Source organism: Microchirus variegatus (assembly GCF_963457635.1).
Source record: "Microchirus variegatus genome assembly, chromosome: 9".
In the NCBI taxonomy this organism is placed as follows: domain Eukaryota; kingdom Metazoa; phylum Chordata; class Actinopteri; order Pleuronectiformes; family Soleidae; genus Microchirus; species Microchirus variegatus.
The window spans coordinates 14186006-14257164 of NC_139810.1; the positions used below are offsets into that span (position 1 = coordinate 14186006).

The 71159-nt window shown below is 39.6% G+C and overlaps 7 protein-coding genes across 8 annotated transcripts in view; 1 reads left to right on the plus strand and 6 right to left on the minus strand.

The window, feature by feature from the left end:
- Positions 1-929: 929 nt before the first annotated feature.
- ano11 (anoctamin 11) lies at positions 930-20502 on the minus strand (the record flags this gene model as incomplete). Its single annotated transcript, XM_083895420.1, has 25 exons — positions 930-983; positions 6170-6239; positions 6631-6649; positions 8197-8380; positions 8744-8834; positions 10371-10507; positions 10605-10810; positions 10885-11021; positions 12602-12699; positions 12835-12889; positions 12976-13087; positions 13304-13406; positions 13566-13664; positions 14649-14786; positions 15068-15211; positions 15311-15407; positions 17074-17164; positions 18299-18464; positions 18564-18674; positions 18778-18835; positions 18923-19059; positions 19166-19273; positions 19366-19559; positions 19663-19789; positions 20371-20502. 25 exons carry the CDS (start codon positions 20500-20502, stop codon positions 930-932), a joined length of 2868 nt encoding a protein of 955 aa, XP_083751546.1.
- Positions 20503-24287: 3785 nt separating this feature from the next.
- plekhm2 (pleckstrin homology domain containing, family M (with RUN domain) member 2) lies at positions 24288-39343 on the minus strand. Its single transcript, XM_083895203.1, has 20 exons — positions 39036-39343; positions 36874-36980; positions 36513-36622; positions 36292-36391; positions 35977-36064; positions 35703-35877; positions 34933-34992; positions 33182-33470; positions 32123-32899; positions 31973-32042; positions 31378-31468; positions 31042-31106; positions 30780-30868; positions 30375-30507; positions 29831-30021; positions 29517-29582; positions 29226-29385; positions 27954-28133; positions 27389-27505; positions 24288-27212 (listed from the first exon to the last, which is right to left on the minus strand). The coding sequence occupies exons 1-20, from the start codon at positions 39093-39095 to the stop codon at positions 27075-27077; spliced, it is 3066 nt and encodes a 1021-aa protein (XP_083751329.1). The 5' UTR covers positions 39096-39343; the 3' UTR covers positions 24288-27074.
- A 937-nt stretch (positions 39344-40280) lies between these two features.
- Positions 40281-44853, minus strand: ddost (dolichyl-diphosphooligosaccharide--protein glycosyltransferase subunit (non-catalytic); the record flags this gene model as incomplete). The annotated part of the gene is made up of 11 exons (XM_083895383.1): positions 40281-41071; positions 41174-41280; positions 41417-41537; positions 41655-41802; positions 42158-42306; positions 42761-42854; positions 43175-43269; positions 43374-43477; positions 43560-43646; positions 43737-43847; positions 44619-44853. The coding sequence occupies 11 exons, from the start codon at positions 44851-44853 to the stop codon at positions 40922-40924; spliced, it is 1401 nt and encodes a 466-aa protein (XP_083751509.1). The 3' UTR covers positions 40281-40921.
- Positions 44854-45186: 333 nt separating this feature from the next.
- Positions 45187-53102, minus strand: zbtb17 (zinc finger and BTB domain containing 17). Its single transcript, XM_083895159.1, has 15 exons — positions 52962-53102; positions 51558-51766; positions 51216-51395; positions 50701-50979; positions 50486-50575; positions 49977-50260; positions 49630-49772; positions 49228-49528; positions 48919-49006; positions 48118-48234; positions 47894-48014; positions 47459-47589; positions 47111-47359; positions 46944-47033; positions 45187-46160 (listed from the first exon to the last, which is right to left on the minus strand). Exons 2-15 carry the CDS (start codon positions 51760-51762, stop codon positions 45937-45939), a joined length of 2502 nt encoding a protein of 833 aa, XP_083751285.1. The 5' UTR covers positions 51763-51766; positions 52962-53102; the 3' UTR covers positions 45187-45936.
- Positions 53103-54042: 940 nt separating this feature from the next.
- Positions 54043-58718, minus strand: LOC310932377 (zinc finger and BTB domain-containing protein 17-like). Of its 2 annotated transcripts, XR_014592935.1 has the most exons (6): positions 58592-58718; positions 57456-57710; positions 56975-57279; positions 56764-56862; positions 55317-55716; positions 54043-55239 (listed from the first exon to the last, which is right to left on the minus strand). XR_014592935.1 is itself a non-coding variant. In XM_083895688.1 (5 exons), the coding sequence occupies exons 2-3, from the start codon at positions 57658-57660 to the stop codon at positions 57095-57097; spliced, it is 390 nt and encodes a 129-aa protein (XP_083751814.1). In that variant the 5' UTR covers positions 57661-57710; positions 58592-58718; the 3' UTR covers positions 54043-55716; positions 56764-56862; positions 56975-57094. The 2 variants fall into 2 exon arrangements, 1 of the variants encoding a protein (XP_083751814.1); XM_083895688.1 differs by having other exon boundaries at positions 54043-55716.
- Positions 58719-60341: 1623 nt separating this feature from the next.
- Positions 60342-63752, minus strand: hspb7 (heat shock protein family, member 7 (cardiovascular)). The gene is made up of 4 exons (XM_083894593.1): positions 63631-63752; positions 63293-63558; positions 61358-61482; positions 60342-61178 (listed from the first exon to the last, which is right to left on the minus strand). The coding sequence occupies exons 2-4, from the start codon at positions 63456-63458 to the stop codon at positions 60999-61001; spliced, it is 471 nt and encodes a 156-aa protein (XP_083750719.1). The 5' UTR covers positions 63459-63558; positions 63631-63752; the 3' UTR covers positions 60342-60998.
- Positions 63753-68680: 4928 nt separating this feature from the next.
- clcnk (chloride channel K) overlaps positions 68681-71159 on the plus strand; it is a gene marked incomplete at its 5' end in the record, with an annotated part of 21012 nt that continues 18533 nt past the window's right edge. The window contains 3 exons of the mRNA XM_083895421.1: positions 68681-68831; positions 69700-69831; positions 70004-70132. Of these exons, the coding sequence (XP_083751547.1) occupies positions 68681-68831; positions 69700-69831; positions 70004-70132 (412 nt within the window). The remainder of the gene's footprint in view (positions 68832-69699; positions 69832-70003; positions 70133-71159) is intronic.

The window sequence follows — 71159 nt, forward strand, 5'->3', positions numbered from 1 at the left end:
AGACAGCATGAAAGAAAACCCAAACTACTGTGTAGTACCCACACCCACACACACACACACACACACTGATCCGTGCACAGGCCACAGTTAAGAACCGAGTCTTAAGCTAAAATGTGTGTGAGTGTGTGTGTGCACTGTGGCGCCAAGCTTCAGCCATGTACAGTTTTTAACAACCTCTCATCCAACATACTCCAGACATGCACTTACCTGCCCTGCTCTGCAACAGCTCATTGCTGCACTGTCACCATCACACACTGCACTGCCCTGACAGCAGCAGGCAGCGGATAAACGAATATAAAAAGATGCGCTTAAGTTGGATGTTTGCTACTTTTGTAATGAGGAGAAGCAAAGACAACTGTACAACTGCCAACTTTCCCTGCAACACTCATGCATATGCTGAAGAAGAGCCTCATTTATTAAAGGACGCGTTTGTTGAGTAGACAAAAACAAAAGTCCAGATAACTCATCTCACTGTGGCACTGTCTCCTGTTTCCACAGACTCACTATCTTCAGGGTATTTCGCTGACACATGCGTGCAGTTCACCTGGCAAACTGCTGCACACCACTACTTTGCCCATGATGCACCGCACAACTTGCACTTTTATGCAAATAAACATGGCTCAACTTTCTTGGAGCATTTTGAGAAATGAAGTTGAGAGAAGTCATGATGTCTGCATACACTCTTTAGCTCTTTAGTGTGTACAGAAACCATGTCTGTGATTTTCAGTACTGTACCTCATTGATGATTTAGCAGTCTAGTGCGTGTGCTGGCTGGTGACCAGCAACAGTGTGTGAATCCAGGCCATCCCAGGGTCAGACTGAGACACTCTTCTATCCATTGCTGCCTTGTGTTCCTCCTGGCTTCTTTCCTCTCTTTTCCCTCCTTCAGCTTCTTCTTTACTGTTTTCTTTGAACTCAGCTCAGACTTTTCAGCATCTGTGCTCTCCTGCCTGAATCTTCTCGTCCTTCTCGTTCTCCTGCTCCTTGAGAAAACAAAAACAGGTTGAAAACGGCCACCACTTGCTGCTCTCAGAGCTACTTACAATGCAGATCCCCTCTCTAAGCTCCTCTGCTCTGCCTTCCCTCTCCTTCCCTTGTCCTCCCTCCCTCCCGCCCTCCCACCTTCTCTCTCTCTGCTACTGTTGGGGAAGTGCTCTCTCATTTTCTCTTTCTCCTCCCACTCTCTCGCCCTTGCTCTGGCTCTAATAGTTATTTAGTGTCTCATTTCAGCACCTGCTTTGAGACACACAGAGACAGAGAGGAGGGAGTGACAGAGTTGGACAGAACAATGTTGTTCCTCCATTGGATTGTGTACAAAGATTGAATAAATGTATTAATAGATATGTGTTACCTCCTCAGGACCTTCTCTGGCATAAACACAGACCTCGTCAGGACCAAGTTTGATTTTAAGTTAAAGTTATGGTAAGATATTAACTAGTAATGGTTAAGGTTTGGGATAATATTTTATTTAGTTTATCCAAATGAATGGAAGTAGAAAAGAAAAACTGCACAAACGATTGAATACACTCATCTTTTTTCATTGCTCCCTGGACGCTGCTGTATTCATCACTTTCACTCATCAAACATGAAAACAGTGGGTGGTGGTTTACCAAGCCACAGCACTTTCACCATGAAGTAGTGGGTGACTAATTATTATAATTATTATATATGATATAATATTATCCATCCATCCATCATCTACCGCTTTATCCTCCACGTGAGGGTTGTGAGGGGCGCTGTGTCAATCTCAGCTGACACAGGTTGCCATCACAGGGACACACATGGAGACAAACGACCATCCACGCTCACACTCACACCTAGTGTTCAGTTTTATATAATATTATATATAGAACATATATAATATTCTCCTTAATTTAAAAAAAAAGGGTACGATACGTAAGATACTATATAGGATGCATTTCCTCTTTACACTACATAAGTTACACTAATTGATGCTCTTAATATCAACTTATAAAATGATTATATGTGATGTTAAATAGGGTTTACATAGTGACAAGTTCACACAAAGGATACCAGTGTTGCACTGCATGGTTAATGTCACAGTTTAATTGATTAGGACCAAATGCACTCTGGAATAGTGTGAAATTCAACTCTTTTGGTGTCACTTTCACAATGAGTTGTTTTAAACGGACTATTTTAGTGTTATATTAAGGCTACACAATTTATTGGGCAATCAGATTAATCTGCTAAAGCCCTAGTATTTTTTGTTCAGTGTCCGTGAAGAGAGGGGAAAAAAAATCTGTGGATATATTTTTGGAAAATTCAGCAGACACTATCAGCTCAGTGTGTTTTTCTAAACTGATGTAATAAAAGGCTCAAGGCTCAATCCAATGTATTTATTCAAGATTATTTTGTTTTATTATTGCAAGGCTCTGGTTCTACAACATTAAGGGTCTTGAGATATGTCATTTGTTTATTTAATGTATTCCCTTTTAAAGCTTTTTGGAGTTTCCACTGGAGTTTGAAATATTGTTCTGTGAGTGTGGAGCATGGATTTGTGAAGACTCACTGAATGTGACTGCTGTAACAAAATCATAATAAAGAAAACACTACCGTTGTAAATGCTGAGTCACCATTTCAAACTAAATACTTATGTGCTGACATTGTGATCATCTAATTTGGGTTTGGTTTGGTTCAGTTTTATTTTAATTTATTTAACTCCTTGATGCTTTTATTTTTGCTTTGTGTATCTAGTGTGCAGCACTTTGAGAGATTTTGTATCTGTAAATACATATAAATGAACTTTGTGGTTATACTTTACTTCTCATCCATTTATGCATAATTGTACACAAATAGACACATAATCTTAATGTCATACATACAATAATATTCTCGTGTGCCATGTTGCAGGGTCTGCTTCACCTTCGCTGATTGAGACGTTTTATGGCCCGAGCATGTGAGCGCCTCCCTTCATATCCCAGTGCACAGTGAGTGGGTGAGCCGGTGTCCACAGCACATACCTGTGCACGCTGACAAGTACTAACTCACTCTTCCTGCAGGCCATGGCAGAGGAACGCGCGGCAATCATAACAATCATTATATGAAAAAGGCAAAGAGAGAGGAAGGGAGGGGAAAAAGATTGTGTATTTAAAAAAGGAGATAAGGATGAATTAAGACAGACAGAGAGAGGAGAGAAGGGTGATATAGAGAGGAAAAAGGAAGCGGGGAGACGAAATAAAAGTCAGGAGCTGCCCAAGGCCACAGCCATTTATGAGAATGTGAGGGAGGAGGGAGAGGAAGAGAGAAATCATTAACGAACACCTGTCTGTTTCTGACTCCTAATAAATCAGCGTCCTGCAGCTCTGCCTGCCTCCTGTGTGGTGAAGGCTATACTGTACATCCTGAGGTGAGATGGAGAGAAGAAGAAAGTGGAGAAGGCAGATTTATACCTACAGCACAGCGACTACAATATCCCCCCCCCCCCCCCCCGTATAGTATACACACCAGCATTTCAGATTCCCACACTGAGGAGGCTTTCACGTCCATCAAACTAGATTTATTTTGGTTTTAAAGTTCTAAACAGCTCACACACAAAATATCTCTCATGACATGATACGTGTGTTTTTACTCCAGTGCAGCACTGTACTTCAACAAACCCTTCACACATACAAACACTGTGCGGATTCAAGTAAAAAGACAGACATGCTCAGCATTCATTACAGTAAACATGAACAGTATACAGCATGTGCATAGCACCCAACATACTGCATACACTGCAGATGTAGGTGTAGATTTTTGCATATTTTAACCTCACAGTCACAGCAACAGATAACCTCGATAACAACAACAACAGAACTGTCACCTCACAATCACAGCCTACTCAAGATTTGATTAAAAAGGTGTGTTTTGGTCAATTTACACAGTCTCCGTGAGCAAAGGTACACTTTAAGTCCAAGTCTACGCTGATCAGAGAAAGAAAACACACACTTTGAAGGCTCTGTTGATTTCATGAAGCTCGTCAGTTTTACCCGTTGTGCGGAGTACTCGTCAGTCTTTCAGCCTTTTGTTTATTGTTGTCTCTCTCACTGTGGAAAAGCTCTGTGAACAATGAAGACTGTGCTACTAACAGGAGGTGTAGAGCGTTCACCACGCAGACAGAGACCAAGCCACAGGCCAATAATATCACATGAGAGCAGTCACTGCATCTTTAAAATAGACAGATTTCCCCCTTTCTTAAGTTCCCATTTCAAATAATAGCCTTCCAATTCCCTGAATAATATTATTATGTAATAATACTGTATGTTTATCATCAGGTTATTTTTTGTCCAGTTTTACAAAGAGTCTCAGTAACGTATTAAAAAACACTTCATTGCTGTAGTTTAGAAGAAAACATTTTTAACAAATCCACCCATCCATTCCTTGTATAGTGTATTGATATATGTGCATATTTTTTTTTATCTGTGATGACCAAGACGCAGATATTCTCTAACACAGTTGCTGCTCTGTTGTTGATGATTTGAGGTCTGAGCAAATCTAATGATTTGATCGCGGAGATTTCATGCAAAAATATGAATACAAATTTTGCTCCTGGGATGCCAGATACCCAAAATAACACCTCCACGATTGCTATCACACTGTGCATGATGTACTATGTTAATGGAGCGTGACCTACGCTAACAGTCAGGATGCCTGAGCCTCTGCCATATTTCCCATTTTAAAAATCATATAGCATTTCTATAAAATAACTTTAAAATAATGCTTAAATAAACGCTGACTCAACCAAACAAGGTCTTTAGCTCTAGTTTGAACACAACAAACTACTGACATGGATGTGGTGTCATCGTGGTAGATATATAGTAATTTGACTTTAGAGAATGTTGCATTTTATCTAAACATTTTATTAATATACACTGTGCATTTAAGCGTATACATTTGGTTTATACTGATGTATCATCCATATGAATTGATGTCAACACAAATAATAGAGTCAATGGACTTATTTTAACATTTAGCCTCGACAATGCTGGAAAAAAAGCAACTAAATTTATCAATTCCTTTTTTGATTGGGCACTGATTGTAAATGAATATACAATAAGTCATAGATTGTACACTTTTGTAAAATGTATTCTCCAAGTTTTAGGCCAGTTTAACAGCCTCCATCACAAACCCGTTTATCTGTGCAGTGATATGTATTAGAAAAGTGAGCTATAATCCCAGTGCAAAGCCCGTATTCCACTCAGGTGAAAAGTTCACCCATTATCCCAGATGCAGAGTCTTTTACCATCTTCACTCCTTTTCCATGATGCAGATCTAACTCATGTTTCCAGAGGACGCGTCGCTTGCTTCAGGGGAGGCAGTAGCAGTTGAGTTTGGACATGGAAGGAATGGGGAAAGAGAGGAGAGACTTCCGTCAGACCAACTACTGTACATACTGTGAGGTATGAGGGTGAAAAAAGCTGACAGTATTTAATACTGTCTTTGCTGCGACATGCTACTGAAATACAGCCTGCAATCCTGATACTACTACACTATACACTGGTCATATATGTGACATGGACAGGAAAAAAAATACTTTGGTGACAGTGTTTTATGACGTGTTGTTTATTTAAGACTTTTCTTTTCAAGACTGAGATTAGAGTCGATGACCCAGTGTCAACCTGTGTGTTATACAGTATGTAAAGCTGGAGTCACCATGGGTTCTGTCTAATCTCAGTCTAATCAGCATAAAAACTGGAGACAAGGAGAATACAAGGAGAATCCACTGGCCTGGTTCTATCCAAAAGCAACTAATTAGAACCTATAATAACCGACAACTTCTATATATAGAATATATATATATATGTGTATAGAAGTTATATAGATAGAATATATATTCTATAAATATTATATATATATATATAATAGTTATAGATATTCTACCTATATAACTTCTACATACTTCTATATTCCTTAAAATGTAGTAGTATATTCCTTAAAAAATAAATATAAAAAAAAAAAGGATATACTCTCACAACAGACTAACTAGATAAGGCTTTATAGGTCCAGTGTGTAAGAATTAGTGACACCTAATGGTGATGCTGCTGATTGTAACAAATAATAATAACCATGTTTCCATCATGATACAGTTCAGTTTGGAACAGTACGGTACAGTTTGGAACAGTAAAGCCCTCGGTCAGGCTTGCGTTTTTACCGAAAACAGTAGCTTTACTTGGTAGGTGGGATGTGGGCTGTGCCCATCAGCCCCGTCAGTGAGGAACGAATACTGTGCTGGTGCGCCGCTGACAATAACATCAAACACAACGCAACAGACAACAATGGAGGACATCCAGCAGCTCGTGTTTTTCTTTTCTGCTTAGTTTGTGGCCGTAAAACTTGTATGAGAATAGATTGCGGGCGTTGAAGAAACACGGTCACAAGGGAGTGGGTGACCCCAAGGGAAGCGTACCAAAAAATGGAACGGTTGGGGGTGGTTATTTTGGTACTATTTGCACCTGTCCACTTGGTGGAAACATGGCTAGAGAGGGCTTTGTAAGACTGAATAAAAAAAAATATTCTTATTTTTATGTAACACTTATACAAACAGTAATGCATATTCAATTTCTGCCAAATAATCCCCCTAAAAGTTACAGAATTCAACTCACTTACATGTGTGCAGTTGTTCATACTCACCTTTCCTCCACCAGCAACACTGACGACATGAGACACATGACAACAGCATGAGTCAGAGCACAGGGACACACACACACACACACACACAGAGAGAGAGATGAGGATGAACTTTTGTCTCCTGTAATAATGTTACTATAACAGAGTGAACCTCTGAGATTTGACAGAGGCTGTATTTAAACCTCTACTGTTTACTTCCTGTTTACATCCTGCTTCCCCCCCCCCCCCCCCCCCCCCCAAGGAAATATTTTCTGTTGCACATTAACATTTTTATTTACAGAGGAAATAACAGCGGACATCAGCCATCAGTCGATGGATAGAATCAAATTAAAACGACTCGGATCCCACACAATGTATTTAATGATCGCGTTGTGTGCAGTGTAGCAAGTTTATGGCAGCTGGCCGAGCCGCAGGTGCTTTGCAAATGCTCTGTGGGGGTGTGTTGACGGGTGAGGAGAGCTTTTAAACACCTTTAAAATGTGGAATTTATTTATGAGACTCAACAGAGACGCTTTAACGCAGAGTGTGACCTGTGATCACCTGTGTGAGAAACACACATTACTGGGTGCAGAATAATTTTGATAAAAATCAATTATAATCAAAAATTTGCTAAACTGGCTAAAACTGTGAGATGCGCGAATTATATAATCAACTATAATCATGCTTTGAGCAGCATGGACAATATCTGCTTGACATTATATTTGTGGTCTCAGGAGATATATTCAAATGTGTACATCAGAATAGAACATCTCCCGTCTTTTCCATAATGTCCTGGTCAAACACAGACGCACTGTCAGCGTTCAGAGACTGATCCCACTGAGATGCACCACAGAGCGTCACAGGAAGTCATTCCTGCCTGTGGAGCTCCACCCTCACTGTGTCAGACACTCTGAGTCAATAGAAAATGACTGTAATTACTGCTGTGCCAGAACCACTCAGCATAAATATCCCCGTGCAATATACATGTCCACTGTACTTTTGTTTGTAATTGTGCTGCATTTGCATGTACCCTCAGTACCAATGTAGTTGCACATTTCACTGTCAGTTCTGTCTCAATGCAAAAACTCTTGTGCTACACTTACATGTACATATTAGGTTATACACAGTTCACCAATTTATGTTCAAAACATTGTATTTTGTTACTTTTATTCACTATTATTAATATCTTAGTTAATAACCTGCCCACTGCTCCTGCTCCCAGCATGTGTGTGTTCACCACTGTGTGTAATGAGGATGGGTTGAATACAGAGGCCAAATTCACTAGCACTAATTGGTGTGTGTGTGCAAAAAAAAATAATATTTCATATCTTAGTTTTCTCCGTGCTTGTTTGGAGTAGCTTTAACGAAAGCAATATCACCCCCAGGGATCAATAAAGTATTTCTGATTCTGATTCTGATCTAATAGAAACATCTTCAGTCAAAGGGTATCTGACATTGTATCTCAAGTATTTCTAACATTTCTGATCCTTTCCATAAATGTTAAATTACAGATACATAGTTGGGATTCATCATTTAATGTATGTTGCACGGCGTATGTGGGTGTGTGTGTGTGTCCCATGTTCTACTGACCTGGGCTAGAAGTGCCTACAGAGGCAGAGGCGGCCCTTCGTTTTCGACTCACCAACAGTGCCTCCTGGTTCTCAGCCAGAGCTTGCTTGGCAAGGTAGTGCTCCCTCTTAATCTTCACCTCGAGGGACTCGGGGACATCAGGTACGATCCAGTCGATGGCTCGCAGCACAAAGAAAACCACGTGCTGGAGGAAAAGAGAGTCGAAGACATTAGACAGTCACATCAGACGAGGAAACTTGAGTAAAAACTAATTGAGAGAAATTCATGTACGAATTATAGTGACTGCTAGACAGCAAACATTTCAGAAAAATGGGTCAGACAGATGAACTTTGAAAGACGGAGCAAAGAAGACGAAGGGTAGAAGAAGAAAAAAAACAAATGAATAACCTGAAAAAATTCAATAGATAGGGGACAGAAAAGTCACAGAAAATAATTGGAATGGAAAAGGTAAAACATACAGTAAATATACAAAAAAAGGAATGGATGGACAATTACTGAAATAGGACAAATACAAAACAAAAATAGAAACAAAGCAGCTTCCTCATACCTCAAAAGCAATGATAAAACCAAGTCTGACAGCCAGCAGCTCCCAGTAGAACAGCGTGTAGTTTCCATTGTTGTCTCTGTATGCTTTATATCTGGAAAAAGGCAAACACTTAATATGTAACTGTTTAATGACTTGCATGCGTGTGTGTGTGTGATATGCAGCAGAACAAATATCAGTTGCAACACTACCCTCTGTTGGTCACATCTGTGATCTGAAACTACTCTGTTATTATTATGATTTTTATCAGGAATATGATTAATTATATTCATGTGTTCTCTTGTTTGTTTTGATGTAATAATGTACCTGTGTGACATTATCAAGGTTTTTGTTGTTGTTGTTGTTGTTGCTGTTGCATTAGACTGCTCCACATCCTGATTGCGGTTGTGACTGTGGTGCAACACTCACCCGGGTAGCTCTGCAGCATTGGCACACTGTGTGTGTGTGTGTGTGTGTGTGTGTGGTGTGTGTGTGTGTGTGTGTGTGTGTGTGTGTGTGTGTGTGTGTGTGTGTGTGTGAGCGTGTGTGTGTGTGTGTGTGTGTGTGTGTGTGTGTGTATTATTCAGATTGTTCAAGAATTTTGATAAAACTGACTGAAAATGAAATTTTCACATGAATTTTAAAGGACTCATATTATACCCTATTTCTACAAGTTAACCTAGTTCCCTGGTGTCCTAATGAACATGTCTGTGACATGCTTTGGTCAAAATACCTTAAAGATGAAGCACCACAGCAGTTCAATCACCCTGCCAACACAGCCCTGTTCAGAGCTCTCGGTTTTGAGAGTGTCTCTTTTAATACAAATGAAACTACGTCAGCATCACTGAGGCGGAGCAGTTAGTATTTGGAAAAGCGATCACTTGCCGACTATAGCCGGCACAATGCCGTCATACATAAAATGTGTCCAATGGACACGTAAATCCTCTGAGGCTAGAAGTTTGTGTAGAACACTCCGCGGACTTCCGCTCTTTCAGATACTATTGCCCGCGTCTGCACTGTTGCGTTTTTTAGGGACAAAGCGGAGCTCCGTGAGACAACAATTCGAGGAATGCCTCATCGTGACGTCACAATGAGTGACAAAGTCAACTTTTTGTTTCATCTCCTGTACTTAGATTGAGGCGGACCACAAAAACATGAGTGAGTCATCTTTTTTCACACTTTGCCTACTCATAGGCCCTCCAGAGTCCCAAATATAAGTATTAAAGGTGCATTATGTAATAATTCTAAAGCAACTGGCCATAAAATCCTCCTAATATGTCACAGAGACAGAGATTATTCCAGAGAGGAATAATGTCCATATAACAAACTGAACTCACCAACAACAACAGTACAGCCAAAATATTTGCATTAAAAAAAAATATTTTACAGACTCCAAATCATCAACCAATCATTGCAGTCAGGAGAGTCTCAGCTGCCGAGCAACCACGGGTTGCCAGGTACGTCAGAAAACGAAACCTAAAAGACCTCGTTATTTTGAATTTGAATGTAGTAACCGTTTTTGGCCACATTCTTACATATGGCACCTTTAAAATTATTAAAAAGTTGATTTTGAGTAATATGTCCCCTTCAAACCAGTGCATGTTTCTTCACTCTCACATGGATGGACTGACACAATCTGCAAACAACATACCTGCACATCGAGTACTTTGTGTAGTTCAGTGGGGCGTAAGACAAGGAGAAATTGACGTATCCATCGAGATCATTGTCAAACTTGTACTGGTAGAGTAGCCGAGGTAAAAACTCGGACGTGAAGGCGATTAGAAAGGCCTGAATGAGGAAAAAATAACGTAAAGGCTTTTAACATGGTCACTGTTATGCTTTGGTACACGTTGACGTCTTGTGAAGATGTTGTCAGTCGTCTCACATTGGCAATAACAGACAAGTGTGACAGAGCCTCCAGTATGTTGAACCACACTCCGATGTTCTGTGCTCGCTCAGCCACCGGCCTCCGATACTCGCACACAAACTTGTGAGAATCCAGACGGATTTCCACCCAGTTGTTGAGGAGGGCGAAGAGTGGAGCGAGCGGGAAAGCAGCCACGAAGATGGTAATGAACCCAAATTGCAGCACTGCAACACAACAGCATTTTAATTTGTGCATTATACACAATGGACAGTTTAAACATGAAGTTCCAGGCACTCACCCATCTCTAGATACTCTTCAAAGAGGCCTTCACACTCCACCAGCTGGTAGTCTTCCTCCCAGCGCCGAAAATCACGGGATTTCTTACTTCCCAGCACCTTGGACAAAGTCCTTTTCTGTTGCCAGGCCTTAACTTTACTGACAGAGCAGAGAAACAGACATGATGTAAAATACACATATAGAAAATAGAGGAGATTTTACAGTCAACTAGGGGAACTCAGAGGTCAGGCTGATTGATAAAACAACATATCTGGAGCTGGCAGAGATAATGATATTTTTTTAAGTGTACATATTTTACACTTATGTCACACCGCCTTTTCTTTTCTGAATTTTCAGGGGTCCGATCTCTGGCTTTGCTAGTCCAGATTGCAAGACACTTAACCCCAAATTGCTCCTAATTACTGTTTCAGTCACATGTGATAAACATGTGACAGAAGAACCACTGAAAGTAGTTTAACTGTAGTTTAAAACAATCTTTTCTAGTCTGATTGGTCATCAAGACTAGAAAAGCCCTATACATTTCACTGGCATTGAAGATTTCCCTTTAACATCGTGGATTTATTTACAGCTGCTATTAAAGTAAAATATCTCTGAGACTTAATCCTAGTAGATTATGACCTTGTACCTGGTGTCTTAGTAGCTGTTTGTTACTTCGCGCTAACAAAGGTCTGCCTTGAAGAGTTTGATTTACACTGAGAGAATGAAACATGCTAAAAGTTAAGACAATTAATGCTCACACTGGTTTGACAAAAATCAAGAGTTTAACAGATTTACTCAAAGGCAGATAACCTCTCAGATTTTGGTACATGTTGAGTAAGTGTGCAAATCCAGAGAGGAAGATATCACCACCCGAATGAAGCCCTTCTATTGTTGAGTTCAGATAAAGCCAGTGTTAAGTAGTCCGGAGTGTAAATCCTGTGGGCTGTGCTCCTCAAAGGAGTTGGGCTCTAAATCTGGATGCAGCATCAGTGCAGAAGAAAACAAACCTCAGCACTTAGCTACCATCAACCATTTAATCTGTCTAACAGCTTCTATTTGGGGACCAGTAAAAAGATCTGCATTACATGCAGCAGATAATGATGTGATCATGTTCATGTACAACACATAATATCACATTTACACTGATAAAAAATGGCAAAAAAAACAAAAAAAACACCAGGAATCACTGCATTGTAGCGCCACTGGTGGTCAAAAACTTGAGTGACAATATCTGTCTGAATATCTGCTACATGTTTTGTTTACTACAGCACTCTGTAACCTGATTCTGCTCTATTGTCTGGACACACACACACACACACACACACACACACACACACACACACACACACACACACACACACACACACACACACACACACACACACACACACACACACACACACACACACACACACACACACACACACACACACACACACACACACACAGTGTGCCAATGCTGCAGAGCTACCCGGGTGAGTGTTGCACCACAGTCACAACCGCAATCAGGATGTGGAGCAGTCTAATGCAACAGCAACAACAACAACAACAACAAAAACCTTGATAATGTCACACAGGTACATTATTACATCAAAACAAACAAGAGAACACATGAATATAATTAATCATATTCCTGATAAAAATCAAAGAGCAGTAATGCCAATTACTAAATATTTCTATTAGTAGTGAACATTTGTTTGATCTATTCATACTGGAACATGAGTGAAATACGAACATACGGGATAATGAACTCCTGGATGTTGTTGATGAGCTGCTTTCCCACCATAATAATGAAAAGTTGTTCAGCCAATTCAATGAGACACCCCCCAGGACCACACTGCAATATGAACACATACACACACAGATAAGAAAGCATAACTGGTGGAGCATATTTATATCTTCTCATTGATTGGATAACAACAACCAACAGAATATCTTCATTTATTAATCAAGGGGCAAAGAAGGGACTCACATCTTCATTTCTCATTCCAAACAAGGTCCCATAGTTGGTGGGATAACCCACAAACCTGTGCACAAGGAAACATAAGACTATTTCATCTCCTATTGGTAAAATGTTTCTTACCTGTGCCTCTGCTAACTCATCATGTCTCACCTTCCTTTAAAGAAAGCCACATAGAAAGGAGAAGAGTAGAAGTTGACGAACTGGAAGATGAACACCTTGAAGATGAAGGCGTTGTCATACTGGGTTTGTGTTCTGTGCATCTCTGCCACAAAGAAAACAAGGACACACAGTGGTACACACATTAAACCACACGGAATCAAATGTGCTGGTTGCCTTTCTCTCAGAAAAGACGCTCTGATGTGTGGAAAAAAAATAATTTTCTCTCGGTGAAAGAGCAGAAGAAACATTATCTGTTCATTATCTGGTCTAGATATGAATGCAGAGGTTTGAGGTGTTACAGAGCACTAATGTATCTTACCCCATTTAGTGAGCTGCTCAGCTAAAGCAGTGTAGACCCGTCCCATCAACAGAATGAGGCCCAGATTCACAATACTGCTGGCGATGTTGGCTATGGTGCCTGCCTGATAACGACAACACACGTGCCATTAATGCTCACTTGACACAAACAGACACACAAACGCAAAGAACACTGGGCCATCAGAGAAGCTATTTGACACACAGAACTGGACTAGGCTAGAGTCCAAATGTCACAACACCCTGTGTAGCTCTGATATACGTACCTCTGTACGCAGGACAGGGCTGCCAGTGTGGAACATCATCACGCTGATGATACCGCGGCACATGACCACCGTCACCAGGAAGATCATCACCACAGACAGCTGAGAGGAAAGACACGGAGGATAATAATCACAGAACTTTACGACAACTCTGTGAATTCTGTTCTCCGCGAGCTTCAGAAGATGTTCGCCTTTGATTGTTCCATATCATAGTGTTTATGAAAGTGCCATGTGAGGTGAAACTGAGTTCAGCTTCAAAAGCCTGCAATAAATTAATTTGCCTAATTAAAAACTAACTAATTATATCATCCCACGGTCCGTCTGTCTGTTTGTTTGTGCTTCTGCACTTGCACTTGCCACTATGACCAGCAGAGGGCGCCGGAGGCTTGTTGCGTAAATGGGGTGAAGTCTGCCATCTCTGATTGCCTTGTTAGATCATGGTCCCAACTCCAGCCCACGAAATACCATTGGTTTCACAGTTTCTAATCAAGGATATATTGTATTATTTTCATGGTGTAATTAAAGGCCCAGTTTGTTCTCTCTCCCTTACCCTGGATTTGAAAAAATAAATGATTGATAGGCTTTAATTTGATACAAGCCATGTCTACAGTTGGTTTCTAGATCAGTAATATCAGTAATCATGGATACTGTACTACACCATTGACCCCTACTGACTGAATGTGCAGCAATTTTGAACACAATTATTATATCAAGATTGAGCCCTTTGGGGCCATTTGGGTTATTTGACCTGGATTCATTTGGAGAATAAAATTCAGTTTTAATTCTCAGCTCAAACAAATGAAGACTCTTCACAAAACCAAGTATAGTGAAACTGATAATAACGGGTAAGAAAAGGAGACCAGGTTGATTGGGTACAGAGCACTTACGTGATCTGACCATGAAGTAAAATTAAAATCACATCATCATACCTCAGAAAAGACATAAAAGATATATTTCTGATCGATTCCCACCATGAAAAGTATTGAGAAAGGCACACAGAAAAACATCCTTCTTCCCCAAATATACATTGTGCAATAATTTTAGTGAACTGAAGGTCAAACACAGCACAGGAACTGACAGTCTCACCATCATGATGATGACCATGGAGCCAGTGAACATGCGGGACAGTCTGGTCTTTTCTGGAAAGTATGGCTCTTTGACCCCAGTCACTGGATTTTCCTCCATAGTTGGAGCCATTGCTGCAAACTCTGGCCGAGGACGTTCCTGAGGGTAAAAACACACAGAGATAACATCAGGATTCACTTATCACTGAGTTTCTAAGAGAAGTCCAGGTCAGACAGTATTTCTCTCCAGAGGTGAGTAAGATACTTTTTTTAGCAGTGTTGTACTGTAATAACTAATCCTATGTCCTTTGGAAAATTAGCTTGTTTTGTTGTGTGTGAACAAACTACTGTTTGCATCACTGTGCAGACCTGGGATCTCCAGACATAATAAGAACCATAATGTGTTTGTAGCCACAGGCAAGTAAAGAAGGATAATGAGACCTCTTCTTCATGGAAGTCCATGCAGTCCCAGTGATGGGCCAGGGTGGACATCTTTCTTTTCCAGTACTCCAGAAAGGTTACAGCCCAGAAGGACATGAAGACACTGAAGAGGACTGTACCTGGGTGGTCAAATAAGTAGCCCAGCTGCAATGCAGAAAGTGGCAGTGGAGCCAAACATCACCTCTTACTCTATATTCTGAATTATGACTGTAAATACTTGTTTGTAATAGGAGAGTTCTTCACCTTGGCCATGGTGCAGATCTCAGACATGTTCCAGGCCTTGCATGTGTTACAGAGAGGACACATCAGATAACTGGCTCCGCTGGTACAGATCTCCTGACTGATGAAGACAAATGGACACAGATTATAATCACACACGAGAGAAACGTGTAATTACTGCTTACAACACGGGCCGGCGTTTCAGAATTCAGAGTCATGGAGCAACTGGTTTTTTACAGAAACAGAGATACCATTAACATCTATTCAGGGACTGAGTGAATTACAGCAACATTAATGTCTTCTGCACTCACACACATCCTGCGTATATTAAATCAAGGATGAGTGAAAATAGCATAAAGGTGTTGAAATCACGCTTCAAAAGCTTCCTGGTAGGGATTACAGCTCCTGTACATTATGTATGTTCCACAGAATGAGAGAAAACTGCTTGACTAGGAGGCTAACGGGAGAAGTTTTAATTCTAATAATATTTATATTATTATTAATATTTTAATATATTTAATTCCCCTCCAGACAATTCCAGGAAAACATCAGAACTCTGGAGCTTAAAATGTCTTCAAGCAGCTTTAGAGATTTGCTGAAACCCACATAACACAGTATCTGGTGCATAAATAAAAGCTTGGATTCACGAAGAAATGTTTACCATCTTAACTTTAGTAATGGGGAGATAAGTGTGCACTAAAAGTCTATTATCACATAAGATGGCTGCAGCTTATTATCGATGGAGACTGCTCTCCATCCACTCACCGCTAATCAGCGGTTTTAATCTGCAGCGTGAACTAATGAAACTCGTGAAGCTGAGACTTGTACAGACTCGTCTTCCTTTCTCTGTCCTGAACCCTCCTTGTTTCTTCATAATGGAATGCAAAAAACAACAACAGGGGAACCACAGAAAGAGACTGATAACAAAAGAAAACAGATGGTAAGACACAAATATTAGACGCACACTTGAAAATAGAGAACCCACAGTGCTGCAAGTAATGCGTACGATCTAAAGACATTTTGGGTGTAGGTGCAGACACAATAATACCAGATTAGACAGAACTCACCTGCTAAACTACTATCACTAAAATTAGCTCTATAATTAGCTACTTGTATATACTTAAGGTAAGGGTCTTGCTGTATGGAGGCTGCCATTTTGCTCTGCCGTGTTTCTACAGCATCTCGAAACAGCAGGAAAAACCAGCCACAGTTTGCGTTTCACGTTATGAGGCAGACGGTTACTATGCAAATGAAGAAGAACTACATGCTTTTTGTTATGTGAAGGCCACCGTAGACCAGTCCCCTGATGCACAAGGGAAAGGTAGGGGTGAAAGGAGGAGTCATAAAGGTAATACAACATAATAATCGTAAAGGAGAAAGAGGCAGTCAGCTCATGCAACACACAGTATAACAAACTATCTATTACGATCTCTCTCTGAGAAATAAAGATATATACGAGTTGTTGTCTAGATATTCGCTATGATTCACTGTTATTGTTTTTGCTTCAGAAGATATCGCTAACTTGCAACAGTTGATATATCACACATTCAGTTATTGTTTGTTCTGCAGATTAAATAAATTCAAGAGCATTTTATGCCTTAATGATAAGAGCGAGGTGACAGGAAACAAAGAGGGACAGAAATGGAAAATGAGAAGATATGATTCAACTGCCCAAACACCTCTGCTGACAGAGGCATAACACCCTACACTTAATTAACTAAAAGATATGTATTGTTTGTGCAACTCTTCATTACTCCTAAATGTAGTATGTGTCCATGTGGACTCACGCTGGTGTGTTGGTGCCCATGGACATGACTCCAGACACAAAGACTAGGGTTCCAACCACTGCGGCCGGCAGCAGCCAGGCTGTGTAGAAACCTGCAGAGACATAGAGCTCCATTAAGGCCACAGCTCTCATTTGATGCCGGGGAATTAACAATTAAAATGCTGCACTGCTGTTTCATGCTGGAGTGTCCTTGATAACGAGGTTGGCATCACAGAAATGATATAATTGTAGTGCCTCAAGCTGTTTCTTGCATATGGAAAAAAGGAAAGCAAAGGGCAAAACAATCACAAACTGATTTCACAGCAAAATTCTCATTTAAAAAAAAAAAAAGTAAAACAAGGTTGTTATTGTTGAAGCCTGGACGACTGTGTTATACAGTATCATTTGTAATAGCTTTAAGATGCTGTAGTGTATTAACACCTAGATTTTCCAGATTATTAAAGGTGCCATATGTAAGAATGTGGCTAAAAACGGTTACTACATTCAAATTAAAAATACCGAGGTCTTCTAGGTTTGGTTTTCTGACGTAACTGGCAACCCGCGGTTGCTCGGCAGCTTAGACTCTACTGACTGCAACGATTGGTAGAAGGCGGTAGGTGGCGCCACATGCCAAAACATGATTTCAAAACATAAACATGATTTTCAGTCTGCAAAATATTTTTTTTAATGCAAATATTTTGTCTGTACTGTTGTTGTTGGTGAGTTCAGTTTGTTATATGAACATTATTCCTGAGTCTCTGTGACATATTTGGAGGATTTTATGGGCAGTTGCTTTAGATTTATTACATAATGCACCTTTAAACCAAATCATATGGTCTTTGTCATAGACATGTGCCAATTATTACAAGAGCAGAGACAAAACATCTACTTATTGACAATGGCAATTGTGACAATTATCTGCTGATGAAAGTGATTAGATGCAAGCAGATGAAAGCGGACATTGCCCTAAAAAGACAGTTACGCTAACTTTGAGTCTGTGTGTGGTCCATTCAGATAGATCAAATAAATGTAACAGTTGTTGATCACATGTGGTTAACGGAGTCTGGACATAATAGTAATTGAAAGTTCAATGCAATTCAATGATTCAAACTCAAATTAATTGGGATTCTTTAAACAATTATTACCATATTTGAATGAATTGATATTTTCCTATTGGCTTCTGTTCTCCAGTTTTACATTAAAACAAATGATATCTTCATGCGAAAGTTCATATATTTTATATTTACCCAGCCAGGCAAAGTAGAGTGCAATCTTCTCTCCGAAGTACTCCCTGATGTGATCCAGCGGCTGGTACTTGTACCACTTGCACCAGCGGGCCCAGTAGTGATAAAGAACCTGCCTCTGATTAAGTTTGTCAGGACTGATCTCATCCTTTGGAAGCTCAAAAGGGCCCTTTTGGAAAAAAAAAAAAAAAAAAAGAACATAAAATTAATTTTAAAAAAAGGGGGGTAAACAGACGTCAGATTACAGAGCAGATGAATGTAATGTGACCTCGTGCAGAGGGAAAGCTGCAGTGTAAGCCCCTTCATTTATCAGTCTGTCCACACCAACTTCAGCCCTCTTCTTTTTGCCGTAAACTGTCCTGGATAAGATCTCATACACCTGAAATGAAAAGTGCCTGTTCGATTAAATTAGCACTGAATACATGAAGCAGTGTACTGTAAACAAAAAACAACAACAACAAAAACAGCTCACAATTACTCACAACACGGTGTCTCTGTGTATTAGTGAAGTAGTTCTCGTGGTCATCACAGCCAAGGAATCTGTAAATACCACTTATACTCTTTATATGCTTTAACGCGACGTGAGCTGATTCTATTACTGACCACGGTCCAGCGGGGACGACTCACCTGCTCATCTTCGACTTGCGAAAGGCACATGTGTAATAGTCCAGTGGCCTGTTTGGCACCGACTCTGTCATTACATTTGGTATGCATAGTCTACTCAGAACCTGAGCAGATGTGTTCAAGTCCAGATGTGGCTGTGCCTAGAAGCCAAACAACACACACACACATACTGTATATATATATATATATATATTTATTTATATGCATATGTATACACACACACAAGTATAACGGTATATTATATACCTGCAATGGAGCTCTAAGACAGAGTTCTTCAGCACAACACACCATCACATCCCATGGCGCACTAAGTTTTAGAAAATGTATTGTTCTCTTTTCACTGGCTGTTTCCTCCTGAAAAGACAGACACGAGGCAAGAAGCAGGTGTCATGGTTGGAGTTTGAATTCACGACCATATGCATTATCAGAAATTTGACCTTCAGTACCTTTTCCATCAGCAACCCAGCACTCTCCAGATTCTGAACAAACTTCTCCCTCCACTGTGCCAACTGTGCCCTCCTTCGCTCAGACCTGCTGCTCTCCTCAGTGGGCACGACCTCCTCTTCCTCAGGGGGCACCTCGCTGTTCCCCTTCCCTCGCCGCTTCCTGCGCGAGCGAACCTCCCACACCAGAACAAAGTCTGAACCCAGATCAACGATAAAGAGCCAAAAAGATTAAATGGAGAAGTGACTCCAGTCATCCATCAGTGAGCTGCGTATTTGCCAACTGCTGACGCTGCCTACCAATTTTAGTTCTTCCATCTCTGAAGTAATTCCCCGGCTGTGGAACTTGCTCATTAATTTTTGTGTTCCAGTTGAGATGAATGGGATTGTCATTGTCCATATCATCATCAGCAGCTGTGGCTGAAAACTGAAAACATCCACAGCTTAGTTTTTTTTTCCTGTTTAATAGAGGCTGCAGGTTCTACTCCTGATATCAGCATGTACAGTACAAGAATGGTACAATCATTTCCTTTTGAAATGAATGATGAAATCCAGAGCCATCACACAGCATCATAAAAGCCTCTTCTTTGAAGTAATGAGCAAGATGAGAAAGTGATCACTGGCTTGAGAAGAATCTTTTCTACCCAAGAGTCATAACTGCACTAAAAGTTACTTGTTTTAATTTGAAATGCATAGTGTTTATGTGTATGTTTTACTGTTCTTCATATATTTCATACTGACAGATCCAACGTCATTGAAACTCTGTATTCTTTCAAAGCAGCAAAATCGTATCACCACAATATGTTGATGCAATAAATCAGATTTCATATTGTTGTCATGGAACAATCAAATCAACAAGAAACCTACATCCCTGTGATGTGTGAAGGAATGAGGGAGAGTTTGTGAGTAAGTGTGTACTTGTTTTCCAAGTTCAGGTGATTCCTGTATAAAAGTAGAACATACTGCAGCTTTATGAGGAAAGAGTAAAAACTCAAATGGAGTACTCACATATCTTGGTGGAATGAAGTCCCCATTCTGCAGACTCCCATAGCTGTCGGTGGTTGGTGCTTCACCCGTGTAGTCCAGATCCAGGAGGACCTCTCTGTCACCCTTCACCAGCTCCGAGCCCCTCCTCAGCATGGTGTGGCTGCACACATGAACACATGAAATTATATAAATGTCAATCATTATTATAAACGACTCCAAGCACACTGTGACGAGAAAGAACATAAAGAAGAGTTGATACCGTACCTCTGCCGTAGTGAAAACGAGTCTGCTGCTGCTGCTGAGGATTTGCAGCAAATGTGTGATTCCCTCCTTCTCTTCCTCTGATCTATCTCTGCATCTGTGTGGCTCCTCTGCCCCGCTGATAAATAGCAGGGAAATACTGTAATGGACGTGGCATTCAGGCAGCAGCAGCAGCAGCAGATACTTTGCTGCCAGTGTGAGTGGAAATGTACTTATGGACACACATTAGAGCGAACATCCCACTTCATAAATAATGCAGCAGTCAGTCAGGGGTTCAGTGGTCGGGGGGAACGAAGCCCGAGGACTCTACCATGCTCATTATGCAGAATAACATGAGGGGGAAATACTGGGTACCTCCCATCCACACACACACACACACACACACAAGCTTTTTGCAGATTTAATTTGATTGGGTTTGAAATGTCCACAAAATCAACATAAATTATGAATAGAGGAGAAACTCTAGGAGTTCTTTTTTTTGTATAAACGCAGACATCAGAGTAACCTCCACAAGCATCAGCACCGTAGGTGACATAATTTGTTTTCTCCAGCTTCTCTCCTCCCTTTCAGTTAACTGCAGTGCTGCAGTGAAGACACTGCTGGATGTACAAAAAAAAAAAAAAAAAAAGCATGAAGAGGTACAGAATGTCGGGAGCAAGATGGGGAAAAAAAACCATGTGGTGGGAGGAAGATCTGTGGCTGTCTGGGTGGTTCAAATTGCATTAGAAAGTGGGGGAACACTGCAAAGTAAATGTAAAACACACATTTTAACTGTTGAAATATTGTGTTCTGTTTGGACAAATTAAAGCCCAAATTTACCCTGAAATACAGAACTGCAAATACTAAGATTTATTACAAACATCCGCACATCTTCTCAGTTCTATTGTTTCAAATAAGATTTGAAGCATTTGTAAGACATTTGTACAAAAGAACACAGTGAGGGTTACATACACTTATATAAACAGGGACAGGAGTAACTGAAAAATAAAGATGCATTGAATTGAATTGAAGTGAAGTGAATAAAAAGGAGGCAAACGTGTATTATTTGGTGGATTGGAAGAAATACTGGATTTGGTGCAGTTTTTTTCTGTTGATTTTCTCCAGGAACACAAGCTGGAACTGTGCTTTTCTCTCTCATTTTAAATATCTATTTTACTTCCTCCAGCTCCGATGTTTCAAAGAGCTACAGCTCACACTTTTTCAACTCAATAATAAACTTGTTTATCTGACAGCATCATTCTTCTTTACCTCAATGTTTCTACCATTAGCTGAGTCACTCTCTGAACTTCACTATTGTTGGGTTGCACTCACTTGCCTTCACTTTCTGTTCCAGACTGATCGTGTGATCTCCATTTGCTTTGAGCTGCACCAGAGAGAATCTGCTCATGCCTCCTGCAGGAGTCTCCTCCATTACTGCAGAGCATCAATGAGCCTGTTCTTCTTTTCTACTTTAAATGTCTTGACATGAGCTTTCTTATTCTTGAAACGAGGAGGCAAATTAACATTACTGGCTTGGTGAAACCACACAAAGAAAAACCAAGGTGGTATTATGCTGCTATTCAAATGAAAACAATAATCTGCATAATCAATAAAATGAATGTTTCACTGTGGCATCATCTCACAGGAGGAGCTGAAAGACAACGACAAGAGGCTGTGGACATTTATATGTTGTCTTGTCCGTCTGCTTTAAAAATATCTAACAGAGAGAAAGAGAGACAGTGGTGTCTGCACTTTTTTTTAAATTCCAATCCCTGTAGCACTCGTAATGTGGTCTAAACTCATAATGACTCCATTACAAACGATTATCCCCTGAGGAGACAGCTTGGTAAACATATTTGCTTTTGCTTTGGCAAAACTAAGAAAAGATCTTGGACGTAGATCAAATGAAAAAAATAATTTCAATGATGTTCTGCCTTTACATAATGAAATATAAATCACTGCGTTTAAATCAATATCTCATCATCTTTTGTCAACAAGGCACTTATCCCTGTAAAGGCTGTGGTCGAGGTTTATCAGTGATTAACAGCCGCACAAGTTGGTGCAAATAAAATAAAATAAAATAAAATAAAATAAAAAGGTGGAGCCAGAACAGAACGGACACATGAAACAATATATACAATACAACACATTCAAAGGATTTTTGAAGAAAGGGAGAAAGGGGAAAACATAGTCCTCACTTCTTTAAAGGGATTTAAAGGGTTAAGACCTGGTTTTAGGGTTAGAGTTAGAATTGGGTTTAGGTTAGTGGTTAGGGAATTAATTATCAGTCTATGAGGGGTCTCACTATGAATGAAGCACAAATGTGTGTCTGTCCATGTATTACTAATGTTGCAGGGACCTAAACCTGTTTACACAGACACATTATGGGGGCTCGTCTTCCTTTTAGGGAGAAAAAACAAGTCCCCATAATGTAAATTACTACATTTTAAGGTGAAGACATGTTTTACGGTTAGGGTCAGGGTTAGAATTAGGCCAGTAATAATTATGGTTAAGGTCAGAGTAAGTCTCTGACCTTAGGTGATCTAAGGTATCTGACCTTATGTTTAAGGTCAGAGTAAGTGCAATGTGCTCTGGAGTCATGGAAACCAGGCGTGCGTGTGAGTGTGTGTGTGTGTGTGTGTGTGTGTGTGTGTGTGTGTGTGTGTGTGTGTGTGTGTGTGTGTGTGTGTGTGTGTGTGTGTGTGTCGTCTTGATTAAACAGGAAGTCGTCTTCATCAAACTGCTGCACTCAGTTAAATCAGATAGCATCATGTGCGAAAACAAGTTCCATATACGTAGTGTACAGGGATAGTTTTGGCAAAATATTTAAATAGATAATAAGCATCATAAAGGTTTTGCATGTATACTTCTGTTTAGAGCTCACAGTGCCTTCAAAAAAATACAAGGGCATGTATGACCTCTACTGGTGACTGTGGGAAGTGCAGCAATAGCAAACATTGCCCAGAACACTGATGTTGAAAAATAAGACTTTCACTTTTCATTTACAGTATGCCATGGTGTCATATTGCTGTTCCTTTTCATTATAAATCATTACAGTTTAACAATCTTCCAGCAGAAGAGATTTAGAGGTTTAGGGATTCATCATGGACTCAAATAACCATTCAATATTCACTCTATACATGTTTTTTTTTTTTTAGGTAAAAGTGACAATAGACAGAACTACACACATTATATACGTGACCTAAAACATCTGGCTCCCTTTCACCTGAGACACAAATGGAGGTGGTAAACAGTAAGAAAGGCTTGTTAACACTTTCTTTGTGTTTGATACCGATATCGGACTGATACTATACTGATACATGTTCTTTTAAATGACTTAAGTTTATTAAGGAAACCACTAAAGGTGTTGAGCTTACCACCACAGCATTTTAAAAAGACAATGATCCAACAGTGAAACAACTTGTTGAACTTTCAAAAGACGAAATGAGTTAAAAGAATTTGCGGATTGTAGCGGATCAACAATCCGTGTCAATATCAATATTGTCAATATCTGATCCAGTGATTCTAGCCAGTATTGGACCGATTGTGGCACATTGAGAACGAGCTTCACCACAGGAGCCACAGTGGGTTTGTTTGTTTTTTTCAGTTTATTCAGTTAGGCTGTCCAAACACAAAGGCTTTTTTGCACATCCATTACCAATATGAACAGTAAAAAAAACAACAAAAAAACATCTGAACATGCTCCGCTTTTTTCATATATATGCAAATTCATGGTAAGTTATACTCAATTAGTGCTATATTTACAGTTCATTAAACCTAACAAACATAAATATTACATGCAGTTTACATGTATGGACAAAATAAAAAAAGGGCTTTTCCAAAGTAGGACTGAATAAAAAGTCATCCATCATTGGCCAGCAATGTCCAACATTCAAAAACACTGCTCAAACTACACACTTCATCGGTCTAAGCACTTGGTTTTTGTTTTTTCAATGATAATCCAATAAACGTTTCAAGTTAGCCCAACTATTGCAACCGTCCCCTCCCTGGTGAAGAAACGAATCCACCGACGGAGGAGGATTTTAAACACACAAACATCCCAGCCCTGTTTTGGAGCCCACTGAAATACTAAAAGATTTTTTAAATAAAAACTTTCTTGAACGAATGGTATCACTTTGCAATCTTCTGTGTGTGTGCAAAAATAACTTCATAATGTTGTGTGGAATATCGGAGGAACAAAAGTAGAAAATTAGATAAAAAAAAAAAAAGTTGAATTAGAAAAAAACAGCAGCAATTTAAAAAAAAACACAAAAAAAAAAACACACGGTGACTTTTTAAGGTTTTGGATGTGAAGTACCTTTTTCACCTGAGATTAGATTTCTTTGAAAAAGAGCAGATGATTAGGCCAAGTGTCACTTTGAAAGCCTGAAAGCACTGTGTGATGCTCTAGGTAACATAAGTTCAGTGTGACTGAGAAAGACAGACGTTTGTATCAACATATGAGCAAGTGATATATACTGTGTGTATCATTGGGACGTTTTCCACACCGTGAACCTATTCACTGCCTTAGTTTTTTTTTTTGTTTTTTTTTATTGTTACCAAAACTATTTTTGACACTTTACTTGGTTGAATATGCATCATCTGTGTGGGGACACTGAGAATATCAAGATTGCTTTCCCATTAATACATAAACATGTTTGTGACCTTTTCCAACAACCACAACATAAGTTAAGAGGACAGTTTACCTGTCCCAGTGCAGTCTGTCAAATCATTCAGTGTAAGGCAACTACTAAATAGACAAACAGTGCTTCATTTAGATTAGATGAACCAAAGTGGCAAGGTCATCCAACATTGTCATTGCAAAAAAAAAGCCACACTTTTCTTCATACAGCAGCATTTTAAGTCTCTGATCACTGTTAGAGACAGACTTCAACACATGCACCATTACCCACTGACGAGAAATTAAAAAGGCTTCAATTTCTAAAAACAAATGAGGCTTTAATATTTGATTATTTTATGGGTGATGCACTTGCTTTGACTTACAAGACTATTAAACCACAGCCATGGTCCTACATCACTTATGGATGACTAATGCTGAGGAGGATATTATAGACGAATGTCTCAGAGCTCGTAAAGTGGGCCGCATCTCACAGTAAGATGTCACCAACCACAGGTGTAACGCTAAAACTCTTGTAGCTCACAATGAGTAAAGGCAATTGTAATTACAAATCTGATGATGCATAGACAAATGTCTACACCAAGGCAATCACCTCTCAGCTGACTCATTCTCTAACAAGTGCTCCTGTGTTCTTCTAAAATGGAAATTTCATTGAGCGTTAGATATTACCACATAACTGCAAGTGGTACCATTAAAAAAAAAACAAAAAAAAACACGCAAATACAATGTGCAAGTTTGCATGGAAGCCTCCTCTCATCTTAAGAGAGTGGAGCAAAAAAAGGCAAGTCTGTTGCATTTCCTGATAGTTTGATGGACAACATTTAAACTGGTGTAGATGGATATGAGATAAATATGAACATTTAATGTAACGCTACAATTATCCAGGCATACTTCATAATATGGTACTCTTCCTTCTGGTTAGGCTAATTTAATAAACAATATGGATGAGAGAATATTTCATTGAAGACGATTGCGGCATTAGAGGAATTACAAGTGAAAATCAGACGCAACCTTGTCGTGATTATGCGTTCATACTATAGAGTGCTGTACATTTGCTCCATAGTATATGTTGTTGTCGTACAGTATAACGTCTTGTATAGTAACGAAAGAGTCTGTATGTGCGTGTGCAAGGCAAGGAGTGTGAACTGCTCCCTTCATGTATGGCTTTCTTGGTATAGTTTACATACTATATTACAAGAAGCATCAAAACGTGTTTTTAAATAAAAAAAAATCATTAATACTCACCTCATCGTGCTGCGCAGAGAAACTGTAAACGTGAGTTTATCAGAGACTCAAGGTGATGAGTGAAAAGAGGAAACACTTACTTCATTGCTGGATTTCAAATGTATAATCCATGTAAGAAAATGTAATAAAGTTTACTTTGTGGAGACTGAATTTCCAAAGTAAACATGACTTACTTCTGAGTAACAGATGTACTGATCATTCATTTAAAACGCAACCATCACACAACTCAACTGTGCATGTTGTGCAGCTATAATCACCCTTTCTATATACCTATATCACATCATGTGATACCTTAAATGGAAACATTTTATTCTATACTGCTGCGCTGTCTGAGAACCTAATGATCACGCATCAGCAGAATCAAATAAAATCCATTGTCAATCTACTAAAGGTTCATTCATTCATTTGAAGAGAGAATGTCTCTTTTTAATGTGATGTCCAACACGCATTAGTACTTCGACAGGTGGTTTGTCTCATAGAAACGGTTCATCATCTCACTGGTGTGCTAGTCATTCTATATCTGTTTTACTACCACTTTGTCTTAGTGGCTTCCCAAAGGTAAGCAAATGTGATCATGTGTGTGCATGTGTGAATGTGTCCATCAGCACCAGGGTTCCCGCTGGGCTCTTCCTCGGGCCAGACTGTCTGCCCTCTGCCAGGCGCTCTTCATCAGACCGAGAGCCTCGCTACAACGCTTCTGCACTGACGGATCACACACTTCTCTGTGGGGAAGATCGACCTGTGTACAAGTGAGGAGAGATATGATACAAGGGTTCGTCCACAAGGTTGTCAGCCCTTTTGGATATAAAATTGTACATATTGATATTTTGGGACAGCTAATATTGCAGATACTGCAGTTTCACTGTGTTTTCCCTTAAACATTTGACAATGACTGTCTACTATTTATGTTCTGACCTGGAAAATGGTTTTCCATGCGCTGTCTAATGTCTGCAACAATCGATCTCTCTCTCCACAGCTGCTGAAGTATAAAACCCAGGGCGGAAGGAAGTGGGCCCGATCTGACGTAAACTCCTAACAACAAAACAGGGGGACAATGTGTGAAAAAAATACTTTAATCTAAGTGAAAGTCATAAACATTCGATAACCACAAGAATATGTAATATAGATACAATAGATAACTCCCACTTTTTCAAACCTAATATTACCTTATATTTGGGCAAATACCATAGCAGTAGAGCATAGTTTTTACATTCACTCAACTTAGCATAAAGACCAAGAATAACCCTGTCTTGTAAGGTAATGAGGACTGGGTCACTTCAATGGAAACACTTAATTTACATGATCTTACCATGATGAAGCCTATTAAGTACTCAATTTGAATCCTTAAAGTGTGTGTGATTGTTTACAAAACAACGCAGAATTATGTTATACTGTAAATGCTGGGCATGTATAGAGCTCACACATTAATCGAAATAACTAATATAAAAGCATATATTAAATAAACACGAGGGTTACTCACAATGACACAGTACTCCTTGCCGGCCTCCACGTTGACGGTGGTGATATCACAGATATCAACGCTTCCCAGAGAGCGGAAGAAACTCGTCTGACAGTCCTGATGACAAGTTAGCAGCTTCCCGTCTGTGACCACCAGGCAGCATGGGATACATGGAGTAGGGGCCACGCCCTGAGGGATGACCTGGAGAGGAAACATGACCGCTCATTTGACTTTGTTTACAAGCATGTACCTTTAATCAATACACATTGATGCTGTGCATAAAAGAACCAACACAAGTTAAAACCTCAAGCGTCCTGCAAACAATGAACATCAGCAGTAACAACTGCTGTAACTAAATCCTAATCATTGTGCCTGCAGGCACAGAGCCTGTACACAGGGACTTATTGATGAAGTTTATTTATTTATGGACGCTTCACTTAGAAAGCTGTAAGGAAAGACAACAAAGCCAAAAAAAAAAAAGTAATTTGCATCTTGTTAATAGGGGACAACTTTTGCGTCCGTTACCAACATTTCAACATTAAGTGACATTAGACAATGGCCTTTTACACATTAAAGCACATTTACACAGTGGAATACTTGACTGGCCAGCTACAGTTAAATATCTACAGCCTGTAACTAGTAACTTGTTCAGGACTTTTGCATCTTAACCATGTAAGTATTGTATGAATAGTGATATTGTTCATCTTTTCCTATCATGTTTTACTTTTCTTCGATCTATGATTTTTGGTAGCTGTATGTCTATAGTGTTATTTTTACAGAATGAGTGAAGCCCAATCTCAAGACTGTTCATATTGTTATATGAGATTAATTGCTGGTCACTTTGCAAATAATGGCAATAATGATAAAATACATGTTATTTAAAATACTGCTACTTCTTGGTATTCAAACATTTTCACAAATGTGACTGACATAACCACCAGGGTTTACAGATAACACTGGTCTTTTCTTTTCCAATATCCAAGTGACCAGTATTTAACAGATTCCAATACAGAGTAGCATGCTTTGAATTATTGTAGTAGAAGGAAAACATGCATCGAGTAACAATCATAACAACAAAAACCGGCCTCATCTATGTAGCCTAAATATGACTCAATAGTGGCATCTGTTCCTACAGTGTGTACATACAGTATACAATTTAAATAGGGTTAGTGTGACATTCTATGCACGGCTAAACAGACTCTTGTGACACTCATCATCATTTCCCTCTTTGAGATAAGTGCTGCAGTAGAAACATAAATGTGTGACAGATACATGTTGTGTGAACCTCCTCACCCCTTTAGAGACAGACTGACAGAGTAGCAGCATCCATTCAGCCATGTCCTGCTCATTGTTGGCGCTGAGCTCCAGTGGTGGACGCTCTGTTAGGATGACATGGAAGGCGTGGGGACGCTCTGTGGTGTTCGAGCGGCGACAGCCTCCACAGTGCTCTCCTCTGTTCAGTAATGAGCATGAAAATATAGCAGCAATTATCATTGAGCTCAGAGTTGTTTAATGTTTGGGAACAGTGACATTGTCACCGGGTTAACCATCTCTATTTTCATCTTTCAAACACATGACACTTACCCCATGGTGACTGAGAGAAGAGGTATCGCATCAGTTCTTTCTGCATACAGGTAAAGAATTCCATTGCTGCCAGAAATGAGGATAATCCATTATATTATTCTTTTCTACAGCTGATGCCATTTTTTTCCCCCTCATCTGATAAAAACCCTACACTTATAAATAATAGAAAAAAAAGATATATACAAACAATATTTAAAAGAAAATATTAATGCCAGGCTCTCCCTACAACCCTCAAAGGATAAGCAGCAATGATAACAGAAGGGAGGACGGATATTAATGATAATAATGGACTGATTTGTTTGATGTTCACTTACCTGAGGACAAGGTAGCAGCTTTTCCACAGCTCTTTGCCCAGGTAGGTGGTTCCAGAGCGGTACTGCACAATCCCTTCCTTGGTAATGGAAGAAACTCTGGAGCTTGGCATGCCACTTTGTGGAGACAATTTCATGTCCATTGGATCCTCCCAGTGGACCAGTGAATAGAGGTGGATAGATACTTCTGATACCTTGAAAAAATGTAAGCATTAGATTATCAGTGTGAGTCAGCCAAAGAATAAGTAACTAGTAACTGGTAAAAGGTCAAGCGAACATTTATAGAACTACAGAAATACAAATATGTTAGTACAATCATTAACATCAAGGGCCAAGACACCCTTGGAAAAGAGATTTGCAATCTCAATGTGATTGTGAAAACATTAGTTTTAGCAGAAGTTAGTCCGAAGCATAAAGGAGTGGTTACAGCTGTCAAGAGTCATGTCTGACAAAGACTAGCTTAGCGTTAGGATGCAAAAATGTCATAAAACATGTTGCCATTTTACAGGAGTGTTCCCTTCTTCTATTTACTGGAGCATTCATTTACCTCACAGTGAGATTCCTGGGAGACAAACTTAGTGAGAGCCAGTTTTTCCATGGTAGCGTCAGTCAGAACACAGGGGTAAGGTGGCTCACGACAGCCCTTCACCATGGCCGACTTCAGAACGGATAGGAACCAGCTGTATTTAAGAAGAAGGATGGTCATGTGTGATCTGCGTTGTACTGACCCAACAGAGTCAGTGGTATGGCTCTTAAAACGCACACCAATAGTTTTAATAGCCTACTACGGCTGGAATAGAAAAATACTTTAATGAAAATTGTCAGAATTCTACAGCAGGCCACACTGGGTTCCAGACACATAAGACAGAGTAGTCGAGATTTCTCTGAGATGCATATTAAAGAAAGTCAGAGGATGACAAAACAGAAGACAAAGACATAAGGGTAGACTCACATAGTCAGTGAGCAATCAGCTGTGTCCAACAGGAATTTTCTTCTCCTGTTTATGCAAACCACTGTCACGGTCTGTTGATCAAGGCCCACCTAAAGGAGAACAAAATCATAACTCGTTTGTTTTTTGTTTTTAATATAACTAGCACTGTACTTCATCTTGTCCATAAAACAATAAACAGAGTCCAGATAAACAAATAACATCACCAGCCAAAGGTGTGGAAAAATGAGAGACAATGACAAGCCCTTGTTGTACATGCACTTACTGAAAGATAGTCCAACTCATTATAAGAAACAGCTTCTTCTACTGTGTAGGGCTTCTCTGCAGCACCTGGGAAGAAAATCACAAATCAAGCTTGTTTTCTGCCTTGTGAATAATTTAATGTGTAGTCCTTAAAGTATTAATGCTGATCAGCTGCCACAGTCTACGCTGTGAACTGGTTAAGTTGGCAAACATCTTAACAAATCACCCCAGATGAACTGAGATCTTTCAAAAATAGAAACTAATGAGTGGGTTGTTTGAACAGTGCATAATTAAAATAATTTACATTTTACTCCTTAAATGAAAATTCTGTATAACAAAATTGGGTCTAGCAACTCACCCTTTCTTAGTAGGTAGATGTAACAGTCGGTGAGGAGCAGATAAAGCGGCTGCAGGTCACCTTCCATGTGGCCTGTACTCATCCTCATCATCTGAAAACACAAAATAACTCTAATGTTAACCTGTCTAAAATTGATCTGATCACTCACTGTGATACACAATGAAGTCTAGATCATTACATGCAACTACAAAATAATGCAGCAGATGGACTACAACTCTAAAGTCTTATTGTACAGTAGAAACTAGGAAGTCATGATCAGATTCAGGTTTTCATCATTTATCAAACATAGGTGCATTTGTGTGCACCATCATACAGATATATTACTAAAAGCAGCTAAATGAGAACACACCGAGCATTGCAACACTTCCAGTGAGCAGCAGCCTGCAAACAACATGCAATAACACCATATGACACCATAGCTGGCTTAAAAATGTCAGAAATCCTCATGATTATCAATTTAATTTAAAAAAATCTGTCCTTAAATAATAATGTCCCAATGGGGCAATTAAAACAAATGTCTGATGCTTTTCACATTTCCTCCTCAGAATTGTACATACTTTCAATTGACTAAAATAATGACTTTCTGTGTTTTCACCTTGAAGAGCTGCTCCTCATTTTCTCTAAATACATGGATCATGAGAAGAAGCAAGTGATTGTTGTCCACCCTGAAACATCAAAAGTGAAGACCATTAGAAATGCTAAATAACATTACAAGAGCAACTGGGTCTTTTGAATAAAATCATACTTAAACTCTGCAGGGTGAGAACTTTCTGAGGGACTGAGCTTCTCCTCTTGTACTTGTGTTTGCTCATCAAATGCATTCATGTCGGTTTCCTCTCCTTGGACATGTCCCTTCTCCTCCTTCATAGGGAGCTCCTGTCCTGTATGCGCTTTTGCTTCTCCCTCATTTTCAAGGCAACCTGAAACAGTCTTTGATTGGCTTTGCTCTGCAGTGTCATTGTGGCCACCACCTGTGGGAGCAGAGTCTGGACTGATGGGGGTAAAGCAGCATAAGTCTGTGGTCGGCGCAGAGGCCTGCAGAAACTCGTGGCCATTGACCAGAGGAGAGTGAGGCGTCTCCCCTGGTACTGGGTCAGGAGGCTCACCCTCTGAGTCCTCTCGAAAGGGCTGCTGAGTAGATTCCTTGGGTCTCTGGTCACTACTTTTCTCCTCCTCCTCCAGGTGCTCCCAGGTTGCCTCCTTATCTAAAGCCCCATTAAGACGATCCATGACGTCACAGAGGGGTTGGCCTACATTGTCCATGGAGGTGTCGGTCATCTCTGGGAGGCGCAGTAGATCTTCTACCCCACCCTCTTCTCCCTCCTCCACAGTCTCTGATCCCAACCTGCTTCTGCTCAACTCCTCTTCACCATCCACATGAATTACAGTACAATTTAATGAATCCACATCCTCCGCAGCCATTTCCATGTGATCAGAAGATATCGAGTTATGGATGCTACCACTGGAATCTGTAGAGCCCCTCCCTCGTCTCTTCTTGGCTGGTTTCCTTCTTCTGGCCATCCTGGAAGGACACAGTGGTTAGCTGTGTTTCCCAAGTTCAAAATAAAAAGTTGCACCTCTCTGCAGATACATTCAGTATGTTTTCAATTTCTCAAAGGCAGACTACCACAACAACAAGCAACCAGCTAAATTTGTGCAAACTAACTGAAGGGGGCGTATCACCACCTAGCACCTAGGTAAATCGATAGTGGATCGATAGTGGGACAAAGACAGTAGTCCAATTAAATGGCATATTAAAGCTGCAACAGTATATCAACTTAACTAGGAGGTGTAGCCACTGTACCTGATGACCTCCAGCTCATTGCAGGCACTTTCTGTGTCATCTCCAATGATGGTAGTGTTGTGGCGGCTGGCTACATGAACTGGTGTGACATCAGCTGAGGTGTTGGTGGTGTTGGTGTCTGAGTCTTCATTGAAGGGGTTGTGTCTGGATGTGGGGCTGTGTGGAGAGGGATAGGCTACTACCTTCACCTTGACCATGCTAGCAGGATGGATCACTGTGTCACTTATGACTGTTTGGGGATCAGATCCACTGGATCTTGGGCAACTGGCCTGGTCAGTCAGGTCACCCTCTATTATCAAGAGCCACAGAAAAGACATATTTAAAGTCAAAGCAAAAACAACATTTATTTGTATATAATGTAAGAAAAACACTTATGTTTTGTTTCTGTCTCACTGGAACGACAATTGCACAGTATTATAAAAGGTTTTGCTTGAAAATATAAATGCTGTTGTTGCTAATGTTACACATTTAGAGCACATGTGTATGTCGTTCCATCAGAATCAGAGATGACCAGTGAGACAAGGTCACAAAAACTTAGTGTTCTGCTTCATCAACATCACACACAAATGTTAGAGTGCAGTGTGTCTGTAGTTCTTTGGCAGGGTCAGAAATCTGATGCTTAAGACATCAAGACAGTACAAGGCAGCAGCTTTCTTTGCAGTGGCACAGGCCTAGGTCAGACACAACTGTTGTAGCTTCTACAGATGGATCATGCACAACAGGTACAGATTTCAGAAGATGCAATACTAATTTTAATGTCGTGTACAATGACAACAAAGCACTTTCTTATTCTAAAATATTATTATTATAGGATGTCCCATTGTCAACGTTATGCTGTTTCTACTAAACCATGACATAACTAAAAGGAAATAATAATAGACAAAGCTTAGGCAGAAAGCTGTGTATTTGAATTAAGTGTTGCGTGTACTCTATGAGATAAAAGCTGACTACTGAAATGTAGTAAGCTTTTATGTATAAATTGTTGAATTTTACCCTAAACAACAGTTGAGATAAACCTAAGCCAGTGCCACACATCACACAGGAGAAGACATGACAAAAACATGACACAGACAAGCAGATACACAGTGTACTGGAGACAGACTGGACAAGGTGAATATCAGAAGCTCCCGGTGTTTATCTTGATGTGGTAAATAACAAGGCCAAGTGAGAGTTAGGCTCATTCCCAAAACAAATATAGAACACATGCAGACAGACGGAACAGTTCTTGTGTACCAACCCAACACTTTGCAGATAAACCAAACTTACCAATAAACCTATGATGAAAGATGACATTTTTATTTCTGCTTAATTATGTTATATAGCTCATACAATTGTCCTTGATAAAAGTTTTACTGTGGACAATATTAACTTTCATGTTTACACACAGTAGGTTTAAGTGAATTTTGTTTGCACAGTTAAGCTGAAGGCTTCCTATTTAACACTCATGAAATCCAGTCACACAGTCATTAGTCATGTGGATGTGGATGTGAAACTTTAGATCCAGTCACACATGCCTTCTATATTCCAAACATTATGGTACTTTTTAAACTAGATCTATTTGTTATGTCCTCAGATTATCAGTTTCTTGAACCACTCAAAGAGCTGCATTTTAATTAATATGTCTAGTTACTGGCTAAAGCACCCAGCATGAAATAAGCACAAGCTGTGGGGGGACCATGCCACAAGGAAGGGAGAGAAATAAAGAAATAAAGAAAGAGGGATGGAGGGGGAGGGATTGACCAATGTCCCACCTTCCCAGTCTGCACTTGGCAATGACTGCAACACAGGGAAGATGTCACCAAAATCATAATCTAAAAAAGGAGGGATAACATTCAGCATTAGAGAGATGTGGTGGAGAGAAGAAACACAGAGAATGGCATTAAAAATAACATGAAATTTGTCACTCGGTATAACTGTGATCAATGGAGAAATAGACAAATGGGAACTAAAATGGGGGAACTAAGTACTTTGTGGAGAGTGATGGGGAAAGCATTCACTGGGCACTGCAATCACCCCAGTGAGAACATTCTGTAACCACCAGCTTTAGCACACCATGTGATCCATTTGATAAAATGCACTTTGGTGTTTGTGAGTCATAAGATTCTGCCAGGATCAACCCCACTTCTGCTTCCACATGCCATTAGCCTGACATCATTGCACATATTTAAGCCAAATCGTGAGTGTGTACGTGCACTACAGCTCCAGACCACATTAACACCACTTTTTCTTAATCCCTGTATGGTCATAAAGCAGCAAAGTAATATGTAAATGGTAGTTGTCCAGATTGGAGTAATTTCAACTAGTAAAAGGGTAACACTGGATTCATTGTGGCTCATTTATAGAGTAGGAACTGACTGGACATTTATAATCAACTCGTAGTTTGAGAGCTAAAGATTGTAAACACCAGTAAGTCATGTCCCTCTTCTTAAATTGGACTATAACTGATTAAGTGAAACGGGGGAACAAATAGAGAGGCATTTATGAATATGTCTCATTGTTAGAAAAGAACAGTGCACCTTACCTTCACTGGAAGGGGCTATGGCACTGTCATCCCACTCCAGGTTGGTGGATGTGAGGGAAGTAAAGGAATGCAATGACAAGCTGTCTGAACTGGGAAGCCTTTCTTCAAAGTCCAGCAGGTTGTGGGGTTTGTAGTATTCTGGCATGTAGGGGGCCACATCCAAATAGGGTGCATCCTGACAAGCAGACGCAAGTAAAGAATGTTACTGATGTGTTGCTTCTTTTAATATTTCAATTGCAAATTGTAATGTTATTGTAATTAAATTAATGCAAACCAGCTCGAGATCAAAACGAATGAACTCCAAGCCAGACACCAGTGTGAGGAAGAGTGTGAGGTGGTCATGACTGCAGACCAGTGCATTCCTAGAAGAGAAGGAAATCATGTTTGTGAGTGACATAGACATACAATAACCATTCACAAGCAAAGTTTAAAAAAAAAAAAAAAATCATGGAAAATGTACAGCTAAAATTTTGTTCTCCAGCAGAAGAACTGAATCAAGCGATTCTTGGTCAACACTCCAGCTTCTCTTAAGTTGTCAGAATGTTCTTTTCAATCATGTAATCGAGATCAGGATTACTGGTTCACTTACTTGAAATAATATTTTTGGAGTAATCCTTGATTCTCCTGGAAGAGGCGCAGGTAGCTCTCTAAAGAGCTCTCGCTCAATGCCAGGTATAACCACGCACGGCCTGAACAGAGCAGAGAAAGGTTCTTTTCTACACAGTCAACATGAATCACTGAATTATTATTACTTTTGATGCTTTAGTCTTGTACGCATGAGCATCTTTAACTGTATGAGAGATGTCTCACTTCGACCAAGGTTGGTTGCTATGTGCTGAAGCTCTTCTATCTGGCGGACGGCCTCCCTCCTGGTGAGGTGAAGGACTAAAACCCAGTAGCCTGACGAGATGTCCTGCAGCCTGTAATGTTGAAAACAGTCAACAATATCACATGCCTGAGTCCTTAAGGGGAAGTCAGTAAACTGATCAAAAACAGGTTGAAAAAATATTTGTAGCTTGCGTCTAAACACTGCCAGTATTGCTCAAAAAGCATGTTGTGACATGTTGTTAATATTAGAGAAATTACTTTTGGAATTAATTAACTAAGGAGTATTTGTGCTTCGCACATTTCCTCATTGCAGTGCAAAATATACTTTCAATAAGCCACTTACCCATATAGCAGAGCATGGTCAAGGTGTTCGCAGAGGCGCTGCAGGACCCGGTCGTGATTCCTGATAGCTGGAGTCTCATCTTCACAGGCTGCAAAATAGCTCTGCAACTGCAGACAACAGACATTGCAACATTATTGATCCATTTCAAGTCACAGCGTTGCTACAATGTCATTTTTAAATAGATGATTGTAATAGAACACAGATGATTTACTTTTGAAATTACACAATTTATTTATTTCCAATACAACAAAGTTGGACTCATGACTGGTATGTAAAATTAATAGTGGGATAACTTCACTTTCCCTTTTCTATTTGTGCTGTGAGCAGTTACCTCTACTATGGCATTATTCTGACAATGAGGGATATTGGTGAGGGAGCCTTTGAATGCATGCAATAATGGCTATTATGAAAATAATTTTATGCAAACAAGCCTTCCTTGAACACTATGGTATTTTTGTCTTTAATAAATTTAATGATGAAGCCATACTGTTGCCTCTGCTCTATACTCCAACACCACAGTGCAATAACTAAAAATAAGTAATTTAACATGCATAATTTTGTTTACCTTGATATGGGGTGGACAGAAGAATACAGTGTGACAAGACATCTCACAGTTAACATAGATTCAAAATAACCTAGGTCTGGAGGGCAAATCAGTGGAATGTTCTTGACCTAAATCCAGTGTGTTTTCAGTGTGCACATGTATTTCAGTTTTAAAGCTTAGAGCCAGAACCCAGGAAAGAAGCAGGAAACGTAACGGGCTACAGCACATGTTTGACAGATTATCACAGGGGAAGCTACAAGTACTGCTGATGTCTTTGGGTTTTTATAATAAAGGAGCATATTATATCATCATATTATGAATGGATGTAGATGTAATTAATAACTTATACGTGCCACTTTTAACTTTAACACCAAACCTGGTGTGCTTGCATACAGAGTAGACAAGAACAACTTGCTACAGTAGTAATGATTTCCTCTCTGGATGGACTCCACTGTAGGTATCTTGTCAAACTGGAATAATTTGACTAAGCAATGTTTGTCTGAGTTAAACACTGTGAACTTTCATGAAGGCTTGACATCCAATCTCGTTAACACTACAGAATCAAAATTATGGGATTACAATGGATTTGGAATTGTTAAATGGAGACAATTTGGATTAAAGAAGTAAGACATTGTACTCAGGGATGTGAACTGCACTGAAATCTGATGTAGAAGTATGTGTGCAGTGGGCCTGTAACTAATGACTTATTAGGGAATAATATGTTGATTCTTTGTCCTATTAATAACTGATTGGTTGTTTGGTCCACATAATGTCAAGAAAGGTGGAATACACATAGTCTTGACCCATGTAGACAATATGGGTCAAAACAACCTGATGCCATTCAGAGCATCAATTTGAAAATGAAAGGCGATTTGAGTGAAACAACAGCCAGTCTAATTTGAGAGAATAGAAAGGCAACAGTAGCTAAACAGGGCTACAGCAGCAGGAAATCAACTGGGCCACTTTATTGGGTACATAAACAATGAAGAGACTGGTGAGTATAATTCTCACTGAAGAAGCTGAATCTTCGATTATTTGAGTATTCTTAAACTGCTCAAAACAATTACTGTGGATATGGTAAGCAATTTGTATATAGCTGATTAATCAAGCGACTGATGCAGCCCAAGTGCAAAGCAATACAAGTAGACGAGGGAAAAGATGCTATGTTCTGTGACAAAAAAAATGATTTATGCAAAACTCTTCATAAGTTGTCATGTGTCAAGAAATAGTCCATACAATAAAAGAAAATTGGATTAACATTCATGCTGCAGTGTGTATCTGCAGGTGTGTTTACAACACATGCCGCAGTGAACACACACACAGGGGCTTGGTGCTACTATTGTTCAGCATGCTTTAGAAAAGAAGCGACAACATCACACTCGAAGACTGAAGCAGTCAAACAAGTATGAGTTGAGAAATTGTAGGGTATTTTGTTTTATGTCAGTGAGGGCAAGGCCATTTTGCATGTCAATGAAGATATAATGTCTCCCGCTACACGACTTGAAAGTTGACCTCTTTACATACAAAAAGAAAGATGACATGACCAAAGCTCCAGCACTTCAACCGTGTGAAAAGGCGTATATTCTGACACAACAGTAAAGTGTGCTGGCTGACTTACCTTCTTCACAGACAGAGAGATATTTTCCAGTATACGATCCCTTACTTTCAGTTGATCCATCACTGGTCTGTTGTTGGCAGCTTATAGCAGGTTGTCAGCTGACTCCCAACGCAGGGCTCTTGTTTTGCTAATGCTAATGCCGCCCGCCGAAGCTAGCTGACATGACACTGTTCTCCTAAACAAACGACGGAGTCACTTGGACGCACCGAGTCGATTTGACAGCACCGCTATTCCACAGCAGTCATATTAACGCCTCACAAGCACCGCGTGACACGCCAAACTCTGTCAATAGATTATGCTAGCAATGTGATGTTAGCTTGGCTTCCCTTTAGCTTTAGCCACTTGACTTTTTCGGAACGCCAATCAAGCCGGGGTCGCTAGCAGCAGCAGCTTCTGAAAGCCAGTTAAAAACTTGTAGTGGCAACTAAGTTCATCATACTCTAAGTTTCACTAGTATTGTTGGTTACTACTGACCACTTTCAGTTGCCCCTTCGGAGATATTTACCAAATTACATCTAACTTTTTGTGCTATTGCTTTAAATGCTGTGGACTCAGTGTCGTCACCAGACTCCTCAGTGCGCATGCGCGGCACAGTGGCTCTGAAAAATTATAAAAGTGATTGGTTTATATTCATCTGAAGTAAACAACGCCTTGTATAATTAAAATAAAGCTTGATTTTGAATCATCGCAGCTACATCATAAATCCCACGTGTGTGTGTGTGTAAAATAATTTCATTTAATGATTCATACATCTCTGTGAATTCCTACACTTTAATCAGTGGTACTTTATGTACCTTGGTGAATCAGGTGTCTATTTAAACTTAAACCAGAAGTTTTTCAGAAAAAGGCCATAGCTAAACACTATAATCCATAAACTAGCTGTTTTGTACTTGTTTTGAAAATGAAGATGCAGATTCTCTCTGTAAAGATGTGGGGTATCACATTACTCTATTCCATTAAGTTTATAAAAAATAAACTTAATTTGTCAAGCATGGTTCTTAGCAAATATTACAAAGTGCGAATCAAGCCTAATCAAATATTACAAGCCACCTTGTCTGGTAAGGCAAGGAAAGAAATTGCTAGTTCACGCAATGAGCAAGCACAAGGCACAGTGGAGAAAATGACTCCCTTTTAACAGGAAGAAATATCTGACAGAACCAAATTCATTTGCATTTCACATCTTATTCTCAAATATCCTCCAGTTTTGAGAAAAATTAAGTAGGCCATCATCTATCAAATGAACTAGTCATCACCTATTCGGATTACAGCATGAATAGCATAGAACTAGTTTTTTGCCATGACAATTTAACAGTCACAATGTGCAGTATTACATTTAAATCTTTTTCACATGGACACATTAAATAACAAAGACTTTCACATCACATACATGTCAGGTGTTTCTACTGAGTGGAATGTCAGTGTTTTTTATTAATTAGACTTTTGGAAACACATTAACTTTTATCAAAAACAAAATCGTTGGCATATTCAGTGCATGTAGTTTCCTCAAGAACCTTTCCTGACTGACAAAATGGGGGTCAAATGTTTTATGTATTACTTTCATGTCCCAGGGGAAGTGCTCTACATTAATACATGTTATCAATTGTAAAGCAACTTTATATAAACACCAACTCACTTCAGAACAAGTACAGGTCTTTACATTATTACCAAGTAGAAAATAAAACAGTCAGGATCCCAAAATAGTTCTCCCCATATAGTTGAAAGTTCCAACAACTGAAAAGAAACTGTAGTTTTATTTATTTTTTATCACGGACTTCAGTGCCAAGTCCCTGTGTGAAGATTAGAGTCATCCAAACATTCAATTTCTGTTCTTCACAACACAAGTTCAATATATAATCTCATTTTCACATCCCTGTCGTTTCTCCACATTAGTCTGACTTCTCCTTCTCTTTCATGTGCAGAAAAACTATGCTGAAGACAAAGAGACCGGCCATCATGGAGAAGACGCTGGCATAGTAAGGGAAGGCTGAGGGGATGAAGCGCTCGTACTGAGTGTGCTGCAGGGGGCGCACTGATACCTGTGGAAAAGAGACACAAATAATGTTTCCAACTCAGTCTTTTCTTGCACTTTGATTTGATTAAGTTATAACCAAGTAAAGGGAACCATTGGAATAACTTGCCTGGGTGGAGGAGTAAAGGTGTGTGTAGCCCAGTCGGTTGTAGTCTACCTTGAACTGAAAGACTCCGTACACATCAGGCAACTTGAACTGGACGCTGTATTTACCACCTTGTAGAAATAAAACACAGGGTTAGGGATGTGGTTAAGGGGCGCACAGTTGAGTGCACCTTGAATCTTAAGGACACAAAACATTTAGGTTGTATAAATATTACATTTTACATTTACAATATGTATAATCGCATACCGTTTTTCTTGAGGTAAGTTCTGACGAAGGGATCAATCCTAACAAACTCAAGCTGTATGTCATCTCCATCGAAAGGGACCCAGCGGCCTTCTGACAGCATCTCGATGACAACACTGTACTCCTGTGAGGGAAAGATTTACACAAGTACAAAAACAGGCTAAACATACAACCTTCAGTGTGAGGACTGTTCATATCGACATACATGCATATACACATATCACAGAAAATTTGAGCTCACCACAAGGTCAGTGATGGTGTATGCTGCTGGGGGAGTGGTCTCTCCCACCGGATGATGAGTAACAGCTCCCACCCTGAGGACTCCGGCCTCCTTGAACACCCAACGAGACAGAGCCTCTGCCAGCTCCATGTTTCCGTTTTGCTCATGCCTAAAAAAACAGCACAAGAAGAGAAAGGATTCAGTTACAATCAAGGCAATAGTCTTTCTTTTTTTTCTCAACTTAAACCTGCCATTCTAGTCACATTTTACAGCTTAATCACATGGGTAGTTAACTGTATTAACTGAGCACTTCCAGAGCCATTTAGAATAATTCCCTTTAAAAAATTGGCCTAATGGTTAAAGTAGGTTTACTGGAACATTAATGGGCCGATTAGAACACATTTTAACATTAAAAAAAATAAATAAACAATTTAACTGAACGTAACAGTGAGTCAGTGGTGATCATTTTTATTAAGGAACAGAATTCGAGGAGACAGTAAGAAAATGGAAGTGATGAGGCCCACCTCTGGGAACCGGCTGTGGCCTTCTGCACCGCAGAGTTGAAGAAAGCATCGCTGAAGAAGTCCAGTGAGCCGCTGAAAACCACTCTGGCATTGTTTCTGGCCTGAAGGCCAGCGATCAGCAGGGTGTTTTTGCCAACAGCATGTGGGTACTTGAGAAGTAAAAATTAGTTATAAAATAAACATTAATTGAAAGTCCTCAACAATATACTTAATTTTAATGCAGTGAATTTAATAATATATATGTCCATTATATATAGATTCTAACACCACACGTAAATGGCAATTCAAAAACAACATACTGGGAAAATAAGATGCCACTAATGGAGCTCAACACAAAGTAGGATAATTTAATCCAATCCAACAGACATAAATAAATAAAACATACAAACTTGTGACCTAATAGACCTAAGAACAAACAATGAAACAATAAAATACTTGGAAAATATAAAAACACCACAAATAAACAGTTAATACAATAAAACATTTAAAAACCAACGTCTCAAACTGGGTCGAAAGCCTAAGAGTAAAAATGGGTTTTAAGATGTGTGTTTAGACTTCATAATCTGGCAATATAATGAGATGTGCATGATGTTGTGATGTTACCTGAGAGATGGGTCGGTCAGGAAAAAAGGAGTAAGAGGTGGAGGAGCCTGTGAGAATGTCCAGGACAAGTGGGTTCTCTGGGTCTGCCACCATGCTGGAAAAAGGAGGGAGGTATAGATTGCATTGCTGTACGTTTTATGATCAATATTTGAAAACAAGTGCAAAAAAAGGCAGTGTCACAGTGTCCATTTAAATTGTACAAACACAAACAACTGAAATACACAGCCATACAATATGAGCACTGATATATTAAAGAGAAGAAGGAAACTTAGAGCTGAACATATCATGAAATCGAATACCGACAGTGACTTAGCACCCTCCCAAATTCAATAAATCATGGACATTTAGTGCAACATGTGGAAGAGGGGACACTGCCAATGCAATTAAATAAATTGACACTAGAGCTTTGCTTACCCAACACCCTTGAAGAGAATAGGTTTGTTGGTGGGTTTTCCGACAATAGTGGGAGCTTTCAGCAGGTTCTCTGGGTCAGCAACAATCAAAGAGTGCTGTAGACGAGAAGAATCAAGTGTAAACAATAATGTTAAAATGTAATGACTGAATACTGGGTTTATGAAGCAAAGTACAGTAAATGGTCCCATTGTGCGTTTACCTCTCCAGGATCAGAGGCATCATAGTTGTGATGGTCAATAACAGCAGTCTTCTCCTCGTCAAATTCAATGCCACACTCACTTCCCAGCTCCCTCAGAGGGTCACCTGTGTAGCAAGAGAACAATGTTTTGAGGATTCTAAATGACAAGATAATGATTGTAGAAAAAGCTGTTAGAAGCCAACTGACCGATATCTGAACTGGCAGCAACCAGGACATTCCCTCCACCGTCAATGAAGGACGTAATGGTCTCCACATTTATATTTCCTCCAAAGTCTGCAGATGACCAGAAAAGACAGTTTAGAACTTCCTGCAATTTGGCAAATGAGCAGTTATACTAACGTATGACTGAAGTGTGAAATTCACCTTCAACTGATGGAGAAAAGATGACTAAGTGGTCATACAGAAACTGGCCGTATTTGATCAGAGATAGGGAGGGATCATCAGCTGTCTTGAACGAAAGGTCAAAGCCACGATCTGAAAAGGAGAGTCATATTATCAGCTGCATTAAAACAACAACACACTGTTGTATCCTTCCAGTCAGTTAAAGTCCCAACAGTTTACAGACACCTGCATTATATTTCTCAAGCTATACGATCATTACAAGGTCTGCAAACACTAAATCCAGTCAAAAACTATTATCCCAATTGACAGGATATATTAAAATGTGCATTTCCAATACAATTTATTTGCCAAAAATATTCCACACCTCCGTGTGTCTGTTAACTTAGACATGCCTATACTTCAGCAAATGCAACACAAATTCAATGCAACAAGTTTAAAGTCCTGATTATTTTTTAATGGCGTGACTCTAATGTATTCCCGATCGTGACACCAAGGCTGCAAGGAAATATCTGGTTGATATGATAGCTACTATACCACAATGTACAGCTAATATGACATCTACATACGATTATTTGAACACGCCTTGGTGTACTGGAGGTATGCCGAAGTGACGAGCGCATGTGTATGGATTCAAAGCAGTGTAAATTGACGTTTAACACAGGCGTCATCGTGTATTTAAGAACAGTTTAACCTGATAAACGCTCAAATAGACTGACGTTCAGCGAGACACAATACAGCTAAGCTAATGCTAGCAGCCTTGGTGCGTTGCAAGTCGGAAGTGTAGAAGTTCTTCATGTCCTAAATCATCTTTATTCTCTGCTAGAGGTGCATTACAAGTAAGAACGATAACATTATGGAGAAGAAGGGTTACAGATTAAAAACGTTTATGAATCCTTTACTGACCTGCCAGGCTGCGGAAGAACATTGAATGGGTGTCTCTGATGTTGAGGTTGTCCAGAAGAACCAGCGTCCTACCGTCAGCCACAGCACAATGCAACATGGAGGCTAACGAGAGGAGCAAAAGAACACGGTTGTCCAGCAGTCTAAACCTCATTTGGGTCACCATTCTGCTCTGTTTTTTCGACGATGGTAAAGAATCGGACCGGTCGGTCTGCACGTCTCCTGTCAGCGACGCCATTTTGCAGCAGAAGTGGACGTCAGCGTTAACAGGCGACTCAACTTTGACCCATAGATCCAGCCAATCAAAGAGAGGAACGCGTCATCCTCTGACTGTCACTCCACCAATGGGATCAAAGCTTTATTACAAGAGTGACAATTGCGGAAATATCTGCTGCATTATTTACTAATATTAAAAATATGCACGTTGAACCGACATCAATATAAAAGCCATGTTATTTTAGTAATTCCATGAGCTATGTAATGTGTAAGAAAATTAAGTATAGCTTAATCAATGAGCAAAACAACACAAAATAAGGGTGGTCATTTTTTATTAATCTGATGATTTCCAGTGAGACTAATCAAGGTTACTTATTTTCATTTAAGCATCTTGCTGATCAATGTAAACAATAACAACACCATCTTCTTGACAATGTAACCAAGTTATTGTCATAAAAGACAAAAGAAAAATGTCTTGTAATAACAATAAAATGGAAAAATGTTGATAGGTCTGACATTACCACAAATGTTTCTTTTAATCTTTTATCAGAGGTGATAAGACTTGAGGACACATAGCAAATCTACAAACTTTACACATGCACAGTATTTACAGTGTCAGGACATTACAAATCACCTCATATAATTTATCTGCATTTCAGGAAAATACTTCAACTAAGTACAATAAAATAGTTTGTTTAATAGAAATGTACATTGTCACCATAGTGGAATGGAGAGTAACACAGAGAGAGGTGTTTGGATTATTTTGCGAACATCTACTGTAAAAGTCACAAATTACAATGCACAAACTTGCATTTCAGTCTAAAAAACTATACATGGTATAACCACCTCAATCTTTACCAAATGACCATATCTCATTATGTAAATTGTACTGCTCCTCCTGTATAAATTACATTTCTATTATAAACAATATTTCACAAATCTTCACTAAACTTGACACACTATCCCTTTCATATTTTCCACCTTTCATCCATTCCTTCTGTTTGGAGTCAAGTGTTGGTTTCCTCCTCTTGATGTAACAACCCTAATGATCCATTCTTCTTGTTCTCATGTATCATTCATCTTTCTGCATCCTGGGCGCAGCAGATCAGTTTTCCCCTTCCTGGATGACCTGCTCAGTCGTGGCTTGCCATGTTGTGGTAGTTTCCCCCTCAGCGGTAGTGGCTGTGGTGTACTGGTAAAAGTCAGAATCTGCCTGAAACATGACCAAGGCTTGAGCTGTGTGTATCCGTACGTGCTGAGCTAGGGAGCTTGCATCCAAGAATTTATCGCCACATGAGTCACAAGCGTACAAGATCTGGGTGTCAGGGTCTAGGAACAGAAGAAATTTACAAAAGTGAGCCATTCCTATTCATCATGCCTTAGATTGAAAAGATTTACTCTACCATATTTACATTTTTTTACAGATATTGGCATACATTTATTTATTAACCATAAACAAAATAAACATTCCTGCAAAATCATACTGCAGTAATTATTGCAGAGGCTCAGGCTACAGTGTGAAAATCAACTTGTGAAGCAGATGGAATTAAAACATCAACAATTCCCTGAACACTGTCAATTAAATTAAACCATACTTTTCTTTATCAGTAAATGTCACTGGCATCAATGCAATTTGTAATCACTTTGAAATCATCAATTTTCAGTTGAGACTCACTGACCTCATTTATTTATTTATTTTATATTTTATTACATACAATAAGCTCATAAGGATTGTTGAAGCATTTGTTTGATATGAGAATTCCAGCAGTGATGGTAATATTTACAATGTTAAATATACAAACACTCTGTAAATTCCATGTTTCCATGGGAAAACTCACATTTTCCAATAAACCCCACTGATATAAATCATATTTTCAATAAAAACATTTTGTTATTAAGCTGTTATATTATGACTGATTGCATGTGCATGTTTCCTCAAATCAAAAAGTGTTTAACTTAAATTGTCTTGTACAATCATTTATTTATACATTCTCATACACCTTTAGTTGGCCTTCATTGCATTTTCTTTCCCCTATCCTGTTATAGTTCGACATACAATGTTGTTCAAATATAGATGTTTGAGTTTATATATTTAGTTATTTAAAGACTTACCTTCTTCTTGCACTTTCTCTACTGCTTTGGTGATTTCAGCTTTTAAAGCTTCAGTCTCATCTGCAGACACCGTAGCAGCCACTGGTACGACTGTAAACATATGTGTGAGGTCAATAACACGTCATTTACATACTGCAGGATGTTCTGTGTCGCAGATGCTGTCTGACCTGTCAGCTGAGTGACAGCGCTTCCTGCCAAAGTGACGATATCATCTGCGGTAACAGTGACGATGTTAATCTCACTGTCAGAGGTGGCTGAGCCCGGATAACCGTCAGGCCCCTCGTCTATGCAGCCCCCAGCCACTACCAGCCGCTTCATGCCGGCCTTGCCGTGGTGGACGGTTTTGACGTGGGATCGCAGATTGTCCACGCGGTTAAATCCTCTGCCACATTTATCACATAGGAAAGGTTTCTCCCCTGGGGAAAAGAAAGATCGCAAAATGAAGGAAAATATGCAAATGTCGAACATTGTGCAGCGAAAGCCTCGATGACCCAAAAACTAAATATAATCCTTACCTGTGTGTATGATTATGTGCTTCGACAGATCTCCCACATTCACAAATGCCTTGTTGCACATCTGACACTTGTGAGGACGGACATTGTCGTGATGCCGAATGTGATTTGCCAGTTGACTGGACTGCACAAACCTGTCCAGAGAGAAGCATAAGATACAGCTCTCATCTGACGTCCCATATTACTGAAAAAAAACAACTGACATTTAATGCAGCATTTTTGTTTGAAATGTCTTTTCAGTACAAAATGCTTTATTGAAGACTGAAGAAAGCACCACTGTGTAGCTCAGACAGATACATAATTATCCACGTTTCTTGCAAACCAATAGCTTATGTTTTCACATATTTCCATAATTTCTCAATTGATACATTCAGGTTCCTTGGGTACAAGAATTATACCTATAGCATCACTGTGTCTGTTCTCTTGTACCAAACTGACCTTTTGCCACAGCGATCACACACATACGGCTTCTCTCCTGTGTGCTGGCGGACATGAGCGATAAGCGAGCTGGCCTGGGTGAAGGCTTTACCACAGATAGCACAGACACACGGCTTTTCTCCTGTAACACACCAAATATTGTCTCACTGTACGCATGTATTGAAAAATGAGAATTAATTCCTTTACCTTCACATTTACCAACATGTCAGAGTCTGTCTTAGTACCTGTGTGGATACGTTCATGTCGCTGCAGAGCTCCAGGGTCACTGAAAGCTCTCTGACAGTGCACACAGATGTACGGTTTCTCCCCGCTGTGAACCCGCAGGTGTCTCTTCAGATTTCCTAAAAAGCAGACACCACCACTAAAGCTTAGACCAAAATAGAGACAACTACACACATAGCTTCATTTGGATAGATTGTAATACAATGTAATATAACATTATAGTACTTTTTTTTTTTACATTTCCTACCCACCATAAATCCACACGTGTGAGGCATTTGATTCACATGACAACAGTGGGGCTGAAACTAACAATTATTCTTGCTCTGAATTACATATCCAGCAATAGGAAACATTTAATGGAGAAAAACAGCAAAACCTCATATTTGAGGAGCAGAAAATTCCAAAGCCAATAACTTTTTGTGCACTGACCAATGATAATCTCATCGTGTCAACACAAGATTTTAGAAAACATTATCTAACTCCTATATTAGAATTAGCCAGATAAGGTGAGCAGAAATTAACAAGAGGCATTTTAATCTGTTTTGCTCTATTTTAACAAATACCAAATTCAAATGTAGTTGCCCTCCTTTGGTGTGGGAGATCCACTTGCCACTCGGATTTTTCTTTGGTAGGCAGATTTGTATGTAGTGAGAGATTGTGAGCCTTTCATTGATTAGAATAAAAAGATCAGGCCTACTAAATTACTTACTCTTCAGTTATTTAGAGATGTTGATCAAATAATTAAAGAATATAAAAAAAAAAAAAAACAACAACAACAAAAACATTCTGCTGTTTCTTCTTACCTGAAGTGGTAAACTGTTTGCCACATTCTTTACATTTGAGAGGCCCGTCTGTTATATGGATCTTTAAGTGCGCTCTCAAATTCCCCATCTACAACATATCAGATAGATCATGTAAATAATTAACAAACATGCAACAAGTAATTTAATGTATAGTGGACAAAAAATAGGAAATAATTATGAAGAGTTTAAGAACTTCTCAGCTCAGGATTTCAGTAATGTTTGAAGAACTGGAAAAGTTGTGTCTAATGAAAAATAATGCAGTTATGGCTGCTGTGGAGCAAAGCGTAACACTCACAAATGTGCCTTTACCTGATTGAATCTTTTTTCACAGTTTGGACATTTGTGGCCCTTGTCTGTGTCATGTATCTCTAGATGTCTCATCTTGGCGGTGGGGTCGGAAAAGGCCTTATTGCAGAAGTTGCAGTGGTATGGCTTCTCCCCGCTGTGCACCAACTGGTGCCTCTTCAGGTTGCCAGATGTGGTGAAGAGCTTGCTGCACACACTGCAGCTGTAGCGCGCTTCGCCTGTGTGGCGTTTGCGATGAAGGTTGAGTAGGCTGATCTGACGGTAGCTCTTTCCACATGTAGAGCAGCAGTATGGCTTCAGGGGGCTAGAGGACAACAACAACTCAATTTAAAACACAAACTTGACAGAGGTTTGTCAGGAGGTATAATCAAATGGCCATGCGGGTAAAGTAACAAAGTAACTCACCTGTGTGTTTTCTCATGGGCTTTACAGGCTGCTGGGTCAGAGAACGCTTTGTTGCAGTCCCGACAGCTGAAAGGTTTCTCTCCTGTGTGAATGCGCATGTGCCTCTTAAAGTTGCCAGTGTGGGTGAATTTCTTCCCACAGTCCTAGAGAGAAGAAGAAGAAGGAAACAAAATGAATAAATATGTAACAAAAATGTGAAAAGGTGGCTGAAGCAAAGTCAGAGATTTATTCTTCCTTATTAATCACACCTGCTACTGTTTATATACAAAGACCTAACTTGGTCACCTTTACTACCACAACACACACAGCATCAGAAGAAACACTACAAAGAGTAAGATATTTCTTACCTCACATTTGTGTGTCACGGAGCTGTAAGGCTTTGACTCAGATCGACTGCTCATTGATGCTGACTGAGTTTGTCTCCCATCTTGCTCAGTGCTAGAATCGACTTCTTTTGACTGCTGGCTGTCCTCGCCGTCTTCCTCTCCATCTCCATCCCCATCTTCATCATCAGCTCCACCATCACCAGTCTCGCCAGAGTCGTCCTCCTCTCCCTCATCCACATCTACTGGCTCCACCACCTTCTTCTGAGGTTTTGTCTTTGTTGTGCCTTCATCCTCTGAGTTACTGTCTGTGAGGATCGAAATACAGAACACTTAAAACTTAAATATGGTCTACTTAGTGTCTTACTGGGACATCATAGGTTTCAGAAGGCCACTTTTCAAATGATAAAATGTTTTACTGACAACCTAATTGAAAGTAGGACTTTCACAATCAGGAACACTAAAGCCTTGGGGGCAGAGGTGTTTGGATGTTCAGGCTGATACAGAAAAGGCAACCTGTGCAGACTGCTCACCAGGTAAGGAGTTTCGTCGAAGAGATCTTCTGATTCTTCTCCCTCGAGAGCTTATGTATGTTGATCTGCCACTAGACTTTGACTGTGCTTCTGCAAAAACAGAGATAATATCCCTAAGTTTATTTGTTGAAACATCATGAGGGCCCGCAACAATTGGTTTAAAGACGCTAACAAACATGCCAAATGGACTGACTGTTAATATCAGCTTTACTCACTAGGTGTGTAGTCTGTGTCAGAGGGGTCATCCTGAAATCCAGTTGCAACACTTTCAATCTTTATTTGAGCAGTAGGGGGAGAGGATTTGGAATGTTGTCCTCTTGAGTTGGTTGGGGATGGACTTGTTCCTGCAGAGATTTCCCCCTTCAAATCATCCTGATTTTGTGGGGGCTCTTTGTCTTCTTTTGGGTTGCAAGAAGGAATCTCCTCAGCCTGTGATGCCACTTCTGCCAGGTCACTTTCCTTCTCTTTCTGCTCGCTCTCACCTGGCTTTTCATCTGTTTTATTCAATAACAAGAAAAAGTGGTGTATTTTCATATCAGAAAAATAGTGGACAACTATTGAATAACATTTAACATTTCATGTATGGATTACAATGTAAGATCTAATCAAAAAGTGGATCATTCAATTGTGTTCTTACTTCTTTATAGTGTGGAAGTTATTTGTAATGACTGCCACCAACCAAAGTGTAGAAATATATCTTACACTAAACCCATGTAAAGACTGGACTCACCGACAGTGAAATCCAATGTTATGACTGAAGGAGCTGGATTTGACATTGACTGGTATGCAGAGCAGGCGTTCACAATCTCTTGCATTTGTAGAAAGTTTGCAACCGCCAGCACATCCTCTACATTCTGTGGACTTAAATTCAGTTTGGCCGTGTACATAAACTCCAGGACCTGTCCCAAACCTGCAACGATAATCAGGAGAACAATAGGTCCACTAGAGACAGTAGGAATGATGCAGTTTATTTAATATTATTTGAGCAAAAGTGTTAGCAGTGGTATGCTGCAATGCCAATAATAACAATAACAATAACAATAATAAAAAATAAAAAAAATAAAAAACCTACCTGCTGCATTGCTGATGTCCAGATGCACCACATCTTTCTGGTCCAGAAAGAGGGTGCGGAAGTAAACGCTGCAGGCTGCCAGTACAGCTTTGTGAGCCTTGAAGTCCACCCCATCCACAACAAAGGTGCAGTCACACAGCAGACCCTGCTTACGCTGCCGATCAAGCTGCTCCAGAACCTTCCCACTGTGCCATGGGAACTCCATCTCTCTGGTGGAAGAAGCTGACATTGAGAAACAGGCTCTCTGGACATCCAAAGGAGGATGTAACATGTGGAACATTAGGAAAGGCTCAAATGGCCTAATCTGCCAGCAGAACTCTTCATTATTACATGCACGCAGTGATAAAACAGTGATCACAAATCATAAAAATGTATCTGTCTTGACCTAATTATTTTCACATTATTTAAATGGAATAAAACAAAAACAATTATGTCATTACTGGAGCCTAATTTGTCTATGGTCTAACATGTCATCTTTTAAAAAGCTCTGGTAAAACTGTGTAGCATTATTGTTATTGAAGTAACGATACATAACTAGGTCATAATTATAGTAACAGACTGTATCAATGATACCATTTCTTTGTAATAGGGCTGCACCACTTCAATGTGTTGTGTTCCTATGGTTTAGTGAAATGTAAAATGTTTAAATTAAATTTGTAAAAAATTTTGAGAGAATATTCAGGGGATAATGGTAAAATGTCAATGTGCTGTAACCTATTTTTAATAGCAACTAATAGATATGAGAAATACTTTTTTTAACATATTAAATAACAAGTCTTAACTTCAGACTTCAATACAAAAACACTTGATTAAGTAATCATTTTGAGGTTTTGGGAAAAACAGATCCACTTTTCATAGAATCATAGAAAATCATTCCCTTAAAAAAACCACTAATCACAAATTAATCAATCGATAAATAAAATAAATAATCGTTAGCTGCAGCACTTATTTGTAATCATACGATGCTGATGCAGGTCACAAACCACAACACAGAGACAGACCGAAACTGTTTTTACAGTTAACGTCCGTTATCATAGGGAATGTGTTGTTCATATCATGGGAAAATATAATTAGAGCTAGCTAACTAAACAACGACAGGCGATACTAGAATAACACACGAATTCAACTTTAATGTCCTGTTAAAACACTATTAACAGTGAGTAGCAACAGACAGCGCAGTTCCTCTGAAACTTTTCACCACATGGGTTTAACAATGCAATATATCGATTACAATTCCTTCATCCTTGCAACTTAGCTATCAGGGATTAATTTAGCATGCCTAGACAGGCACGTAATGCAGACAACATGGCGGCTCGAGGAGACTGGCCTGTGTTAGTCGCCTGTTCTTTTTACAGCTAACTCGTTCTTCGTGCTTACAGGGAACGCCATTTTAACAAAAAATACCTCTTTGGAGTCTTTCCTTCACTCCGTGTTCAAACCCCTCACTTCAGGTGGCGCCTTCGTTTGTTTCACTCAATCATGAAAAACAAACCCAATCGAGTTTTTCGGTGATCGATCCTGCTGCGCTGAGTCCATCCACCGCCATCTTCCTCTCTCTGATCGATTGATAGAGACCGGCCGGATGTGTCAGTGGAGCGTGCGCAGTGTGAACACACGTCGTGTCAATGATGACCGCGTGGTGGCGCAAATGGCTCGTGTTTGAAAGTCAATCACCGATGGTGATACTGTCTTTTTGTTATTTGTGTTGTTATTTTTAAAATAAAGTTTTAAATAAACTTTATTTTAATATTTCCAATTTACAAAACAACTCCATTTCGAACATGACTTCACATATGAAACTGTATAGTCCAAGAACATTATGTATGTATATACTGTACACAGACAGACATTCTACTCATACTCATTCACCATTGAAAATCTGTCCTCATGAAAGCAGGGCAGATGCCTCATTAATGCCTCGACGCACAAAAGACTGAATCAAAACACTCTCTGTTATCAGTAAATGTATGCAGTGCTGAGTACTCTGTATTGATTATGAAAAGATGATTGTCATGTGATGTTCACACCTTTATTCCTTTGTTCTATTATAATCTGTCAGGTCAATTATGCTAACAATCATACTTTCTAAAATTGCTGTGCAGTGATGATTACAAAAGGGAAGTGAAGGCAGGGATAATGAAAAATATAATTTCACATCTTTGGCTAAATGTCAAAAAACAATTCTATATATCAAGAAAATGTCTGCTGTAGAGCATAAAGTTTGCTTTTGCCTGTAGTTTAAAATATTGATATAGTTCATGCTGTTTGTGTCTTGTAGCCTGTGGATGATAAAGAGGTTTGATTTATTACCATTTCCCATTAAAACGTAAATAACTTAAAACACTAATTTTATGAACACTGTACATTGCATTTCCATTTTAATGTATAATCAAATCATTAGCTCCCTGTACTTTACTGTACGTTCAAACAGAAATCAAAAAGGTCAGGATGTTTACAGTCAAATGAGGGTTTTATTCACGCAACTATTATTACAGTATATAACATACAACAAGGGCCCAAGGTTGGTGTAGTGGTTAGTGCTCTCGCCTTTGCAGCAAGTTGAGCTCCAGTTGGAACAACTTTGAGCAAGGGCCTTTCTGCAAGGAGTTTGAATGTTCTCCCAGTGGCTTCCTCCCACAGTCCAAAAAGCATGCAGATTCGGGGAATAAAGACCCCTTAATTGACCGTAGGTGTGAGAGTGTGAGTGAATGGTTGTTTGTCTCTATATGTGGCCCTGCGATGGACTGGCGAACTGTCCAGGGTGTACCCCGCTCTATGTCAGCTGAGATAGGCACAGTGACCCTCCGGTGGAGGATAAAGTGGTAGAAAATGGAAGGAACATACAACAAATTATGAATGAGAAACGTGTGTGTGTCACCTCTTAAGGACCTTTTCTTGCATAAACACTGACCTTGTCAGGACCATAAGTCCTCAAGGAGACCAAAACCTGGTCCTAATGAGGCAGAATCTCATTTCTGAGAAACTGGTTATGTCTAGGGCTCAGATTGGAATTGTGGTTAAGTTACGTTGTTAACTAATAATGGTTATGTTTAAGGTTAGGGATAAGGCCTTGAAGCATTTCAGATGGTTTTACAGTCTCTTAATGTCCTCATCTTGGGGCAGCATTTGGGGACAGTTCCATTTCTTTTGGTATAGTGTCTTCAGTGCAATAGCTGACACATGTCCATTCTACTTCAATTAGTTCACGGAACTGCTCTGCTCTTCTCTTCAAGGCATCGTCCTCTTGCTGCAGCGCCTCTCCTTGCAAAATATGTGTCACTTTTACAAGGGAATAACGAAGTTTGAGAGCCGTCGTGGGAGTTGAAAATCGGTTTGTCAATGCATCAAACCCAGTCATCCCTTCTTCAGCCTCCAAAACAGTGTTGTATTTTCCTGGGTCGATCAAATTCCAGCCCGTTGTCGTCTAACCCCATTTTGGAGGAACGTTCTCTCTCCCAATGAAATGATGAGCGCATCAGATTTCACCAGATCAGTGACAGAGTCACACGTCATTTCCTCAAGAATGTTTTTAAGTTCATTGGAAAGTGTCTTGTCCATAGGCAACATCAGGGAACAGTTGGTGCTGAATATTCTCTTCAGAGGCCGATCCTTTTCAACCTGCAGTTTGCAGCGCCTATGGTGTCTCCAGAGGTCTGATTTCAGGTACATGGCAGAGCAAAACCTGCAAGGCAGATAATCTGTTGCTAGAGTATTGTAAGTTGCTTTTCTTTTTGGTATTATTTTTCCTTATTTACTCACCAGAAGACAAGACCAAACAGTTATGATTGTAATTGCCCACGTTTCTGATTTTGCTCAGAAGTAGATCACGCATGGCTGATCCTTGACTGTGGTCAAGTGCCTTGGCCACCTCAGCAATGTCGGAATGCTTTTGCCTCAGATGTCTTGTTAACTTTGCAAAAGGCTTCTTGCAGTAAAGGCAGGAATTCTTCTTGTCATCGATTCGCCGATATGCAGTGTTAGAGAAGACCTTGACTTCGACATCAGCTATTTGAGGATTACTGCCAAGGGCACTGCCATCCATTTTTGAGGGTGATTTTCCTTGAGATGCATCCTTTTCAGCAAATTCTTCTGCCTCTGCCTGTTGCTCTTGTTCTTCCATGTCATCTCTCACTTCCTTGAAATCCTGTTGCACAGGGGTCTGGAATAAATAAAAGTAACATATTTATATCAGGACTGTCAAAAGATTAAACATGGATTTTCACGATTCATTTATGTATGTGAAAATATACATGTTAAGAGCAATAAAGTACTGTAAATAAGTTTTTTAAAAAACCTATACAAACTTAGTAAAAAATAAACATTACACTGTAAAGAACCCATATTATAAGACAATAGAGATATATAGAAAAAATTAAATACTGTAAATATCTCTCTCTCTCTCTCTCTCTCTATAAATATATAAATATAACAATGTATAAAAAAGTATACATTGCACTGTAAATGACTCACATTATAAACAAAATATAAAGTATAGAAGTTAAATAGTTTTCTTATTAAACCCATAGTAGGAAATTCCTCATCAGCACCTTTGAAGCACTGCTTCTACTCGTTAGCGTCAGCCAGCATTCTGACGCTAATGTTAGCTGCTGTTCAAGTCTGTGTCCCTGTTGGTTAGACAAAGTAACTATTCAGTAACAGCAGTCATTTAATGTTAATGTTACGATTATATCATTATCTGCGCCAGTAGTGCCACTGACAACTGTGTGTCTTTCTTTCATTTTTCTTCATCCTCTTCTAACTACCCGATTGATAACTCCTCTTCATAACTTCACACAGGTTAACGTGAGGTCACGTGGGGCCCCTTTAGGGAGGTTTCCTACTGAGATGTCATTGCAAATCAACCAATGTTGTTTAAGGGGGACAGGGATGCGGCTGGTCACTGATGCATTTAGGTAACAGCCCTCAGGCTCCGAGTGTCGGGTGCCCCCTATCGGCTCAGGGCCCCAAGCAGTTGCCTGCCTTGCCTGTTCATAAACTGCACGTCTACCCTTAGCGCAATGAAAGTGAGAAAGTGCGTTAATGCGTTAAAAAAAATTAATGCGTTAATTCCACAAATTAATCATCCTGCGTTAACGCATACATTTTGACAGCCCTAATTTATATACACAAGTATATCACTACTTTTTTCCATGCTTTTGATATGCATTTTCACCATCTCTGTCTATGTAATGAATTACATAATTACCATTTCACACACAAAATCGTCTTCAGTGGAAGAAAACGAATCTGCTTCTGCCTCTGCCTGTTGCTCTTGTTCTACCTTGAAATCCTGTCGCTCGGGGGTCTGGAATATATAAAAGTAACATATTTATATACACAAGTATATCACTACTTTTTCCCATACTTATGATATGCATTTTCACCATCTCTGTCTATGTAATAAATTACATAATTACCATTTCACACACAAAATCCTCTTTAGTGGATAAAATGAATCTGCTTCTGCTTGATGATGTTGTTCTTCATCTGGCATTTCCATGAAATGAGAATCCTGCTGCGCAGTCTTCAGACCAGACTCACCAACAGCGAAATCCAAATGTTATGACTGAAGGAACTGGATTTGACATTGACTGGTATGCAGAACAGGCGTTCACAATCTCTTGTATTTGTAGAATGTTTGCAACAGCCAGCACGGCCTCTACATTCTGTGGACTTAAATGCAGTTCGGCCGTGTACATAAACTCCAGGATCGGACCCAAACCTGCAACGAAAATCAGAACCACAATAGGTCCACTGGAGAGACAGCAGAAATGATGCAGTTCATTTAATATTATTTTAGTAAAAGTGTTAGAGGTGGCATACTGCTATGCCAATAATAACAATAATGGAAATAATAATAATTTACAACTCAGAAGTGTGTTTGCAGCTCAAACCTACCTGCTGCATTGCTGATGTCCACGTGCACCACATCTTTCTGGTCCAGAAAAAGGGTGCGGAAGTAAACGCTGCCGGCTGCCAGCACAGCTTTGTGAGCATTGAAGTCCACCCCATCCACAACAAAGGTGCAGTCACACAGCAGACCCTGCTTACGCTGCCGATCAAGCTGCTCCAAAAGCTCCCTACTGTGCCACGGGAACTCCATCTCTCTGGTGGAAGAAGCTGTCCATGAGACACAGGCTCCGTGGACATCCACTGACAAGGAGGATGTAACATGTTGAACATTAGGAAAGGCTCAAATGCCCTAATCTAACAGCAGAACTCTTTATTATTACATGTAGACAGTGATAACACTGTGATCACGACTGCTTATGGAGTCAAACAATAACAAATATGCAAGGCAAAACATTTCTGCAGCCTAATTTCTCCATGTTCAAACATAGGTCATATTTTTTTTTAAAGCCCTGGTAAGAATTTATTGCGATTGAAGTAATGTTACATAGCTATGGCATAATTATATTAACAGACTATCAATAAGTCATTTGATACCATTTCAAGCACATAAGTACCTTATTTGGACCATGTCTTGCTTTGTAATAGGGCTCCAACAATTCATTTATTTACTATGATTAACTCATAGCAACTAATCAATGAGTTTTTTGTATATAAAATAAAAAAGTTTTACATTTCACCCCCTTCAATACAAAACACTTGATTCGAATACTTTATTAATTATCAACTATTTCGACAATTAACTATTATCCTATTACTAACAGAACAAATCTTCAGATCGTTCAGCTTCAGCTCATGTGAATTGTTTTCCTCTGGTTTCTTTGTTCCATACAACAAAGATCATAGAAGATCATACTTTCAAGGTTTAGAGGGAAAAAAAACAAATAATACAAATTAATCGAGAAATAAAATAATCGTCAGCTGCAGCCCTTATTTCTCCTCATACGATGATGATGCAGGACACAAACCAAAACACAGAGAACTAAACCGTGTTTACATGAGAAAATATAATGATAGCTAGCTAACTAAACAACGACAGGTGATACTAGCATAACACACGAATTCACGAATACAGCTAACTCGTTCTTCATGCTTACAGGGAGCGGCATTTTAACAAAAAATACCTCTTTGGTGCCTTTTCTTCGCTCCGTGTTCAAATCCCTTACTTAACGCGGTGTCTTCGTTTGTTTCACCCAATTATGAAAAACAAACCGAATCGAGTTTTTCGGTGCTCGATGTTGTTGTGAGTCCACCTGCTTCATGCAGCTTCCTCTCTCTGATCGATTTATAGAGACCGACCGGAAGTGTCAGTGGAGCATGCGCAGTGTGAACACATGTCGTGGCAATGATGACCGCGTGGTGACGCAAATGGCTCGTGTTTAAAAATCTATATCACTTTATTTTTGAAAAATTTTAAAATAAACTTTATTTTAACATTTCCAATCAACAAAACTCAATTTCGGGAACAAATAAAACTGTATAGTCCTAAAATAGTATTGTATGTGTACTGTATACATGTTGAAAAAGAACAATAATCGGGGGTTGACACAACAAAAACTATACATGAGTTTTAATCAAAAATTATTTTTGATTTAAAGAGACACTTAAACTTTACTTCAGATAGTACCTTTAATGATGTTAAATAGTGTTTACTTTCCTTTTTTATATAAGCTAAGGTTTACTGTTCTTCCACTTATTTTAATCAATATATTTATCCATAATAATAACTATGTTTACCACCTTTGACACCTTGTTTGGTAGACCATTCAAGTCTTATTTAAAAATAAGTAAATAATAATAATAAAAAAAAATAATAATAAATTATTATCTTTTTAAATGTACTGACTGCATACTAAACATTTGATGTATAGATGTATTTATTGAAATAACTAATCATGCACATATGGTTATACTGTATATAATAATATAAATGCATTGATGTAGGGATATAAATCTGGTTAAAAATATGACTGTTTTAACTTATGTGTAAAATGTTTGTATGAAAACAGATGATATTTATAATTAAACCGTTGGTTGGAATCACTGAGATACTTATGTTGAATCCAAAATAATTTCTTTACATTTCTTCATAAGTTGCCTGTACAGTACTTTAGTGCAACACTATTATACTTGAACATGTGTAGAAATAATGATATGGAATCATTTTTGAGGTAAATGCAATCAAAATTCAAAGGTTTGCTTAGATACAGCCACATAATAAAGGACTTTTTATTATGAAAAGCACCTTTGAAAATCTGTCCTCATGAAAGCAGGGCAGATGCCTCATTAATGCCTTGACGCACAAAAGACTGAATCAAAACACTCTCTGTTATCAGTAAATGTACTCAGTGCTCAGTACTCTGTATTGATTATGAAAAGATGATTGTCATGTGATGTTCACAGTATATACACCTTTATTCCTTTGTTCTAATATAATCTGGATGTACGATGAAGAAAATTGTAATGCCAGGTCAATCATACTAACAATCATACTTTCTAAAATTGCTGTGCAGATATGATTAGGGATTTAAGAGTGAGGGCAGGTTTAGGTTGCCATGGGATAATGAAAAAATATCATTTCAAATGTCAAAAACCAATTCTATATATCAAGAAAATGTCTGCTGTAGACCGTAAAGTTTGCTTTTGCTTGTAGTTTAAAATATTGATTATAGTTCATGCTGTTTGTGTCTTGTAGCCTGTGGATGATTTAAAAAAAAGGTTTTATTTATTACCATTTCCCATTATAACGTAAATAACTCAAAACACTCATTTTATACACACTGTACATTGCATTTCCATTTTTAATTTATTATCAAATGATTAGCTCCCTGTACTTTACTGTACGTTCAAACAGAAATCAAAAAGGTCAGGATGTTTACTGTCAAATGAGGGTTTTATTCACACAAATAATAATATCATATAATATACAACAAATTATGAATGTGTGCGTGTGTGTGTGCGTGTGGGGGGGATGTGTGTGTGTGTGTGTGTCACCTCTTAGGACCTTAAACATTGACCTTGTCAGGACCAGAGGTCCTCAAGTAGACCAATAACCTGGTCCTAATGAGGCATAACCTCATTTCTGAGGAAGTGGTTAAGTTGAGGGCTAAGATTTGAATTGTGGTTAGGTTAAGTTTAGGGTTAGGTATTAACTGGTTATGGTTAAGGTTAGGGATAAGGCCTTGAGTAGCCTGTATGTCCAACTGAATGGAGGTCAATGCGAGTCTTAAAATGGATAGAAATACGAGCGAGTGAGAGAGCGTCTGTTCAGATGGACCACATGTCCAAGTCTCTGTCTTAGTCTATTATTTGCAGGTATGACCTACTGCTGCTGTGTATGTGCATTGTGAACTAATTCAGACTTCAAATGAGCAGCAGCAGGTCGTGTTGCAGCCATGGGGGTAGTACTCGGCATGTTTTAAAGTGAGTGTTAAATGGCTTCAGTGAAGACAGGGAATAAAAGAAGTAAAATTTTAAAAAAACAAAAAACACAGGAAGTCAGAGGTTTGTTTTCATACATGTGTCACTGATTTAAATCTTGATCTCAGTGCGGAAGGTCTGTACGAGCTCGTGTTTGGCCGGATGCCGCCGTGCCCGAACTGTGAGGGTTCCCTCTGCGCCCAGTGATGATGTCACTGAGGTGGGGTCCACGTCCTCAGGTAGCTGACACTTGTGGGTGAATGTGTTCATGACTGAACCGTCCTGGGCCAACTGTCAATAAAGCAATAGAGCAGATTTAGAGTTAATGGTATTTTTTTACACTGTGGTTAGTGGATCCTCTGCTCATACTGTGACACCCATGAAGGCAACAGACGCCTGTCTTCACACCGTTCTCGTTCCAGGTTTCCACCATGTGGAGGCTAACAACGTTCTGAAGAAAAGCTGCCCACCTTCTCAGCATGGACTTCAATCTGGTTGTTGGATGTGGTGACGATGACATCTTCAGGAGAGAAGTCTCGCACGTCGACTGTGAACTGGTACGAATCTCCGAGAGATTTAATATTTCCAGCTCCACCTGAAACCACCACAGAATAAAGAAGCTCAGGAGGAAACATGCGCATACGTTTATTACTTTGAAATGAAACTTAGTGCTCTGATAATTATAAAAGCTGCAGGTGGTGTTTCACTCGAAACTATGAAAAAAGCATAATAACAATTATTATTTATTTTCTAGTTCTTTTTTTTCATCGATACAAACACCACCATTTATTTTAATTGCACTTAATTGCTGTGATTTACATTCTCAAAACTGTACAGTGGCCATTTCTCATCCCTTTCAACATGAACATTAATTGAAAAATCAATTTTGTTATAATTAGCTAAAATATAATTGAACCCTACGCAGCAGCACTGGTTTCATTTATCTAATAGTTTTTGTTTAGGTGGAGGTGTTTTTACACTGTACCTTTAAAATACACAGTATTAGTGGTTTACATGATGATTGTTGTATGATAGTCACAACTATATCACTATCACGTTAAATGTTCACATTAATTACATTCAGATTATTCAGAATTTATATTAATTCACTTATTGGTATCACAACCCAGAATATAGTTTTATTTTTTTATATATATATATATAATGTCATTTTTGGGTTCAACAGATTTTGATTGAGAAAAAAAAAACTCATTTTATTTTTCATTTCATTGCAACCTTTTTTACAATGAATGTAAAACTGAGGAGAGAAATAAAAAACAAGTCTTCGACTCTGAAAACACTATGATTAGGCTCTGTGATGTGGACTGGAACTGCAGCACAGCCATTTGGCTCCAGAAAGCAGAGAAATGGGGATGATCATTTTGCAATCTGATGTACCGTCCACACTGATCCTGTGCTCAGTGGAGGATGATGTGGTCACACATCACCCTTTCACCACCGTGTGTGTGTGTGTGTGTGTGTGTGTGTGTGTGTGTGTGTGTGTGTGTGTGTGTGTGTGTGCCTCATTCCTCATGCAGGCGTCATCCCAGATACTCAGTGTGTGAAGTCACACTGCTGGCACTCAGTCCAACATTCCCCAGTTTGCATGCGCATGTGTGTGTGTGTGTGCGTGTGTGTGTACTTTGCTTTAGTCTCCAAACGTCGGTGTCCTGTGCTGTAACTGTGAGACACCAATCATGGCTCCAAAACAATTCCACCCTGACGCATGCGGCACATGGGCTCAGAGTCCATTTAAGGTTCAGATGTCACACACACACACACACACACACACACACACACAATTATCTAATTTCTCCTAACCCTTTCATATTATGGGTGAGGTAAAGTTTTGAAACACAATAGAAGTTGTAGTAGTTTCAACAATGTTCACCAACTGTACAGTATAGTGTTAAATAAAAGCTTTCTAATTTCCATGAATTAGTTCATCAAAGTATCAAAAAAGCACCAGATTTGCACACGTTTTCCTTTCATTTTAGATGAATGTTTCTCTTTTTTGAACCTGTATGAAGTATGATTTATCAGGTGAATCAGGTGAATCAGGTAGTGAAGGTCACCACATCATACAGAACATGTTTGATGGCCAGTCTTACATCAAAAGATGAACTTCATCACTCAGCACCATGGCTACTCTCAAACACACACACACAGACTTTTGTCTTTTTGCCCTCTAAAGTCAGCCCCGTCTCTTCTCCTCCTCTGAACTGTCACCTCTTGACATGCTTTATAACCACTATACGGAGAAAAAACACCACACTGTACACAACTCGCTTCCCAGCATAGACATAAATCCACTTTATAGTCAAAATTGTCCCTCTAACCTCCCGTAGCTATTATTGAAAAACCACTTTTGTTTACACAGAGACCTGAAATTGCTTCCAACTTACTGGAAAATCCCAAGGCGTCACTCCCAGGCCTCATGAAGGAGCCAAAGTCCTCAGCAAACAGTCCCCGGCTTTTCTCCATGTATGGGTTACCAGAGGACGAGGATGAGGATGAAGTCTGGTGGAAACTACGCTCCGATCGATAGGCAGAGGAGTTGGTTCCACTCATGGATGGGCGTGAGTGTTGGGGTAAGGCAGAGGAGGAGAACAAGGGGAGAGAGGAGGGAGGTGCAGAGAGTTGATTCGTTGGGTAGCTCCTCTGGGAGTCTCTGAGAAAAAGAATACACAGATTTTTCCTTGTCCTTAGTATTTCTTTTGTTTTCTCTGAGTGTTTAAGGTACCTGTTTTCCCACTCTCCTGCTGCCACCCTGGCCCTTATATACCCTATGGCTCCATGTGTGGATGGGAGGTGTGTACATGTGTCACAGCTCAACGGGAAAGACAATGGTGTTCTATAATTATCATTAAGTGACGGAGATAAGGGTCAGTGGTTGGAAAAGTTCTGGGCATTGAAGGGTCCTGAGGTTAAAACCAGGCAAGTGAGTGGGATTTGATAGAGAGAGGTAGAGCTTGAAAGAGAGAGCGAGAGATCAGGGGTGGGTGGTAGTGGAGGCAACAGTTGTCATTCCAGACACATCATCCCTGAAATAGCTTCCCTCTTCTCTCTTTAAACCCCACTGCACTCCATCGCTCCATCTGTCTCTTTCTTCTCCCTTCTTCATGTCATGTCTTTGTCCTGAAACTGGATCCTCGCATGTTTTCACTGCTTAATGACAGAACGTCCAATGTTTCCACAGCGTAGAGAGAGAGAGTCTCATTTTGCAGGCTTTATCTCCTCTGCTTATTCATTTATTAATAAATCCTTCTAAGCAGCAGCATTAAGACTCTGTATTCTCCCGCTGAGCTGGAAGAAATAGAGACTTAAAAGGTGGAAAAAGGAGACTTGAGTCTTCTTTATCTCAGAGGATAAGTGCAGAGTAAAAGAAAGACGGAAAGAATGTGCTTGAAAACAAAAGCAGCTCGGCGAGAGCAGAGGACTTAGTAAGTGACATTGCTTTGTGGCTATTAATATCTGCCAGGAACTCACTGCTCTTACCTCTGGTTAGTGTTCCTGACAAATAATTCGTTCACATACATTTATGGACTGGATTAGCGATCTGACTTTATTCAGTCATGAGAATGAGTCCTATAATTTACAGATGACCGTGTACGTGAGTGATTTCGACAAGAAAAACTCTCATGACAAGTTGCCATCTTTGTTTTGCAGACATGTTTGAATGGTTACCCGGCAATTATAAATGGCCCCAAACAGTGTTGTGCTCAGTCTTATCAGTGTTGAGCTCAAAGCCTCTGATGAAGTTCTAAATCCAGCTCAGCAACTCAGCAACCCTCTGCCAGGAAGCACACTCACCTCCACTCCCCGGTAACAACTCTAAATTGGCCTTTTATTCTATCAACTGCGCCCTGAATTTGGTAATGTTTTGAAAATAAAATAAAAGACAGATGTTTGTAAGACACCAAAGGTGAAAGAAAAAAATAGATATATAATAAGAATCACCAATAAATGATGGAACTCAAACATTGCTTATAATCCCATTGGGCAGCAGACCAGGAACACATGAGTTTATTACAGTCACAGGAATGACAACAGAGACAGGAAGAAATGTAAGCAAGTGAATCTGATCCTGTCGTCCAGAAAATCCACACTGTCCCATCTGTGACATTGAGTCACCTCTATCATATGTCTATGCACAGCTGACGCACACACACAGCTGATGTGTGTTACATAATGCCACAGAACAAATAAAATACATTTCTCACTGATTAATTGAGGCAGAGCTGAAAGGTCGTCTCACTGCTGCTTATTTTCATAGCTCTGCTTTTGAAGGTCTCATATTATACCCTATATCTACAAGTTAACCTAGTTCCCTGGTGTCCTCATGAACATGTATGTGACATGCTTTGGTCAAAATACCTTAAGGATGAAGCACCACAGCAGTTCAATCACCCTGCCAAAACAGCCCTGTTCAGAACGCTCGGTTTAGAGTGCCTGTCTCTTTAAATGCAAATGAGACACAGGAAAGTACGTCAGCGTCACTGAGGCTCTGGCAGCTAACAGCAGTTAGCATTTGGAAAAGCAATAATTTGCAGAATCTAGCCGACACATTGCCGTCATATATAAAATGTATCCACTGGACATGTAAATCCTCTGAGGCTGGAAGTTTGTGTAGAACTCTGTGCTGCACTGTGAAGCCGAGAATAGAACACTTTGCGGACTTCCGCTCTTCAGGATCCTATTGCCCTCATCTGCACTCTCGTGTTTTTTTAAGGACAAAGCAGAGCTCCACGAGACAACAATTCCAGAAATGTATCAGTCTGATGTCAGATACCTTTTGGAAGTCAACATCATGTGTTTCATCTCCTGTACTTAGACTGAGGAGCACCACAAAAACATGAGTGATTTTCACACTTTCACTACTCTTAGGGCCTCCAGAGTCCCAAATATAAGTATTAAAATGATTAAAAAGTTGATTTTGCATAATATTGCACAAATGTCCTTCCTCTAACAATAAGACCCTGAGACTGGGAGCTCCATCCTGAAGGAGACCACTCCCACTCAGGACAGAAGTGTCTCATCACAGGAGAAAGACCAGATCCATCAGAACAACTTTGTGTTGTTATGCACGGACCCTTCACTGTAAAACCCTTTCAGCAAAGTAGAGCCTCTCACTGTGGGACTCGAGCCTTCAGGCCAGTAAATGTTTGCTGGCGTACGTCACATCTGTAGCCACTCAGCTGTGCTGAACATGGTAATGGATGACTCATCTACCTCTGTTTTCCACTTCACTGTGGACCAGTGTCTGTGGTCTCTGCACTCAAACGTGCACGTCTTCATGTTTGCAATGGGAGGTTTTCTTCCGCACTACAACTAGACAACAGTCAAAAGAGTTAAAGTGAACACAGTCTGATCACGTCCTCTTTTTGCGCTCCTCCTTTTCCAGACTCGTCACATAACATCCCATTCAGCAAATGTGCACCTTTGAACAATCATTTCTGACACAGTCACTAACTGACATCTTTTCCACAGAGAGAAATGGAGATTTGAGATTTGAAAAAGACAAAAAGGAAGAGCAAACAGAGGCAGAATAAAAACAAAAATCCCCAAACGTGACTCACTGCAGCTGTAATCTCCTTAATGTGATTAGATGACATTTTCTGCAGCTAATTTGTTGTCTGGCGTTGAGTCTGAAGCACATAATGGCTTTATTAGATTTTTGGCACTAAAAACAGCTGCTGCTGCTGCTGAAAAATGAGCCTTGATTTTGATTGGCAAGTCAACACTGTGATATAATTAATATCAATTTTGAAGCCGATTACTGTCTGCACTATTTTGGGTTCACTGGGATGTTGTTGTCAGAGAAACACACATCAACGCCTCAAACAGGTACTAAGTTAGTAAAGATGTTGTGCTCGGGTGGGTGTAGTGGTTAGCACTCTTGCCTTTTCATCTAGAAGACACAAGTTCGAGGCCAGTTTGGAACAAGGGCCTTTCTGCATGGAGTTAGCATGTTCTCCCCATGTGTGCATGTGTTTTCTCCGGGTTCTCCGGCTTCCTCCTAAATCCAAAAACATGCAATATGGAGATTAGGTGAATTGACCGTAGGTGTGAATGTGAGAGTGAATGGTTGTGCAATGGACTGGCGAACTGTCCAGGGTGTGACACCACCTCTCAGCTGAGAATGATATCAACCCCGCGACCCTCATGTGGAGGATAAAGCAGTAGAGGATGGATGGATGGATATTTTAACATGGACCTTTTGGGATTTGGAATATGTTATTTTTCTTCATCAGAAGAAAAACTTCTCAGATTGACTATTGTTTGATTGATAGAATGTTTTTGGAGTAAAATAACCTTGTCTGTCTGTCATCACCTCAGTGTGTGGTTCCCATGGAAACAAGTTTTTATACTGAGAGGAGCAGTATGCATGTGTGTTGTGCACTATACGGTGTTTGAGCGCATTTGACTGTGACCGGCTTGCAGATTTCAAATCTCTAAAATAACACAAGTGCTAATTGAAAGCCTGGAGGGACAAAATAAAGATTAACCAAGGTTCATACTAAGTTTATATATGTGTGTGTGTGTGTGTGTGTGTGTGTGTGTGTGTGTGTGTGTGAGAGAGAGAGAGAGAGATTGACCTTGAACAGGCCAATACATTTCAGACAGTGATTGTTAACTTCAAAGTATTACGACAAGTTCAACTGAGAGTCTTTGAACCAGTCACTGACCTGAGAAGGTCGTTGCAATGACATTAAACACATTATTATGTCTTTCATTATCCATTTGACCCAGAAAGCACTCACGGAGGAAAAAAATCAGCAAGTTCCTAAAACGTGTAATTATTTTCTGTGCTTTCATAGCACCTGTGCTTTGTGATTTGTTTTAAGTTAAGGATGGAAGAACACATTAAATATGGATTGGATGAAATTGGGATATTTGACTGTCAAATTGGTTAATTTTACAGTTTTTAACCAACCAACCAAGGAAGGAAGGAAGCTAGGTAAGGTGCTTGTTGAATTGCACAGTATTACACCAGTGATGGTGGCAGGGATACTGGGTTCTCCTGATATAGGACCCACCAGGATGTGGGAGCTGCTCTGCACTCACAGCTGTGCATGAAAAACAAAAGTATGTATTTAAATCAATAACTTAATAACTAGTGATAGATTTTTAGACAAACAGATCAAACGTGGGTCTTTTTGTGTGTATTCGTTCCTATTTTGCAGCTGGATGAAGACATTAGTCACTAGCAACCAAGTACAGTATTTTACTGCATAATCTACTACTTTAGTTGGTGCTAATACATGTTATTTTGAAAGTATAAAAAGTCTTATAGATATATACGTTACATTTCTTTACCAATAATCTTATAAAAACTGCAAGATGTAAATTCATACATACAACATACAGTCTCAGAACGAAAGGTCCCGCTTGACCTGGTTGGGCTCACATAATGAAACAGATATTTCAAATTCATATGAAAATCTGTCATTTCAGTTACAGCTCTTTTCTGCAGTCGCTTGAAAATGTCATCAAAAATCTATTAAAAAGCTTTTTTTCTTCTCTCACACTGCACATATGAAGGCAATTTTCCAATGTTCTTCCAAAGAGTTAATATTAGCTGCTCCTTCAACCATGACTGCTCCATCACTGTAATATGCTAATGCTGTTCACAGAGCTCAGTTACCAGCTCACACATACACACACACACACACATCCAGTCTGCAAGGTAAGTTTGGCTGTGTTTGTATTTTTTCAATATAGTGTGTTTTTTTGGACCTTTGATGGAGCTATAATTGAGCACGTAATAACGCAAACATTTAAGGGACAAAATGAAGATCCAAAATGAAGAGGCTCCTGAGAGTGAAACGGACAGAGAGAGCGACCGAGAGCGAGGAAATCAATACGAGACATCCCATTATCAGAGTCCACTCCTTTCTGATCCATGGAAACCATGCAGACAGACCCGTGCTGTTGTCAAAGGTCAGAGTGAAAATAATTGGAATCGAATCAATACCAGAAGAATGATTTAGCAGACTTCACAGATCTTCTTTATGCTATATTACCATCAGAGTTTGATTTGACCTTAATCTGAGCAGTCCCAGATTATTGATGAGTTCAAGGACATCGCAGATCATTTTGTCTTACATACTGCATCCTCTTATTATTATTATTATTTCTATCTGGTCATATTGCCGGGGACTCACAGCAGCAACTAAACTACAATGTGGCATAGCCTTCATCTTTCACATTGTGAGTCTTTGGCAGCAGGTTCTTCACTGTGTTTCCCACTATATTTGTATAATAATGTATGAGTTTGTGGAAGCCAGTGTTCTACAACCAGGTGGTCCAAACTCATTTGACCAATAACAAAAGATCTTCGTGATGCCCAAAAGATGAATCATGTAATTCCCATTTTACCACAGTCAGGTCAAATCAAATCAACTAAATTGGTGCAAGGCTCTCAGATAAAGTATCTTGCCAACTTTGATTAGTTTGGGAGCATGGACTATTCCCCACATTTAGCTGCAGGAACTTCCCAATGTGGAAATAAAAGCAGAACCCCTGAGAAAGGTATTATATTATATTTATAGACTGCCATGACTAAGTACTATAACTATGCCCCTGGCTGAGTGAGCAGGCACTGTTGGTCAGTCTGTTTTCCCCTTAAGACATTGTACAGTATAGTAGAGGGGATTTGTATATGAAACTGGCAATTTCAACTCAGAAAATATCCTCATATTATGATTTAAAAACAAAACAAAAAAACACATTATAATATAATATATTCATTGAAATATATTCATTATATTTAAATGAAGGAAGGCTGATGCAGATTTTGTGTCCCTAGAGTGGTCGATGCAACTGAGGTGTTGTCTCGGAGCAATGTGTGGGATGCAGTGGTACAGCTATGCTGCTCTGGGTATCATTATGGCCTTTCTCAGCTTTCTCATGGACCTGAGTGTAGCAAAACTGCTGAGAGGTGAACACACACTCTCTCTCACACACACACACACACACACACACACACACACACACACACACACACACACACACACACACACACACACACACACACACACACACACACACACACACACAGTGACGGGCCGTAGAACGGAGATGTTTACTTTCCTCTCTCACTTCACTTGCAGCCCACCAGTGGCTTTATCTGAAGCTGGAGGGCAACAGCCTGCTGCAGTTTGCCTGTTGGACTCTTTACCCAGCATGCCTCTGTGCTGTCGCGTCATCATTTTCCCACAACATCTGTCCCTTTTCCACAGGTGAGTTACACAACACACTAAAATTAATTTTAGTTTAATCGCGGCGCTGTGGTTCACATCTGCAGAAACAGGATTTATTTAAAGGGGACATATTATACCCTATCTCTCCAAGTGTCCTAATTAACATGTCTGTGACATGCTTTGGTCAAAATACCATAAGGATGAAGCACCACAGCAGTTCAATCACCCTTCCAAAACGCTCGGTTTAGTAGTATCTCTTTTGGGACAGGAAATGACATCAGAGGCTACTGGGAGCTAACAGCAGTTAGCATTTGGAAAAGTGATCATTTGCAGGCTCTAGCAGGCACATTGCTGTCATATATAACATGTATCCACTGGACAGATAAATCCTCTGAGGCTGGAAGTTTGTGTAGAACTCTGTGCTGCACAGTGCAGCCAAGAATAGAACTTTTGGCAGACTTCACAGACTTCCGGTTTTCAGATACCGTTGCCCTCGGCAGCACTCTCATGTGTTTTATGGACAAAGCGGAGCTCTGCAAGACAACAACTCCAGGAATTTTGCACATTGTGACGTCCCAATGAGCGCGGAAGTCAACATCGTGTGTTTAATCTCCTGTACTTAGACTGAGGAGGACCACGAAAACATGAGTGAGTCACCTTTTCTCACACTTTGCCAACTGATAGGACCTCCAGTGTCCCAAATATAAGGATTTAAATGATTAAAATGTTGATTTTGCATAATTTGTCCCCTATAATATGTAATATATATAAATATTATTGCATTATTATTGCATTATTGTCATTTCATATAAAAGTATCACATATGCTTTAATCTGCTGTATGTTGCAGCTTTTTCCTCTCATCTAAAAGGAGGTTTTCCAGTGTGATTTATGAGTGGAGATTCTTTGCATTATACTAGAAGTTACTATTGTCACTGTTAGGTCAATTTTAACATTCACACACGATCTGGAAACCAGGCAGTTCCCAGTGTTGCTGAACACTTGAAATGAGCCACACTGAACTTTGGAACATTAGTGTTAGATTCTTGTTGTATATGAAGTAAGAA

What these genes read in the sequence shown, in the direction of transcription:
- hspb7 (XM_083894593.1), bottom strand. Translation starts at nt 63,458, where the DNA reads ATGAGTGGAACCAACTCCTCTGCCTATCGATCGGAGCGTAGTTTCCAC. An exon ending in TGACGCCTTGGGATTTTCCA is followed by an intron (nt 61,483 to 63,292) that starts GTAAGTTGGAAG and finishes TGGTGGTTTCAG; the next exon opens with GTGGAGCTGGAAATATTAAA. An exon ending in TTGAAGTCCATGCTGAGAAG is followed by an intron (nt 61,179 to 61,357) that starts GTGGGCAGCTTT and finishes CTTTATTGACAG; the next exon opens with TTGGCCCAGGACGGTTCAGT.
- zbtb17 (XM_083895159.1), bottom strand. Translation starts at nt 51,762, where the DNA reads ATGGAGTTCCCATGGCACAGTGGGAAGGTTCTGGAGCAGCTTGATCGG. An exon ending in GCACATAATCATACACACAG is followed by an intron (nt 47,360 to 47,458) that starts GTAAGGATTATA and finishes TCTTTTCCCCAG; the next exon opens with GGGAGAAACCTTTCCTATGT. An exon ending in CGCTGTCACTCAGCTGACAG is followed by an intron (nt 47,034 to 47,110) that starts GTCAGACAGCAT and finishes ATATGTTTACAG; the next exon opens with TCGTACCAGTGGCTGCTACG.
- plekhm2 (XM_083895203.1), bottom strand. Translation starts at nt 39,095, where the DNA reads ATGGATCAACTGAAAGTAAGGGATCGTATACTGGAAAATATCTCTCTG. An exon ending in CATCTACCTACTAAGAAAGG is followed by an intron (nt 31,107 to 31,377) that starts GTGAGTTGCTAG and finishes TTTTCTTCCCAG; the next exon opens with GTGCTGCAGAGAAGCCCTAC. An exon ending in CCCAGGAATCTCACTGTGAG is followed by an intron (nt 30,022 to 30,374) that starts GTAAATGAATGC and finishes CATTTTTTCAAG; the next exon opens with GTATCAGAAGTATCTATCCA.
- LOC310932377 (XM_083895688.1), bottom strand. Translation starts at nt 57,660, where the DNA reads ATGGAGTTCCCGTGGCACAGTAGGGAGCTTTTGGAGCAGCTTGATCGG. An exon ending in GGACATCAGCAATGCAGCAG is followed by an intron (nt 57,280 to 57,455) that starts GTAGGTTTGAGC and finishes TTTTCGTTGCAG; the next exon opens with GTTTGGGTCCGATCCTGGAG.